The sequence below is a fragment of the Dermacentor silvarum genome, chromosome 3 (genome assembly GCF_013339745.2).
Source record: "Dermacentor silvarum isolate Dsil-2018 chromosome 3, BIME_Dsil_1.4, whole genome shotgun sequence".
Taxonomy (NCBI): domain Eukaryota; kingdom Metazoa; phylum Arthropoda; class Arachnida; order Ixodida; family Ixodidae; genus Dermacentor; species Dermacentor silvarum.
This window is the reverse complement of record NC_051156.1, coordinates 96,839,415-96,911,503: the sequence shown is the minus strand read 5'-3', so window position 1 is coordinate 96,911,503 and position 72,089 is coordinate 96,839,415. Positions and strand designations below refer to the sequence as shown.

General features: G+C 48.2%; 1 long non-coding RNA gene across 1 annotated transcript; it reads right to left on the bottom strand.

Moving 5' to 3' along the window:
* Positions 1-40,248: 40,248 nt before the first annotated feature.
* Positions 40,249-56,926, bottom strand: LOC125943900 (uncharacterized). The gene is made up of 3 exons (XR_007465978.1): positions 56,827-56,926; positions 44,083-44,143; positions 40,249-40,569 (listed from the first exon to the last, which is right to left on the bottom strand). It is a non-coding gene; the product is annotated as an uncharacterized LOC125943900 (long non-coding RNA).
* Positions 56,927-72,089: the final 15,163 nt, after the last annotated feature.

Genomic DNA, 72,089 nt, shown 5'->3' with positions numbered 1-72,089 from the left:
CCTATGAGCTTTTTTAATTAGACTGACGCTACGATGGAAAAAATGGCTGGGAAACTGTACTCGTGAAGAAGATCGTTTACTTTGGAATGTAGTCTGTAAACGACCGGAAACAGATTGAGATTATCGATCTCCTATAGAGCACTGCCGTTTCATCAAGCCCTAATCTTGTTCCGACAGTAACAATTTCGATAAAGCCAGCGACAATTGTAACACGGGTTTGTGGCAGTTGAGAACCTAATAAATTATTGTTTTGTTCCTTAGTGTTTGTTTTGTTAAAGATAACAGCACTAAGTGGGGAATTCTGAATTTTTCTCTGGCATTTATGCAACGAATGTTTGAAGAGGTGATGATGTGGCTGTGACGTGGTACAGCGCCAGGTGACATAAAATTTAGAGTGTCCGTGACATTGCGCAACGGGACACAGCATAGAAATGAGAAAGATATCTTGAATAAATGTGTACGCTAGCATAGAGCAGATAGTAAACGCACGTCGTGGGCATCGTAGATAACGGCAGAAATGAAACAAACCTAGACAGTTCAGGCAATGCATAAATTAAAGTACAAAACCAGCATTTTATTAGAGTAACAGATTAGCCGCCTAAGAGTAAGAAAAGCACTGGAGGTCCTCAGAGCATAAGGTACACAAATAGACAACAGCAAATGTGCAGATATAGGAAGTGTTTGGCTTAGCAGGGTCGGGACACGTTGCAGATAGTTGTAGAAGCATACCTTTCATGCCGTTGAAAAAGTAAAAGCAAAGTTGTCAAAAACCAAACTGCATACCTTTATTTGAAGGAAGACGTGTTCTGGGTAAGTATAAAAGCGAGAAGCGCAGATTGATGCACGAAGCCTTTTGCAGTTAAAATAGGAGGTGACAGCTATGCGAACAGATTGTGAATCGCACTGTAAGATAAAGATTTGGGCTATCTTTGCGAGCATTGCAATTGAAAAAAAAATTTAAGAAAATGAATCTGTTCCAACTAGGCCGACTCGAAGTTATGCTTCAGTTCATTTCTAGTTCTTCCGGCCCTCTTTCTACTTGTCCGAACTATGGCTTAAACAACCCAGCAGTTCTGGTGCCTTTTATCGCGGTCTGTGAATGCAGAGCACGGGTGTTAAGCTGGTTCCTGAAACCTGGAAAATGCCAAAATGACGTGTTGCTGGTGACCGGATGGTTGCCCCCGTCTGCAGGACACGGGAGAAGAATAATCAAGATCTTGAGATCAAAGAGCCATAGACAGGTTAGACGTTTCAAAGAATGTCTAAAGGTGGCCTGTTCGTCTGCTTCCGATGGTCTGTTCAATGTGAAGGCTTTTCGTGACTGGTGCAGACAGGCAAATATGGTAACTGAAGCTATGTGGAACGATGTGCGTCGGACATTGCCGAAGAAGAATAAAAGAGATTTGCCAGAGGGACGACTTATACTACTAGGGGGCGCAACGGTGGAAGAACGACATCAAGAGGTACTCAAGCTGGGGCCAAAGTTCTGCGTGGAGCCAAGGATCCGCATCGTCGACAGATTAGCACTTACAAGGGACATTGCCAGGAGTGTACCAGAAAAAGAAAAAGAACGATGTGTGGTGGAATGTGTGGACGTGGTGGCCAAGGCTTCGGTAAGCGATAGATCCGGACCTAATGTTGATAGGACTGCTAAGTATTTGGTTGAGAACAATCTGCGTGTGGTTCAAGCAGACAAGGAAGGCTTTCTGGTTGTTGTACCACATGAATGTTATTTAGAAAAAGCTTTCCTAGCGGTGAACAAGTGCTTTAGAAAAAGTGATGTGAATGTAGAAAACGTAAAAAAGAAGGCGGTGGAGCTATTGAAGAAATGCAACGAAGAAAAGCTCGCGTCACATGTAAAGAATTCAAAAGGAATGATATTGGATATATTTTTATTGCAAAAACACACAAGCAAGGAATTCCGTTTAGGCCAATTGTGTCCGAGCGAGGGTGTTGGCAGGTTCTGGTCGCAGGGAATCTTGCAGAAAATGTTGAATTCTTTAGAAGTACAGGATCCGTACTTATTAAAAAACTCTGAAGGCCTTGTGAAATTTTTGGCATCAGATAGTGCAAGTTGCAGCTGGAGATTCGGCATAGATGTTCAAGACCTCTATTATTCCTTGCCGCATGGGCCCTTAATGCGCAGTGTTAATGATTGCATAACAAATGAGAGTGACAAGGTGTCATTTCGCAACACGTTCGGGATGACTGTTGAATCCTTTCTTGAACTTCTGCATTTTTATTTAGCTAATACACACGTAGGATTCTGTGATGAAACGTATATACAGGCAGGGGGCGTGTGCATCGGCTCAAAGGCAGCTCCCATCCTTAGTAGAATTTTTCTGGGAAGCATAGACAAAGAACTGGCAAAAGATTTAGAAGGTGTAGTATATAAGGTATACAGATATGTAGATGACTACTTGATTTTGGGCTGTCATGTAGACAAATATGTTTTAAGAAATAGGGTAGTAAAAGCCTTTAATTCTCTGGGCAAGGGCTTGACATTCACTTCTGAAGTACCAGTAGATAATAAGCTACAGTTTCTAGATGTCAAGTTAGAATTTCTACCGGAACATGTGTGTTGGTCATTCTCGCCCCGAGATGGAAAACCCCTAATGAACTATGCCTCTAACCATTCCAGGCTTGTGAAGAATGGTATAGTCATTTCATGTTTCAGGTCAGCGTTGTTGAAATCATGTTACCACACCGTAAACATTGCATTTCTTGAGCAAGTTAATCGGTTGAAAAAGGCTGGGTACCCGCTCGCTGTGATACTGGCGTCGTGCTCTAGACTAATGAAAAAACTTAAACAGGATAAGGAATCACGCACAAGCAATCAAAGACAGAAAGATTTAGCTTCTAAGGTGTCGGTGATTCGTATGTTCATGGCCTTTCACACAGACTTAAAAAAGTGGCTGGGAGTTACGAAGTAAAAGTGGTGTTTTCGGCAAAAAACAAAATAGCTAGTGTGTGTTCTAATGTCAAAAGTAAGTTTAAAGTAAGGATGATGCTAAGAAAGGATGTAGTATAAAAGATTCACGTAAGAACCAATTTGTCGATTGCGCGATGAACGTTGTTTATCAGATTCCTTTGACGTGTGGTCATGTGTACGTAGGGCAGACTTCGAGATTCGTTAACACGAGACTAAGGGAACACTTGTCTAGTCTCAAAGGTCGCGCTAGTACGCATTTGGCGATGCATTGTGAAGAACATGCGTGCTCACCTTGTCTTGGAAGCACCGCAATTTTGTTTAGGCATAGAAACCAAACCGCGAGAGAAATTGTGGAAGCTCACTGGATTGAAAAACTAAAGGAAAAATGCATCAGTCATCCTTCTGTTTCATTGTAAGATGAAGAGAATTCGCGCCTGTCATCATCATTCAATGACGCTTCAGAGATCCAGAAATAAAGGCCAAATCTCTACTTATTTTTCGGAATCACTCCAACATCTACCTTCTGCTTGAGTGCGCCAAAAAAAGTTCAGCTGCGAGGAAAGCGAAAAGTACTTAATTTTTCAAAGAATACATATTTTAAAATTAAGGGGCCTAATTTCCTTTTATCTGCAACCACAGGGTATAACGGACAATGAAACCTGGGAGAACGCGAGAGAAATTGGCTGTTCTTTTAATTGGAATGTAGGAAGAACAAGCAAAAAGAAAATTAAAGCTAATACAACGGCAATTTGCCAACGGTGGGGTCCCGAAGTGCATCAAGACTGCCCCACCAATGCTTTGTTGACTTAGAGAAGACCCGTTGTCCAAACGTAGGCTTCAGGCTCAGATGTCCCTTGTTTGATATCTGCTCAGGACTTCTGGTGAGCACGTTTCTTGGTGATGTTGATGCTCTCAACATTTGGCTGGCATCTACACGACCGTAAGTGCGAACCCAGGCTGCTGCGCTACATTTTCGACATGGTTCCTGGCGCAATCGTTGAGGCAGCGCCCACTCTGGCTCACGTACTACTGCGGCAGCTCAGTGAAATTCGCTAACTACACGTCCGATGCAGTTAGTAGTGACTGCGTGATTTTTCCTTACACGTGCTCATTGCGTAACTTCGTTCCGGTTGATCTTGCTACGTATGATACTTAAGTTGCTAGGATCAGAGAATGCAAGCGGATGGCAACCGGCGGTGTCTGCGATCAGCTTCAATCTAAGGATTACACCATGCACATACGGAACGACGGCTAATTTTTACCTGTCGATTAGATTTTGAACGACCCTTGTCCATGTTGCAATTCTCATCACAGAACATCTGCTAGGTTTACCAGTAAGTGCGCAGTCAACAACGCCATGTCTACCCTTTCAATTTGAAATTCAGGAAATAATCCCAGGAGCACATCTGGATCATGGCAAATCAACATTTTTCCTTTCCAGATAGTGGCTTCGATAATTGTGCGATAATAATCATAATAACACTTACAGTATGCCTGCAGTTTGCTCAAAAGATTGCCCCCTCTATTGCTTTAATATCCCACACAACACGCAACACCAACACAACCGAAATCGCAGCCGACGGAGATGGGGACCACGGGGATGCCGACCTGCGATGTCGAGGAGTTTCCAGCCACATACCGAGAGGTGCTTGGCCACTACAGGAAGGAACGAAAGAAACAACCCGACAGCCGGCTGGACACGTCCCAGGCAGCCGACCTGAGGCGGTTGCAGACGGGCACTTTCACAAACCCTTACCACCTGCACCGCCTGTGGCCCGCGCTGCACCCGTCGCCCGGCTGCCCGTGGTGCGAGCGTAAACGGGCCGAAAGGCCAGTGTGCTTTGGAAATTTCAACACCATGAAGAAGAAGGACCAAGAGGAAGGGAGAAGGCAACAGCAGGACCCCGTGAAGTGGGGCGCCTCGCTGAGAGATTGCTAGCCGCGCTCCTCATTGAGGCACCTGAAGACCAGGAGTGGGCCGTCCAGCAGACCAGGGCCATCCCCGGGGATCTCGAAAGATTTGCCTCCAGCGATGCACCGCTGCAGCCTAGCCCCTGGCACCAACAGCAATAACCATGGGATAAATAAAGTTTATTCCTATCCTATCCTATCCCATACAATATTCGTGGCCAAAACTGCCTTCTAGGTCTACGGCATTATGCCAGAATTTGCCTAAGCAACACGAGTACTTTGAGCATACTGCAGAAGGAAAACCAAGGACACCTATTGAATATTAAGGCGCTAAAAGGAGGGCAAGGCAGCTAGACCAGACAAGGGCAAGACGTCAATGTGGTGCTGAAGAAGAATGCATTTATGAAAAGTGCATGGAGGAAGTACTACACTAAGGCTTTGTTCATTTTGTCGGCTAAATGACAGAAACACACACACACACATATATACACACATTTGTGTGTGTGTGTGTGTGTGTGTGTGGCATTTTCGTTCGTGCCATTTCCTTTATTGTTGCATGCTCATTCGGCACTTGTCATTTCCTGACATTGTTCCGGTTTATTATACTTTAGCGTTTTTAACGACATGCACTGTTCAAGTTATTTACGAATATACTGTTCTGCTCAGGTTATCTGGTGCTGTTTCTCATTAGTTACATTGATATGATGAACATCGATGTTTCGCACCATGCGCGTTACGATGTCCAGACCTGTTTTGTGCCCGGGTTCGTGGCCTCTGTAAACCTACAAGGCCGCAGCCTTTCGCGCCGGAAACCTTCGCAATATTTTGGAAGCAAGGAAAACAAAAGGAATGTGGCTTTTTTCAGAAAGTGTTGAAGCTTATTAAAAAGTTGGCCGCATATCTGCTTGGCTTCGCTGCAAATGACGTCGAAAGGCGATAGTCTTCTGCCGACCCTGATACGTAACACCCTCTCTTCTGACCCCTACCACCCTTCACGCTCTACCCCTCCCCTTTTACTCCTCCCATGATGGATGCAATGGTGGTTTTGCTGAATTCAATTGAAATTCCCCGCGTTCGCCACGGCTGCAGAGCCGCGGCTTCACTCGGCTTGTTTTTAACGCGTAGCATCTGTCGATGCTGTTGTCACACAATTTGTAACGCGTTGATTTTTCATCTACTAACGTAAAAACCAGTCCAATGTGTATTCTTAATTAAATGAACGCTGAGGATCACGGCCATGTCCATATATTTTGCCTCAAATAGGCCTGAGGTTTCTCTACGCTCTATAATGTTGACGTATACGACCCCGTGCCACCAGTGCTAGTAGCTTGTTTGGTTTAGGCCCAGTGATTGAATCTAGTGACAGACAGACAGACAAAGGCTTTCGGGTTTAGGTAGCCCAAGAAAGGCTGCCGTCTTTAGAATGCGTACTTGTCAAGGGATCGAACCACAAGCCAATGCTCTTCCGGGGCACTGGCTTCAGCATCTGAGCTAACTGGGAGGCTAGCAAGTCGCAGAGCGAAGTCCAATTATTCGACAACTCGAATCACACGCTTTATTTGTACCTCCGTGCACCTGTCTTGTACGAAGTGGACATATGAATGTCGTGCAATAGGTACTGAAGTAAATGGGTGGTCTACTTTAGTAATAAAACGGGCGCTCAGGAAAGCGATAAACAGTGAATAATGGCAAATCACAAGGCTGTGTGGTTGAGTTAGAAAATTACCACAAAAAGTATGCAGCGCGAGAGCGCCAAGACAATGGCAATAATAACTTTCTGCAGAGGCCATCCTCTCGCAGCAGCCGTAAAAGTGGCAGATGATGATAGCCCAGGTCTTACAGGAACATAACAAAATATGCTGTTTCAGAAGTTTTATTTACAGCGTCATGGCTGTCCTGCCCTTTTGATCCACGCCGTCTCCACTTAAATGTATCACAAGAACAGCGAGCCTCTCATCCCATCGGCTGCTGAAAGTCGCTGCCCAGCCGACCTCGAATTTCGTTGGATGCTGCACCGGAACGATCCTGTGCCTAGGAGCTGGCCCTGGCGCTGGCTTCGAACTCCAACGTCGTCCTCACAATTGCGTGGCCTCCTGAAGATATAAACACATGAAAAAATGCAGCAGCCACGGATGCTTTGCCATGAGAAGCTCAGTGACCAGCCGGTTTCATCAGCACGCTGGCCTGTCGGGTGGCTAATGTTCATTGTTGGTTTGCATATTGTTATGGACCGTATTATACTAGATTATTTTAGGCTGTTGACACATCTGTTGATTTTTTCAATGCAATACAAAATAAAGTGCGTTTAGGCCCTGCAATTTGGCTTTAAGTGCCAGGTTGTCTATTTTTTTTTCAGCTTGTATACCATTGATTCTCTTCCAAGACCCACAAGCCTGGTGCAGTATGGTATGATAAAACTTTCTTACGGTCCTTCGGAACGCGCGTCAGCACGTAGCGGGCCGCTCCCACGTCGGTACAGAAAGGCCAAGCCTCTCTGCTGCGTCGCGGGCCCAATGGACAGGCCATAGCTGTTATTCAAGATCGGGGCTGACATCGTCGCCTGGTGCAGTTCTAAAAAAATAATGAGCATCTTTAGGTGGTGGCATTTGCGACAAAATGTTTTAAGGGCTTCGTATGCAAAAAGTGCAATGACTCAAAAAAGGGAACAGGACACAAAGAACAGGATGGCCCACAAGAAACACCACTGATGATTCTCGCTAAACTTGCATTCACATTAATGATTACTGCTATTTCCCGCTCAACTTCAGACCGCACCAACGGCTTGGTGCTTCTGCATGCCCCGTCCATATTTGAATATATGGAGAATGGCTAAAATTTTTATGGTATTTCGCAGGGAGGGTAATAGTACCACCCGGATGCCCATTGAAATGTTCAATTGTTTAAAACAATGGTAGGGATGCATTTAATTTATTGTTTTACTGCAACCGTGTCCTTTGCCTTAGCTTTTCAACAATACTCGCTGCCTTGCCTAAAAAATGCAAGTACTTATTGGGTATGAAATTGAAAGATGCGGTGGTACTCGCCACGCTGGCTCCGTCAGCCAAGGCGTTGTGTTGCTGAGCACAAGATCGCGGAATTGAATGCGGCCGCGGCGGCCGCATTTCGATGGCAGCCAAATTCAATAACGCCGGTGTGCTTGCGTTCTAGTGCATGGTAAAGAAATCCAGGTGGTCAAAATTAATCCACAGTCCTCCACTACGGCGTGCCTCATAATCACAACTGGTTTTGGCACGTAAAACACCAGAAAAATTTACACGAAACATTCGGTGGCACTTATCGGTTCCGTAATAGATTGACATGTTGTGTCGCTCATAAATCGCACATTTATTATGTGAAAGCCACGAGAGTGCAGCTGCATTCATTCTCTTTGAAATGCGTAAGGGATTTCTATGGTTACCCAACGAGCAAACTGTCCGAGAGTCCATCCGTCCTCTGCGTAAGACAATCGCTTTTAAGGTAGAGTCAGCAGCGGTGTTTTAGCACTAAAGCTGCTTGCACTTTGTGTTACATTCTTTACAAAGTTATCTCTCGGATTTTAGAGAATGACAGCCTACAAACAAGTGCAATAAAACAAAACACCATCCGGGCATGCCTTTTATGTTAAGTATTCCCAAACTATATAAAAATACTGAAAGTTTGAAACAAAAATTGACAGTCATTTTTGCCAGCGCTTCTATTTTTTCAGTGGCCGTGCAATCGCTCGCTGCGCAATGGGAGCCGTTGGTGCGCCTTAGTTCAGTGAGTTGCCGCTATGTGACACTACAAAGAGGGTAGGACTAGAGTTACTCTATATGCTCCCCGAAGCACTCCTACCTACCAAGCAGTCCTACCTAGATTTACTATATTATAGTAACTCTAGGTAGGACTGCTTGCGTCACGTGTGAGTCTGAGCCACTGAGCGCGCGCCGCTGCCATTCCGGAGGAGATGCTGTAGACGCTTCACGGGACTGTCAGGATTACTTCCTCCGACTTCCGTCGTGAGGTGCCACCCAGAGGGTGCTCTTCTCCACGACCGTAAAGCAGGCGCGAATGCTAGCCTACGGGGGAGAGTAGGAAAGGGCGATCGGAGAGGATGGTGAACTGTTGTATCGGCCGTATCTTGTAGGCATTTAAAACAATGGAGGAGGCGCTGCTTTAGCTTACGCCATAGAGGGTGAAGGCGAAAGCCTGCGCGCTCAAGAGACATTTATTAAAATACTTTGCATTCTCTTTCGAATGCATTGTTAGTTCTTATTCCTTCCCCGCACGGGCGTCAGCGTCAGCAGGCATTTGGTGAGTTGCACCACCACGTACCTGAGCACATGGGGGTGGGACCCTCCCACGCGTAGCCGTGCGTGGCTTAGCCTTGTCTGGGGAAAGGGGGATCCTGGAGGTTGAGCTAATGCCGGGTGTTCGGACCTTTATGGCCCCCCGCTGGAGGCAAGACATCTCTTTGGCCTCTGCTTCACACAGACGGCACCTCCGGCCAGATCCGACCGGGAGAAATCGGTAGTCACCTTTTCCTGTCCTCCTCTCCATCTTTCACTTTCCTATCCTCTTCCCCTCAACTCTCCTGTCTCCTCCTCTCTTCTTAGTTCTTTTTGTTCCTGGGGGCTAAGGTTAACCTTGTGTGGCTAACTACCCCGAGTCACGCCATATTGGGTTATAGTTGCAGTATACAGCTGACGTGGGCAGGACTTTCTTGCCAGTTCTTGACGCGTCCCCTCGTCGGGCTCCGTGGTGGGCGGCTGGTACCGTAGCCGAAAAAGACATAATTTTTATGGCTAGTTCATTTTGTTCAACTGATCGCCCTATGCACAAAAGGGGGCGCAGCGATGTGAGTGCTCAGTTCTTCACAAAGAACAAAACCAACTTCCCCAGATTCTATGTGATCCATAGGGGGCACTCAGAAATTACTGCACGACATATCTCTCCTTTCAATGTTACAACAACGCTAATTGACGCCATAGGACAAGGATATAAAATAAAGAAGTTAGCCAACGGGGACCTTCTTTTGGAGGTGTTGTACCAACATCAGTGCGAGAAACTTTCAGGATTAACAGCCTTTGGGGACGTTCCTGTAGTTATCAGTGCTCACCGATCACTGAATGCTGTTCGTGGCGTCATTTCTGACGATGACCTAAAGTATGTGACCGACGAAGAACTCCTAAACGGACTCAAAGAACAAAATGTCGCAAATGTGTACAGAATAAAAATCAGACGGGAAGGCAAGGAAATCGAAACAAAGCACTTCGTCCTAACGTTCGCATTGAGCTTACTGCCTGACTCTGTGGAGGTAGGCTACTCCAAACTGAAACTTCGATCATACATCCTTAACCCGCGACGCTGCTTCGAAGACCAAAGGTATGGCCACGGCTCACAGAGCTGCCGGGGCCACACCACATGCGCTAAGTGTGCTTCCCATGACCAACCTTCAGACAATTGTGAAGTTCAACCACACCTCTGTGTAAACTGCGAGGGCAGTCATCCTGCTTACTCGCGTGCTTTCCCAACATGGAAACAAGAGAAAGAGATTATCACACTCAAAGTAAAAGAAAATATCACTTTCAGAGGAGCGTGGAAGCGACTTTCGTTGGTGCAGAAGAAAAGTTATTCCGTTGTGCTGAAAAAGGGCGCGGCAGCACAGCGGCCCCCAGGGCCTGCCCAAGTCACACACAGTGAGGCTGGGGCAGAGCCTCCAGCGCCTTCGGTGGAAGCAGCTAGTGCTGCGCCACCCCATCAAAAGCAGGCGGTGCAGACCCCCAGGTCAGCAAGCCTCAAGGCCTTACTCCACATGGTGAGGAGCTCTCTGCCAGTTCAAACACACCTGTGCGTCCAGCACGTTCGTCCAGCGTATCTGAGGATACAATGGACACAAGTCCAGGCAGCCCTGTGCCGTCAACGTCGTATGAACGGCGGATCTCACTAGATCGCCACAAAAAGAGAAGCTCCGAATCACGGGGCCTAAAAACACTAACTAGGTCTTCTTTGACTCGACACGTATAATTACGAGACGGTTTTCAAACACTCGAATTGCAGGGGACTTTTACATAACCTAAATGACACAAAAGACATACTAGCCACACTTTCACCCGTGGCCTTGTGCCTGAAAGAAACAAACTTAGATTCTAAACACGAAAACATACTCAAGAACTATAAAGTCTTCCACCGCGACCGAGAGCAGGCAAGCAGGCTCTCAGGTGACATTGCTATTATAGTTAAAAATGGAGTCGCAGCTCGAGAACATCACCTTAAAACCAGATTAGCAGCTGTGGCAGCCATCCTGCACACATTCAAAACAATTACAGTGTGCTGTGTATACCTGGAGGTACATCTTGTAATAACTATGCATGAATTGGAAGACCTTTTAGAACAGTTACCGGAACCATATTTGATAGTCGGAGATTTTAACGCACACTCCAGCTTTTGGGGCAGTGACAAAACCGATACAAGAGGCCAAGTTACTGAGGATCTTATACTGAGCAATAACCTCTGTCTACTAAACACGGGAAAACCAACCTATTGTTCACCTAGCTCAAGAAAAATGAGCTGTATTAATTTATCGTTTAGTTCACCCTCAATTTTTACCGATCTTAAGTGGGATGTCTTAGAAAACCCATATGGAAGCGATCAACTACCTGTACTAATCAGCTTAACATCTTCACCGGAAGTAATCCCGACGAAACCACGACGGTGGAAGCTCCATTTAGCCGACTGGGCACTGTTTCGAGAAAAGGCCAGCCTAGAAAAAAATAAGTTCGAGTAATCTCAGCATAGACGAACTTAATGAAGCTTTCACAAACTGTATTATTGCCGCAGCGCGACTAGCTATCCCTCAGTCCTCTGGAGTAGTAAAACAAAACCACAAAATTTGGTGTACGCACGAATGCACAGAAGCGAAAAAGAAACAAAACAAATCCTGGGGAACTTTTCGCAGATACCCAACGGCGGAAAATTTTATCAGTTATAAAAAAACAAGAGCCAAAGCCCGTTCTATCCGCCGCAGTGCCGAAAAAACTTCCTGGCAAAGCTACGTGTCTTCCATAATTAGCTCAACTACATCAAAGCAAATGTGGGAGAAGGTTAGAAATCTAAATGGCAGCTACTCCCCATTCACAATTCCCCTCCTCACAGCCCTAGGTGTACAGACAGGTATCGAAGAACAGGCAGATATATTGGGGGAATATTTCTCGGCAGTTTCCAGTTCATCACACTATACAGAATCATTTTAAAAATTCAGAAATACCGCTGAGAAACAAAGTCTGCCGATAAATGGCAGAACAAATGAACCCTACAATACTTTAATTACAGTTCACGAAATCCATAGAGTACTGTCCGCTGGTAAGCAGACCGCACCGGGCCCAGATGAGATACATTATCAAATGTTTGCCCATCTCTCTGAACCTGCCGTAGAGGGCCTTTTAAGACTTTTTAACATAGTTTGGGTAACGGGGAATATACCCGAAGCCTGGAGGAAAGCCAACATAATTCCATTTTTCAAACCCGGAATACCACCAACATCTCCCAGTAGTTATAGGCCCATAGCCCTCACCAGCTGTCTTGCAAAGACCTTAGAAAGTGTCTTGAATAGCAGACTAACCTTTGTGCTAAAAGTGCGTGAGCTTCTCGACATTCATCAATGTGGTTTTAAAAAGGCATGCTCCACAACTGACCATCTCGTTCGCTTTGAAAATACAGTTCGAGAAGCTTTTATACACAAACAACACTGTCTTGCTGTCTTTTTAGATTTAGAGAAGGTATATGACACAACCTGGAGGCTTGGGATTGCCAAAGACCTGGCTGAGCTCGGCATCCGCGGCAGAATGTTGAACTGCCTAAAAGACTTCTTGTCTAATCGCTCGTTCCATGTACGCCTAGGCTCAACACTTTCAAAGAAGTTCATTCAGGAAAATGGAGTACCTCAGGGATGTATTTTAAGCACAACACTCTTTGTTGTAAAAATGAATGCTATTAGTAAAATCATTCCCAGATCCATTATGTATTCAGTCTACGTCGACGATCTTCAGATAGCCTGCACGTCCTCCAACATATCAATATTCGAAAGACAACTACAGCTAACAATAAATAAACTGGCAACATGTGCAGACAGAAATGTATTCTGGTTTTCTCCACAGAAAACAGTGGCCATCCTTTTTTTACTCAGACGAGGCTTACAAACAAACCCCACCCTACACCTGAACGAAACTGAGCTACCTGTCCAAAATAAGCACAAATTTCTAGGTATAACTTTTGACAAGAAACTCACTTTCCTTCCGCACATAAACGCGCTGAAAAAGAAAGCATCTCGATCTCTGAACATACTTAAAGTCCTTTAACACAAACGCTGGGGTTCTGATAGGGCATGTCTTCTGCAAATATTTCGCTCTGTTATACGCTCCAGCTTAGAATATCGTTCCATAGTGTATGGTTCAGCAATGAAGTCATACTTGAGCCGCCTGGACCCAGTACACAACTTAGGTTTACGTCTTTCAACCGGAGCATACAGGACGTCACCCATAAACAGTCTGTATGTAAAAGAAATGAACCACCACTTTCAGACAGAACTATGCTCACATGCTCTTACATTCTAAAAATCCGTTCACTGCCAAAACATATCTGTTACCAAATAGTTACAAGATGCCTATCGCGAACACTGTTAACCAACAAACCCCATGCAATAAGACCACTCCTTCTCCGCTTTGAAGAGAGATGCCAAGAATTAGATATAATGGACACATTGCCTCATATTGAAATTTTCGCAGAGCAGTTTGTTTTAGAGAAACGAGATGGCGCTTACGGCGGCGCGCCATACGTCTCCTCAGCGACCGCGCACGAATACGAAACCACCACCGCGTCTACCTTGCTTCTGTGCGATCAGCTGTCGGAAATGCAACTGAGTTTTCTAGCATGCTGCAATTATGCTAGATTGAATCATGTGGATTGAAGACGTGTGCAGTAGTTGGCTGCAGAAATAGTGACTGGCATGCTAAGGAATGGAATGAATCTGTGTGGCCAAGTTCGCGAACCGCTGCTGCAACTGTCAGAACGTGTTACTGGCACTTCCGAGATGTGCGGCTTTCCTCGAGGATACAGAAATTTGTTCATCCACCAGCCTTGTATCGCTAACCTTCAAAGAAAGAGCTTCTTCCCCAGAACTTCAGCAAGAGTGAGTACGACTCGTTAAACAATGACAAAGAGAGTAGCGCCGCTTCCTGTCACAGTAAGTTTCGCGCAAGTTTGTCCCAAATGGCAGGAAATCTTACGCCACTCTAACGCCGACATATCAAGAATAAGCGAATGGGCGCACACTTGAATATATGCGCACTGTATACGCACAATAAATGACGGACTGCACCGACGGCGCACGAATGGTCGAAGCTGAATGTTTCGTGATGGTCCACAAGAGTAATCGAGTTTCTAGCAGTAATATATATATTTGCTACAAGGTATTACAATGTACAAAACAGCTACGTTTCAAGCCTTGTGCGCAGAAAGAACAAAATCTATCGGATCTGAGCCCACCCCCGAGCGATTAGACAGAAAACAATCAGATAGTAGCCGGACCGAGGAACTTCACTGAGTCAGAACTGACAAGCCACTGCTTCAAAATACTTGCCGAATAAAGAACAAATAGCAAAACACACTAATCCTGACTGAATTCATGAGCGGAATGTTTGGATAACTTGGAATACATATTAAGCCCGGCTTTTAGAACAAGCACCATATACGCTGCTTGCGCCGTTTGCACATAGCTTAATCAGCTCCGAAAGCGCTTTTGCATGTTCTCTGAAGCTGTGATCAAAGCTTCGTGTCTTCCACCTAGCCACCGTCTACGATAGCTCCGAAAACAGAGGTTTTCTAAGTCATACACTTAGTCATACAGGCGTCATACACTTCCATTGTAAACAAGGAGGCAACGGAGGCAGTTGAGGCAAGCAACGGACGCGTCACCACGGGATCAAACATGGCAGCGCCCATTGGATCACCCCGAAAAGGGTCAAAAGCCCAGAACCCCGACCCACTCCCGCCTTGGTATTGCCTGCCCTCTGTTTGCGACTTCACATTAACGCATTTTCAGAAAAAAAACACCGCATGAACATATATTGCAGGAATATTTAGTACTAAACGAAAAATACGCGCAACACACAGCATTTTACACCGACGGTTCCAAAACAGCAGGCTACGTCGTAAGTGCCGCGATACAAAGCAATTGGTGAAAAACGGTACACCTACCTTAGTGTGCATCCATTTCCACTGCCGAGTGTTACGCTGTCTCCGTGGCTGTAGAAAAATAATAAATGAGAACATTGAGAACAGCATCATTTACACAGACTCACTAAGTGTACTCACAGCACTTCAGCCTAGAAATGCAATTACACCATCAATCGGCGACATCCTACATAACATAAGAAGAGCCACAAGGCAAGGACAAAACATAAAATTTTGTTGGGTGCCGAGCCACGTCGAAATCAGTGGCAATGAGAAGGCAAATCAGTGTGCAGCAAAAGCGCGGCATACAGAAATCATAAATGTGAGAATTCCGTACAAAGATTCCATGAAATTGGTGTTCCATAAACTGCGAAATAAATGGCAGTCTGCATGGAAAAAAGAAGTAAACAAGAAACTACACCTAATAAAACCTAACATAGAAGAATGGAAGACATGCTCAAACCTAGAACACTTCGTCGAAGTCATCTTATGTCGCCTCCGCATTGGACACAGGCATCTTACAATTTTCTACTAACAATACAAGACAAGCCTGTTTGTGAAAAATGCGGAGATGAACTTACCGTAAACAACATATTAATATCATGCGCGAAACTCGAAACACTGAGAAAAAAACTATTTCACTTCGTTTTACAATGAACAGATTCCCTTTCATCTATCATTAATTTTAGGCGAAGATGCACTTGCAAACGTAGCATAGGTTTTTAGCTTCTTAAGGAAAGCAGGTGTACTTGAAAAACTATAAATCAGACCTTGCTAATCACTTCACATCATGATACACCTCATTCTCCTTCTCTTCTCTGAGAATACTGAGGTTTTTAATTTGTTGGGATCCTGGGGATTCGTGCCCAGACAAGGACTGTTGCTCCGGTGACCGAACTATTTGAAAATAAATTTTACCTTGTGGTAGGCGCATGATAGCCTTAGCTGCTTATGTGCCATTAAACCCAACACAACACACCACAACTTCTTATTCCTTGTTTTTTAACACGACAGTGTTTTATGCCGGGGTCCACCAAGACTTCACTGACGTATTTCCGTCACGGACCCGCGTATTTCCGTCACGGAAATACGTCATAGAACATAATACAAAGAAAGAAACCAGAAGAAAAAGTTCCACAAACATGCAAAATTTGGAAATCGAACCCACGACCTCTCGGTCCGCGACGATAGATCGCCGAGCGTTTAACCCATTGCGCCACAAACGCATTTGCAGAGAGCTACACAGACGCGCATCATATATCTAACACTCCTCCGTGTACCCGCGCTCTTGCTCGGGGCGGTGCCGCCGCCTACGAGCAGAAAAGAGAAGTACTGCATTATGACACTAACGCGCACCGACAGTGAACGCTTCGGTGGTCTCAGCACTACGACGCCTCGATGCCAGCATTCGAAGGGACGCTGGCATCAAGAAGCACTACCAACGCCACCTAGGTGGCGTTCACCGTACTCAGCACAGCGGAGCGTGGCCTCCGCAATTAGCTCTGAAAATGTTTCTGAAGTTGATCGCGGAGGCTGCAATTACGACGCGCTGTACGCGCTGATTTGACTCGGTGACGATTCAGTTACGTGCTTTGTCTTGCGCGTTGTATTAGTGTGTCAGTTACGTGCTTCGTCTTTCGCGTTGTGCTAGCGTGTGCAGCGTAGTGCAGCTTCCATATGCACGACGGTTGCTCATGGTCATCGACGTTGGTAGTCGTGATGGAGGAGACGTGCCACCAGGCGTCAGCGTGGGTGCATCAACGCCTAAGGGCGCTTTAGCCCCAAAACACCAATAGACATTATATATCAATGTGCAATAAACATTACACTACTTCTGTGAAGACACGTTTCACTTTCGTGTTCTATACCGATTCCTATATAAGAGGGATCAACCACATTTTTTTCTATCAAAGAGCGCGAGATCGAGTACCTGAGCTGACGCTACCTTAATTAACTGTGCCTTAAATAACTTTGCCATAATTAACACCAAAGGTCATGGGTTTGACTCAAACCCGCGGTCGTAAGTTGAGTGTCTTAATTAACTTTATAATAAATAACTATGCCTTAATTAACTACGCTTCAACGCCAAAGGCGGTGGGTTCGGCTTCCACCTAAGCTCAAGGGTTCGACTCCCATCGAATGTCGTGGGTTCGAGTGGCTTAACTCGATCTTAATTACCACGATGACGACAGTGATCCGCACACCATCAAAATTGTTGCGTGAGCGTTGCTTGTTTGACCCGCGCACGGTCAGAATTGTTGCGAAAGCGTTACTTGCCTAATCATCAAGACGATGACGTTGGTGACCAACACACCATCACAATTAATGCGTGAGCGTTAGCATATAGGTAAGACACGATGCCGGTCAGTCTAGTAAGTAAATTACAACACCTAGTCGTCATAGTGCACGATTTGGCTTCGACGACACAGTTTTCACTCAAAGACATTGAAGGTCGACTGAACGATGAGACATATAAAGCGTGCGCCTTACTAACAGCAGATCGGCCCACGCAAGAGGCCGCGTTTCTACCAGAAAGCGCGCGTTCGAGCATAGCGTTGACCGCCAGCGTTTACCTGTAAACATTACGGTTACATAAGCTGCAGTTGCCGGGAAGCGGGAGAAGCAGTCAAGGATCTTTGAATGCTGCCGCATTCAACTCTTTTCGCCAGCTGTGGAACAAGACGGCGATGAACGCGCAAAGCAGTGGCACGAGCCCGAGGGGCAGTATGTGACCGCTGGTATGATCAGCGGCAACGTAGCCAGCAGTGGGAGAAGACGACAACGAAGGCATGAGCAGAGACGCGCACGAGCGCGTTTCTGCGACGACGTGACGTGTGGAAGCAGGCACGCACTTGGCACGCCTTTAGTAAGCCGGAACTGTGGAGCAGCCGTGGCTTCGGATCGAAACATCACCACGTGCCCTTGCAGTATAGTACCTTACAGCCATGCGCGCGAGCGCATGGCTGCATGGGTACCTGGTGATCAAATAGCTACTACACGAAGACCTGAGACCCTGGACTCCTCCAGGCTGGCGGACTCCTACCCAGACATTGAAGGCACTGCTCGTACACCTTAAACTTGTAGGCCTGTCAGAAGACTAGGCCTTGTTTTTTTTACTGGAACCGGACTAGGGTTTATTTTTTTAATAAAGTTGTTCCCTCTCTCTCTAAGCGCACCTGGCGCCGCCACCTGCAGCAGTTTGTGTCGGCACAGCGCTGTCGCATTTAACGTAATGGCACCAAGACAACCGCAACCACTGAATAGTGCTAGGATTACCAGCAGTGTTGAGTACGTCGTTACAAAGAAATGCTTACGCATCACTGACATTACGCAACCTGACGAGATTCTACGAAATATTTTATACGGCCTGAGTTATCGCATGTGGTTATCGCAAACACCAAAATGTGTTTGAAGCATGTTGGCGGCTGCAGTGCTTCCATTCCCACTGAAGAGGCGCCAGTCATTCCAGCTACTTTTAAGGCCTGCCGGCGTTGATGCGTCTGTTGATTTGGCAGCCGGAAATGACAGCGATTCTGTGAGGCATGGTCCGCTTGCATGAAAGAAGGCTTCGGTGGCCTACAGTGGAACGGGCCCTCGGTGAACCGGTCGGGCGAGCTGGTACCTCCACCATTTGCTGCCCGAACAGCCAGCACTTGCGCATGGGCAGCGCCGGTCAGGCTGTCCCACGCAGCGAATCCGATAAAGATGTGCATCCAAAAACTGTCGATTTGGCAGCCGGAAATGACAGCGCTTCTGTGAGGCATGGTCCGCTTGCATGAAAGAAGGCTTCGGTGGCCTCACAGTGGAACGGGTCCTCGGTCAACCGGTCGGGCGAGCTGGTACCTCCACCATTTGCTGCCCGAACAGCCAGCACTTGCGCATGGGCAGCGCCGGTCAGGCTGTCCCACGCAGCGAATCCGATAAAGATGTGCATACAAAAACGAAAATGTGTTTAAAGCATGTTGGCGGCTGCAGTGCTTCCATTCCCACTCTGCAATGCAACTGCAATGCAAACTGTGCACGTACCAACGCTACGCAGCGGGCATGTCACATCGCGCATGTCCTAGCGCTAGGAAACATGTATAGGGTTGGAAAGAAGTGTGATTTTATGATCGTTCACGCTCTCTGTTACTCATCGGTCGAACACAGACGAAATCACCGAACGCTGCTGGCCCGTTCGTTTGTCGTATGAGCTCTGGCTCGAGGGCACGGAGCTGCGTGCTTAGGCGTATAAACGACGATTGCACGCCATAGCCCCTCCCCCTCCTAACGAGAGAGCCGGGTGCGAAGGAGCGATCTAAGAGCGAGTGTAGTTTTTGCGTCGGCGAAGTGAACGCGCCTGGTCTTAGGAAGTGGTTTGTCGTCGGTGGGTGCGACGTCGGCACCAAGGAAAGCAGGTGTGATGCAGTCAATCAAAACGCTGTCTTTGCGTATATTCATCAGCAGGACGAAGTACTTGAAGGGCCGTCATAAAGTGGTTGTAACGGTGGTCGCACTACGCTGTGCCGCACGAAGATGTGCGTGCAGTTTAGGAGAGCATGACTCACGAAGGTTTGTCGTGAAGAATGTCGGCAGTGAGCAGGAGAGATATCTGCCAATACAACTGTGAGGCGACTGGCATGATCATCGACGTCGAGCGTTGGTACCGGCGATGGGTCGAAAATTGACCAGCTAGCCCTAATGCACTTCGGAACACGAGCTCTGCCGAGGAGCAGGATGCGTCAGTCCGTATCACACTTCGTATGGCGAGGAGAACGAGTGGTAGACGCTCCGTCCAAGGTACCAGTGTCTGTGATGCAGTGGGCGAAACATTAAGCTGGCAGTGAAGGCGCTATACCATGCCGTTAGACATGGGGTAGTAGGCCATCGTCTTGATGTGGCTGACACCAAGCAGTCGGGGCATCGTACGGAACAGCGCGGAGTCGAATGGACAACCTCGATCTGTTGTAATGGCCGCGGTAACTCCGTAGCGGCTGACCCATACAGAGAGAAGAGCTCGGGAGACTGTCTTTGTGGTGATATCGCTGAGTGGCAATGTCTCAGGCCCTCGCGTGAACTGGTGGATGCACGTAAGATATATCGATTGTCCTTACATGGCGGAAAAGGACCGACCAGGTCGATGTGCACGTAGCTGAAACGCGCATTAGGAGGCCTAAATGTGACCAGGGGACAGACGGTGTGGAGGTGAACTTTCGTGTGCTGGCACTTGAGACAAGCCAGCGTCCATCGTACGACGTCGATATTCCTCCGTGGCCACAGTTATCGCGTAGTGACGAGGTCTTCAGTGGCACGAATACCAGGCTGCGACAAGGAATGCCTTGCGTCGAAGACGGTGCGGCGAAATTGTCATGGAACGTAGGGCGAGTACAACCTGTAGATACTTCGCAAACCAAGAGAATATCGCAGCCTTGAAACTGCACGGCCTCGATATTGGAGGGAATTATCCTTCAGTCGTGAGTCCTCTAGCTGTGCTGTAGCCATAGCTGCAAAATCTAGAGGTGGGCGTTCCTCGGTAGTTGCGTAGCTATCTCCGTTGACTTGTGTACGGAATAGTGCGTCAGCGACTGGTAGTCTGTGCGCTGATGTGCCGAATGCCGCTTGTGAATTTGGATGTGTAAGGAAGTTGGCGAATCTCACTGGGAGTGTGGGCAGAATTGGTTGTGGTCGCAGCTTACCTGATTGGTTTGTGGTCGGTGTGGATGTAAAATTGCCGGCCTTCGAGTAAGTGGAGGAAATGTCTGACAGCCAAGTAGGCCGCCAGCAGTTCACGACCGAAAGTGCTGTATCTAAGCTCGGCCGGTAAGAGCTTTCACGAGAAGAACGCGACTGGCTGCCACACTCCGTGGACCAACTGCTTCAACACTCCTCCGAAGGCGACGTCGGAGGCATCCGCCGTGAGTGACGTCAGGGCGTTGCACTTGGGATGTGCAAGGAGAGTCGCATTGGCGAGAGCTTCCTTGATGCAGCTGAAAGCTGTCTCGGCATCGTCTGCCCAGGAGAGGGGAGCGTTTGCTCTTGTTTTACCGGACAAGAGTGCGTGGAGCGGTTGCAATATAACAGCCCAGCGAGGGATGAACCACCGGTAATAATTGGCAAGCCCAAGGAATTGACATAGGTGCTTTGTAGTTGATGGACGTGGAAACTGCACTGTGGCTTCCATACGAGTGGCAGGAGGAGATATCTCGCGGGCGTCGACGCGATGGCCAATGAAGTCCAGAGCACCGACACCAAACTTGCTCTTCGGGCCGTTCACAACGAGCCCGTACTTCCGTGGTCGTTCGAATACATGGCGCAGTTGAAGGGCGTGTTCGTGTGCTGAAGCGCTGAAGGCGAGGATGTCGTCCATGCATGCGAAACAGCAGCTCAAACCACGCAGAACCTGATCGACAAATCGTTTAAACGTATGTGCGGCCTATGGCATACCGAATGGCATCCGGAAGGTACTCAAACATGCCAAATGTGTTATTATAGCTGTATTTAGTACGTCGGAAGGCTCCACAGCGATTTGGTGGTGCACCTTGACTAGGTATATTTTAGCCCGTGTTGCAACGCTGTAAAGTCCTGAATGTGTTGGATGGGTTACCGGTCGGCACCGTCACTTTGTTGAGGGCGTGGTAGTCACCGCACGGTCTCCAGTCACCGGAGGGCTTGGGGACCCTGTGTAGTGGTGATGACCATCGGCCAGATGAAGCGCGGACGCAGCCAAGCTCGTGCACGTACTCTAATTCTTGCCGCGCGATCTTGTAACGGTCAGGAGCAAGACAGGTCGTGGAAAAACCAGTGCTCCCTCAGTCACAATGTGATGGGTGACGTCGTGGCGCACCGGGACTTTGAGAGAAGGCACACGGAAGAGATATGAAAACTCTTGGAGATGTGAATATCACGGTGGGGAGACATTGGTATGTACTTATCAAAGACGCAAGGGTGGTAAACGAGATGAGACGCCTTGAACTGGTAGGTTGGTCTCAATCTAGGAGACCGCTGCGGCAAAGGTGTACCACAAATTTAAAATGCCATAGGAAATGCGCAGCAATAGTTGGCACATGGACGTCAGCGATCAAGAAGATCCATGTTAACCAACGCGTTTCCCGCAAACGTGCAAATGCTGGCTGCACTGACACGAGCGTGTGCTCCGTACCGGTGGGGTACCAACACATGCCGCGATGGGTACATGGCGAACTGCCGCGACTACGGGAGTGGCGTCGGTATTGTGACGCACTACGTTGGTGGTTGCCCTTGAGCAAGTTCATCTGGGCTGTCAGCTGGTCTAACTTGCGGTTGAGCATCTCGTTGGCGGCAGTACCAAGTTCTAATCGGTCGTTACGGACCGGTGCGCCGAGAGATTGAGCGCGTGGTCTGTCGGTGGCAGAGAGTACGGTTAAACCGACGCCCATGATCTTATCAGCCATCTGTGCTGGTGAGTCAAGGGATTCGGATCACAATATGCTCAAGATCATCCGTACCTGCTGAGGTAGTCGCTGCTGGAGCAGCTCGCGCAGGATCGATGCGTCCGGTGCAGCAGAGCGGTCTCCGATGAGGTGCTGGATGCGACGCAGACGCTCCATGGGCTTTGGGTCACCAAGCGGCTCTGCGGTGAGCAGTTACTGCAGTCTGCGGTCTTCCGACTCGGCAGTCCAGCATATTAGTTCGTTTTCAGAACATCGTGGGGGTTTTGAGCAGCCAGGGAGCGTAGAGTATCCCTGACGATGACGATGATGGGAGGCGGTAACGCGCCTATTACGTGGTCGTACTTCACAGCTTGTGACGTTGCGCGGTGACGGCGAAAAAGTGATTCGATGCTGATAAACCAGAGTTCTGAGTCAGTCTGCCCGAATTCGGATAGCTTGCTGTTGGCGACAACATGATCGGTTACCGTGGCGGTCGCCGAGGCGTCGTCGCAGGGTGTGGTGTCCATGATCTGTCTTGACCAGATGTTTCAGCCGGCGTAGCCCAGGAAATGAGAATGGTCTTGCAAACTGGGGTGGATGAGTAGGTCCCGTTTTGCCGTCCGGCGTCCAGGTCACCAATTCTGGGAAGGCATGTGGTTTATGATCTCGTTACTCATCGGTCGAGCGCAGACGAAATCACCGAACGCTGCTGGCCCGCTCCTACCTCATTGGAGCTCTGGCTCGAGCGCGCGGCGCGCGGAGCTGCGTGCTTATACTTTCCCTCGCAAGCTCGTTGCAGCACTGTCGAAGGTACGAGGCGTACACTTGTGCAGCGGTATATGTGACAAAACCCGTCAGTACTAAGTCACATCTCAAGCTTAGGTGAAATCATTACGTATGATTTGTCGTCAATATTGAGATTGGTTGTTTATTTTCACGCTGATAGGACTACAGACATGGCACCAAGCCGTAAAACTGGAATGATTTCTAGTTAGCAGGTGACAACACAGCATTAACATTAGTGACGCGTTGACGATGTGGAACGCTACAAATCCTAAATATTCACTAAATCATTAATTTACGAGCCCGCTCTAGCATGGTACGTACGTGATGACGGTAGAGAGTAAACGCCAAGTAGACGCCGAGCAGACGCTGTGGCGCAGGTGAACATTTGTAAGGGCATTCCCCGTACTGCTTGCTAAGGAGTCTACACGGTAACTACTAAGAAAGCGTACAGGTAAAGTGAGACCCGGCAGTCGCACGCATGTAAACGCAGCTTATGGTTACAGCGTCTAAACGTTGTTTGCGTCAATCCCTATCCACCAACCATGGAGCATGTAACAGTATGGCAAGCAGACACTGAGCAGACGACGCGGCGCGGATGAGCACATCTCGAGGGCATTCGGCCTTCCTCTTCGATAAGAAATTGTGTAGCTTCCATTTCCCTCAAGGGCTGCAGAAGATAGCGTCAACCTTTTCCTTTCCTCACGAACCACTTACTGTAGCTTCCACAATGCAGCAACCAGCTTGTCAGATGGAGTATAGGTGCGACTTCATTATCCTCGATTAAACGCCGATAGCTCGCCATAAGGGCATGTTTCTGCTATAAGCAAGCAAGCACTGGCGTAGCTAAGCGGTACAATAGCTGGTCCCACACAGCGGGCCCCGTGTCGCAGAAAATCCGGCGTGGGCGTCGGCGTGCGCTGTCGGCGTCCTTGACGGAGAAAATCATCCCGAACCACTCCAACCGCGCAGGCCCTCCTCGAGGTGCAAGGTTTTGGTGAACAAAAATTGAATTTCTCACAGTGAAATCGGTCAGAAAAATAGTGAAGTACGACTTTACCGCAACCTACAGACATGGTGGCGTCCTATTGTAATTTGAATGTACGAGAAAACCTAATTCTGTTACGAGGAAACTGAAACACAAACGCCTTTTCTAGCATTTCTACCAGACCTAGAACACTGCGCGCTCGGGTAGTTTACTTGCGAAAATGATATCCACATGGCGCTCGCATCCTCGGCAGGTCTGTCCTCCTTTCAGCCGGTAGTGAATGAAAATCCGGAAAGCATCTCCATTGGTATAAGGGATAATACCAATGGAGATGCTTTCCGGATTTTCATTCACTACCGGCTGAAAGGAGGACAGACCTGCCGAGGATGCGAGCGCCATGTGGATATCATTTTCGCAAGTAAACTACCCGAGCGCGCAGTGTTCTAGGTCTGGTTATCCCTTCTTTCGCTCCCACTTACCCCTCCCCGTTGGCGCTGAGCCGTGCTCCCTCAAGGGCTGCAGAAGATAGCGCCAACCTTTCCCTTTCCCTCAAGAACCACTTATCATCATTATCATCCATTGGTCGTCGTGAAGTGGTCCTCCGTGCCGTGCTTGATGTCTTCACATGATTCGCCGTAGCCGAATATCTCTGTCAGTTACTACCTGAACGCTTGGCCTTCGATGTACTCGTTGAAGCGACTGACCTGATCGCGCTGCGTCCACGATGCTGCAGACACCTTCATCTCGAAAAGGCGGAGCCACTTGTCGACGTGGACGTCTCCTGGGGTGCTATGCAGGATGCGCCGAGTTTGGCGAAACTCGGGATCTTCACGAGCTCTAGCGACGCCCCAAGATGAAAGAACCAATGGTAACAAGACAAAGTTTGTCCGTTGGCACGCCTCCAGTTTCATTGGTTTATCTAGATTCACTCTGGGTGGCTATCATCTATTGGGCGTTGCCATATGGGCGGTCGATAAAATGGGGCTCACGTGATCATACGGTCGGTGCATGGTCGTACCTTCTTTCATTTGTTTGTAGTTCCACCGAGTGCATTACAGGCACAAGCAAGTATAATATAAATACATTTAGTCCAATTATATTAGTACCATTAACGTGGGTTGTAAGCATTTTAATGTTTACAAGATGTACACAAAATGTGTATTAGACTTACTTGCCGTTTAATACGTTTCGCGTTATACCACGAGGCGACGCTCGCCCTCCCCAATCCAATTATGCTGTGCAGGTCTCCTTCTCTTTCTTCTGTATTGAATTGGTGTGGCTCGCTACGTGCTTGCGCTCCCATTTCCGAGCACACATTGGTGTGCGCCTGGTTTTCGCATTGGGCTTTCAACAGATCTCTCGTTGCTCGCGCTAAAGTAGGGCTGCGAGACGAATGAGCGTCGGCTAACGCAGAAGTGGTTTGCCGCGCGCTTACCGTGTAAGCACTTAGGAATGCCGGAAAGCGCTCATACAAGGGTCAGAAGGCTACGCTTTATTTTATTTTACTTTGTGATGCACCTTCATACTGGCTAGCGCCGAGCGGTGGCTTCGAACAACCGCAGAAAAGAGTCTTCATACTGAGTAGCCCGAGTGATCAGCGGCTTGTAACAAACGCAAGAAAGGGGTTTGCAGCGTACCTGGACGTTAATTGACTACTACCACATCTATGACAGGAAGGACTCCAGCAGCGTTGCAGTTACCCTGTAACCACCGCTGGCGAGGTGGCGATTCACTTTTTGACAATAACTTTCTTTTTTCTTGCGTTTGAACGCCCGTGATGGGGCCCACAAACTTCACGCTGTGGTTTACTGTCTCCTAGTACAGATTAAGGCTCGCCTCGTTAGCATCCACTAAATTTGGAATACAGTTCTATGCGGCCCATTCGTCACTCTTAATAATAGCCCCCGGTTGAACATTGGCTGCAATAATGGCTGCGTCTCGTCCGACCTTGAAAAGTCGCAGCACTCCTGTGGTAGCGCAGACCATGCCGAAGATCCATGGTGCACGATCTTTTATCATCGCCGTAATTTTGGCGGCTCGGTGGAACGTTGTCGCCCTTCATCAGGTGGCCTCGATTGTACTTTCGCTTGCCGCGAAGAAGGCACTCGTCAAATTGCACTATCTTCCCGGGGCACCCGAGTGGAGGTCGCGCCAGCAGCTCGTCCACCACGGCCTCACGTGCATTGTTCTTCCAGTCGGCGATGGCGTGCTTTGATAAAGGAAAGAAGTCACTAGTCATCTCCTTCAACAGTCACACGTCTACGCTATTGCTCACGCAGTACGTGAGCCAAATCACTTGCCGCCTAAAGAGGTGGACGTTCGGACGGCCGACGCGGTCCGTGTTAGCGAAGTAACTTCTTTCGCCTCTTTGCCCGTTCAGTGCAGCGGTAATGTGCAACTGCAAAAACTGCTTTCGGCACCTTGTTGCAGCGGAAGGCAGCCTGGCGTCCATTCTGAGTCTTCCTGTACTATGTGACCACTACAATGGGACCAACCAACCACAGCTTGGTTGGTTCGGTTGGAACCCTAGGTGCTTGCAGGTGCCCCAGTACTCCGATGTCGCTGCCGGACCTGGCCTGGCGTTGGGACACGGTGGACGCACAGCGCTTGAAGCCGGAGAGAGCGGAAGCGACCGCACGAACTTTTCCTCCGCAGCCTAGTCACACCAGTCTGTGCTCGGAAAGCATAATTTGCCCACCACGCTGTCTCCGCAGACGAGAGCCTTCGCCAAACGCTACACAGCCAGCGCACTGAAGTTTTGGAAAGGATAAAATGACGCTGAAACTCTGCGTCGGCCATATAGGTGAACGGGTCCAGACGGAGATATTGACGCTTGCTGCCGCTGGATGCGATAACACAGGCTGCTGTTGCCGCCGCCATGTTCCCGAGTTCAACTCGAAGGGGGCTTCGCGATGTACGAGTTTGGAACGAGTTGGTCTGTCAATCAAAACCATAGGTCATGCCCTGCGCGAGGCATGTAACCCTTGTGCGCGCGCCCACCACGTTTGGGCCACGCCCAACTTATTCTTCGGCAACAGCGACGCAGTGCTGAGCAGAGAGGCATCAACAATCTTGACCGCCGAGATAAAACACTCACAACGCACTGTCATCGGCGATGCACTGACCGCCGACTATCGCTGGCTTATACATACATCTTCTCGGGCTGTGATGGCCCCGCAACATGGTTTCATTGCCTGCATTGCGGCCACGTAGCACAGAGCAAATAATTATCGGCACGTCACTGTAGCTACTTGCGAGGTGTCGATGCGCCTTGGTGGACGACGATGCTGAGGAGTGCGTAGTGTTTTCCAATGACAACGTATCGCAGCTGTTATTTGAGATGACTGCTCTGTCATCGGCTATGTTTCGGAGCGGCAGTGTCGCTAAAAGAGTAAGCGTCGGGCATCGCTTGCTTTTCTAGATTCATTACGATGGCGTTTCTTCATCAGAAGCACTGCACACTAGACAGCTGCAACACCTTCCTGCGTTCGAAGTCTAATTTCATAACTACACACTAGAGCCCGCACCTGCCAAAATGCGATTGTTGCGGTGCCGTTACGATATCCATCTGTGATCGCTGTTAGCTCAAGCAGAAACAATCTGCAAGCACTTTGGAGTGCACAACACACTCAAAATACTGCGTATATGAGCACAGAGGCACCTTCACTGGGCAAGCGATGAAAATAAATTAATTGTGGCGCTGGGCAGCGCGCTCTTCTTCACAATAGATCACGGAGGCTTCGCGCACAGAAATAAACTGGTACCGTACAGCCATTTTGCAGCGACAGCGGTTGCTCCCCTCTCTATGGCTAGAGACTCGTTTTTCGTTGGTGAAGCGGCGGCCTTAATAGCCTCAGTGAAGCGCCTGCGGTGAACAGCCATGCCGCAGCGATGCGTTAGACAGGGAATGGTCAGATCATTGTCATGACTGACTTAATCAAGAATAGCACTGTAGCGCCCCTGGCGACTGCTCACCGTAAGAACTCCCTCGTGCGTGCGACCCTCTTGAATGTATGGTATCCGCTTGTAAGCTGTCGCCTTACTGTCGCCACTCGCGACAAAAGAAGTGCAAAATCTAATAATTCGCTCGATCTCCGTTTGTCATCAGAAATTTATAGCATTCAAAACGAAAAACCGATACTTTAGGAAATAAATTGTTCGTTATTTTATTTGTTGTATTTTAAAGTATTCGATTGAAGGAAAGTGTAGGTGTAAGAATGCGCCGCATGTGGCTTGTTCGCGTTCGACGGAGGATAGAAAGATAATGCCCGAAAGAGGAGGCACGCCCTTGACGCGGCCGAGAAAGGCGTGGCAAGCGGCTCACGGCAAGTGTGCAGATGGACAGCGGGACAGTCACGGTGTTGCTAAATTGCGATAATACGTTGATAACAATACGCGGCGCTGGCGCGTTTCGTTGCGCAGTCTTCTATGCTTGAAACGCCGCGCAGGGTGCGCTCATGTTGTCATACGCGGCTTTATCTCGACATTTCTTTTGGCCAGTTGTTTTTGCGCTTTCCTAGCTATCTCCATTCACTGACTGCCATCGAGCAAACTAGGGTAAAACTCGTGCGAACGAGAAACTCGGCGCATCCTGCATAGCACCCGTGCCGTTCCTTTGCACTTCGGAATGTTGAGCGGAGGCTTCGGGGTAGCCATGACAGGTTGATGGGGTTGATCCTGACGACGTGTGTAATGTTAGAAGCAAGAGACTTGCCGTGGCTGAGACGCCATACTTTTATTCAAAGGCACGCGCACTTCTTCATCGTCGCGTTCTTCAATCGGGACACACACACACACACACACACACACACACACACAGACATATATATATATATATATATATATATATATATATATTGTCGCAATGTCAAAAACAGATGTCGCACAGCACTAATCAAAATGAACAGCAGCCGGTCGCCTTTCGCTGTGGGGTGAAAAGGCGCCAGCACCATTTCACGAACTACGCCTGTGCCTGCAAACGCCTCCAGTTCGTGCGCTCTTTGACCTGGAAGCCCCGTCAGAGCTTCACACCGATGCGAGCAATGTTGGTCTGGAGGCCGTACTGGTGTAGTGGCAAGACGGCTCCGTACTCTCTCTCGTACGGAGAGAGAGAGAGAAAATGATTATTGAAAGGCAGGGAGGTTAACCAGCACTGATGATGATAAGTGGTTCTTGAGGGAAAGGGAAAGGTTGGCGCTATCTTCTGCAACCCTTGAGGGAGCACGGCTCAGCGCCAAAACCAGCACTGAGCCCGGTTGGCTACCCTACACTGGGGAAAGGGAAAAGGGGAGAGAAAGATTAAGAGAAGAATAAAAAGTCCGCTGTGGATATCGCTGACGTAGAAACAGATCTTTGCTGTATCACTGACGATCACTCAGTCCGAATCACAGACGGTCACTCAATCTTGTAGCACGGAGGAAAACTATTCGACTACCGAGAAGGAATGTCTCGACGTGGTGTAGCCGGTTACCAAATTTCACGCGCATTTGTACGGCCGTTCATTCAAGGTTGTCAGCGATCATCATTCTCTTTGCTGGCTGACTAACTTGAAACACCCATCTGGCCGTCTGGCGGACTGGAGCCTTAGGCTTCGGGAGTTCTAAATTACCATAATTTACAAATCAGGGAAGAGGCACACCGACGCCGACTGCCTTTCGCAGTCACCCATCGAGCCCGCACGTACCGATGACGTTGACGTGGCGCTGCATTTTTGGGAGTTGTCGATGCGGTCACCATTTCAGAGGAGCGGCGCCAAGACCCAGAGCTGCTCCTACTCATTCATTTCTTAGAAGGCTGACGACGTCCCGCGACTCTATGCCAGGGGACGGCCGTCGTTTTGTCTGCGTTCTCTGTTCTCTATAAGAAAAACTTTCCTGCCAGCGGCAGCACGTGCCTGCTTGTCGTACTCGCATCACTTCGAAAAGAAATACTAAAATCATGCCACATTCAAGCCACCTCAGGTCATCTAGGCTACACGAGAAGATTGTCCTGACTCCGACGCAAGTACTATTGGCCAAAGCTACCAGCTGCTGTGAAATATCATGTACGAACATGTGCCGACTGCCAAAGACGTAAAGCACCTCCCGGCAAGCCTGCAGGTCTCTTACATCCAGTCGAGGTACCCGGACAGCCTATCGCCCAAGTTGGAGTGGATTTCCTGGGCCCATTTCTAACTTTTACAGCCGGCAACAGATGGGTCATTGTCGCCACCGATTACTTGACGCGCTACACGGAGACTAAAGCTACGTAGCGGGGCACAGCAGCCGAAGCAGGTCATTTTTTCATGGAAAACGTCGTTCCTAGGCACGGCGGCCCAAAAGTAGTCATCTCAGACAGGGGAACTGCCTGCAATGCAGAACTTGACTCGGTTCTCATGATGATGATGTTGATTTATTGGCATCCCCTTTGAAACGGCGCGGCAACAAATAGTCACCTAGCCTGCTTGATTTAATCAGGTATACTATACATGTTCTTTATCTAGCATTTTATTGCGATAGCAATTATATGGACACTCCAAAGCAGATTTCTGCCGTCGGCGTCGCCGTCGCCGTCGCCATGAGGTTCCGTATGACGTCAATGGAGATGAAATCGTCACCGCGCGCCGCCGAACGCTGTATGTGCGAGTGAAAGGGCGCGAGGGACGCGCGCTTTCACGGGGAGTGAACGCACGGCGGAGAACAAACGCGCGTTCTGTGCCGTGCTCCCTTAAGGGCTGCAGAAGTAGGCGTCTCTTTCCTCCTTTGCAATCACCATATATGTAGAGCAAACGCGCCTTCTTCTGACGCACGAAAGGCCGCGGGGGGGGGGGGGGGGGCAGGGAAGGGAGGCGACGTTTAGCTGCGGCACCAAGTGCCTATTTATATCAGAGGCTCCGGCAACAGTCACCAACGCCGCACGCATTTTGTGCGAACGCGGGCAAAACGCCGACGGCGTCGACAACAGTGCTGTGTGTTGCCGGTGCTGCTGCATGTCCAAGTTTGTACAGCGGATAAAACTACTATCCTTACTCCGTATAGCTCTCTACTAAGTTGCTATCGCAATTGATGCTTCGCCTTTCGGGTGAAACTGCGACAACTTTTTATTGCGATAGCATTTATATGGACACTCAAAAGCAGATTTCTGCCGTCGGCGTCGCCGTCGCCGTCGCCGTGAGGTTCCGTATGACGTCATTTGGAGAAGAAATCGTCGCCGGTGGTAAGTGGTTCTTGAGGGAAAGGGAAAGGTTGGCGCTATCTTCTGCAGCCCTTGAGGGAGCACGGCTCAGCGCCAACGGGGAGGGGTAAGTGGGAGCGAAAGAAGGGATAGAGTGGAGACGCCATGGCTGGGCGAAGCAAAACCGGCAGGCATAGGCGGCACGTATCAGGCCGAGATGGAAGGCCTTGGTGTGCTGCAGAGTCTGCAGGGGTGTTGTGCCAGGCCGGTCAGGCCCGGGGTGGAGTGGGAGGCCGTGAGGCCTTCCCGCTTGTAGAAATGTCCTTAGAGGCGTGCGGAGAGCCCTGACGAGTCAAGGAACTCCACGACGCCTCGAAGTGCAGAAAGGTGGTGTCGGCCGGGGAAGAGGAGATCTTCCTCCTTGCCACAGGGGAGGCCCAGGCGGCGGAACTCCTGCAGGAGTGGGCCCCGCTGCTGGAGGTACGCCGGGCAGGCCAGCAGGAGATGTTCGATCGTCTCCGGCTCCCCGCAGGAGCTGCAGGCCGGCGACGTCGCTCGTCCCAGTCTGTAGCTGCGTGCTGCCGTCCAGCTGCAGCCGATGCGGAGCCGGAGAAGGAGCGAGGTCTCCCTGCGAGCCAGGCCTCGCTGGGGGACGTCGCCGCGCGCCGAACGCTGTATGTGCGAGTGAAAGGGCGCGAGGGGCGCGTCTTTCACGGGGAGTGAACGCACGGCGGAGAACAAACGCGCGTTCTGCGCCGTGCTCGCTTAAGGGCTGCAGAAGTAGGCGTCTCTGTTCTCCTTCACAATCACCATGTATGTAGAGCAAACGCGCCTTCTTCCGACGAGCGAGAGGCCGTGGGGGAGGGGGAGGGAAGGGAGGCGACGTTTAGCTGCGGCACGCAGTGCCTATTTATATCAGAGGCTCCGGCAACAGTCACCAACGCCGCACGCATTTTGAGCGAACGCGGGCAAAACGCGGATGGCGTCGACAACAGTTCTGCGTGTTGCCGATGCTGCTGCATGTCCAAGTTTATACAGCTGATAAAGCTAATATCATTACTCCGTATAGCTCTCTACAAGTTTGCTACCGCAATTGATGCTTCACCTTTCAGGTGAAACTGCGACAACTTTTTTTTATTGCGATAGCAATTATATGGACACTCCAAAGCAGATTTCTGCCGTCGGCGTCGCCGTCGTCGTCGCCATTGCCGTCGCCGTCGCCGTGAGGTTCCGTATGACGTCAATGGAGATGAAATCGTCGCCGCGCGCCGCCGAACGCTGTATGTGCGAGTGAAAGGGCGCGAGGAACGCGCGCTTTCACGGGGAGTGAACCCACGGCAGAGAACAAACGCGCGTTCTGCCCCGTGCTCCCTTAAGGGTTGCAGAAGTAGGTGTCTCTTTCCTCCTTTACAATCACCATATATGTAGAGCAAACACGCCTTCTTCTGCCGCGCGAGAGGCCTTGGGGGTGGGGGGGGGGGAGGGAAGGAAGGCGACGTGTAGCTGGGGCACCAAGTGCCTATTTATATCAGATGCTCCGGCAACAGTCACCAACGCCGCACGCATTTTGTGCGAACGCGAGCAAAACGCCGACGGCGTCGACAACAGTTCTGCGTGTTGCCGGTGCTGCTGCATGTCTAAATTTATACAGCTGATAAAGCTACAATAGTTTTGCTATCGCAATTGATGCTTCACCTTTCAGGTGAAGCATCAATTTTTTTTATATACCTCATTATTTTTCTTTCGCAAAATTTACCTTGTACCGCTACCTACGATTTTAAGAGATCAGGCCGTATCCATCTTTTCCCTGCTTTTTAACACGAAAGTGTTTTATGCCGGGGTCCACCAAGACTTCACTGACGTATTTCCGTCACGGAAATACGTCAGCTTAGAATGTACACGAACATAATACAAAGAAAGAAACCAGAAGAAAAAGTTCCACAAACATGCAAAATTTGGAAATCGAACCCCCGACCTCTCGGTCCGCGACGATAGATCGCCGAGCGTTTAACCCATTGCGCCACAAACGCATTTGCAGCGAGCTACACAGACGCGCCTTATATATCTAACACTCCTCCGTGTACCCGCGCTCTTGCTCGGGGCGGTGCCGCCGCCTACGAGCAGAAAAGAGAAGTACTGCATTATGACACTAACGCGCACCGACAGTGAACGCTTCGGTGGTCTCAGCACTGCGACGCCTCGATGCCAGCATTCGAAGGGACGCTGGCATCAAGAAGCACTACCAACGCCACCTATTTCCACCAGTACTCTAATCGTCTCTTGCTTATCTCTACGGCTGATCTATTGATGTTTCCTTCCACTTTAAACCAAAGCGCTTCTGGGAGTTGCACGTTACCTACGGTTCTCGCTGGGTGGATCCCGTCGCATTCCATTAGGATGTGCTGAGTGGTCTCAGGATCTTTACTGCAGCTTACACATGCCTTATCTAGTTCCGAATATTTGTTCCGGTATGTTTTGGTCCTTAGGCAACCGGCTCGAGCCTCAAATAGCAAGGCACTGCTCTTTGTGTTATCGTACAGATTTTCCCTTCTAATTTCTTTCTTCTCACTCTTGTAAATCTCCATTGTCCTTTTTGTTTCCATTCTTTGCATCCAATTCACGGTTTCTATTTCTCTCACTTTCTTTCTGATGACTCCTGGTTGTCTATTTACAGCTTCGATTATCCTGTACTTGGTTGCCAAATTCCTTGACCTCTTCCTCCATTCTGTGTCCACGCTTTTCATGTAGAGATACGTGTGCACTTTAGACGCCCATTTATTTTCGTACATGTTCCTGAGCCTTTCTTAGAAAATAATTTTGCTATGTGTTTCTCCGAATTCAAACGAGGCCCAACTCATGTCACCCTACACTGCCTCATTTGTGGTATTAACGTGGGCTCCCAAAGCCAACCGGCCTACTGATCTTTAGTTAACTTCCAAACCCAACAAGATATCCGATTTTAAGCATATTGTTACGCGAAGGACAAGTCAGTAAGACTACCACCTATTTACAGGTTGTATTTACAACAGTGGTTGCGGCGCTCAGTGGTTAGATTCACACCGCGAGCCCAGCTCCTTCTTCCTCTTCTTTTCTCGAGTGATGGCGCCCACGCGCCTCGTTCAAACAACCAAATACCACACGCGTGTAGCATAATCCCCCGGCGGCAGAAGCGACGTCCCGGAGCGTCTAAATGTCATCACTGGGAGGGTGATACTGCTTCAGTCGTGTAAGGTGCACGATATCACTGGACTGGGAAGCAGATGGGGCGTCAGGGGCGATCTCGTAGGTAACGGGAGTCACGGCACGTAGCACTCGGTAGGGGCCTGTGTAACGAGACAGCAGTTTTTTTGACAGGCCGACCTGACGCGACGGAGACCATAGAAGCACCAAAGAACCAGGCGGGAAGTGCACGTCGTGGTGTCGCTGGTCGTACAAACGCCGTTGGCTCTCTCGGGAGTACACAAGGCGGTCACGGGCAATTTCCCTTGCGTGGGCAGCGCGGGCGACGGCGTCAAGTGCAGATTCACTGGTGGGTGCTGCGTGAACAGGGAGGCTTGTGTCGAGGGGCAGTGCTGGTTCTCGGCCGAACAGAAGGGAAAATGGCGAATAACCGGGTGTGTCGTGGCGCGAGGAATTATACGCAAAGGTGACAAACGGTAGAGCGAGGTCCCAGTCAGTGTGGTCGGAAGACACATACTTCGCGAGCATGTCTGTGAGAGTGCGATTAAGACGCTCCGTGAGGCCATTCGTTTGCGGATGGTATGACGTGGATAGCTTGTGCCTCGTGGCACAGGACTGCAGGATGTCCGCGATAACTGTTGACAGGAATGTCCGGCCACGGTCTGTGAGAAGTTGTCGCGGAGCTCCATGTAATAAAATCACGTCGCGTAGAAGAAAATCGGCAACATCTGTGGCGCAGCTTGTAGGGAGCGCTCGGATGATGGCGTAGCTAAAGTCCCTATATAAGAAAAGTACCGCCATCTACTCTTTCCTCCGCCGCCTCCTCTCCTAAAGCGCTTGCTTTTTCTTTACTTTTTGCTTGCGAAAGCCAAGTCGACGGTGACGCACATAGAAAGTCCACGTTGAAGCTTTCAGGCCGGGCGCGCGCCGCCGCCACCACCGGCGACTGCGGCTGCGCAGAGGACTTTCAACGTGGCTCTGAGGCGGAAAAAAAGAAAATATAAAGAAGTGAGAAGCGCGCGCTATCATCGTCCGATAGGAGATACAGGATAACACAGGAGAGAGCGAAGCGGCATTTGTCAAAGGATGGCGGTACTTTTCTTATATAGGGACTTGAGGCGTAGCGCGTGGCGTAATCTGTGGCCACAGCGATCCACCTGTTCCCAGAGGTAGAAAGAGGAAAAGGACCGAGTACATCTAAACCAACCCGAAAGAATGGTTCCGCGGGAATGTCAATTGGCTGAAGGTACCCAGCAGGGAGCGTCGACGGTGTCTTGCGTCGCTGGCATTTCTCACACGCAGCTACGTGTGAGAGCGAGCAAGCCCTGGCCAAAAGAAGCGTCGGCGATCCGGTCGTAGGTACGTGACACACCGAGGTGACCGGCAGTGGGGAGGTCGTGAAGTTCGTGGAGAACAGCCGAGCGAAGGTGTTTAGGGATCACAAGGAGTAATGCTGGGCCGTCGGGGTGAACGTTGTGGCGGTAGAGTACGCTATCTTGAAGTGTGAATAAGCGAAGGGAGCTGTCGGCAAGTGACGATTCCAGGTGGTCAATGATGATACGCAAGGACGGGTCACGGCGCTGCTCGTCGGCGACATGGACCAGTGGAAAAACGGAGAGAACGCAGGCGTCGGTGTCAGTATCAGACGTAGAGGTCGGGTCTTGGACTGGGTAGCGAGAGAGGCAATCTGCGTCCTGGTGTTGGCGTCCCGACTTGTACGTCACTTTGTAGGGATATTCTTGTAGTCGGAGAGCCCAACGACCGAGCCTACCAGTAGGATCCTTGAGCGACGAAAGCCACCACAGCGCATGATGGTCTGTGATTACTGAGAAGGGCTTCCCAGGCGTCGACGTCAACGCCATTCTGGGCGGAGAATGTCCCAGGATCACGGAGACTAGGAACCGTAACGTACGTTGTGGTTGGTGCCGCAGGTGTAGGTGGCGACGAGGTGTTTCCATCGGAAGCCATGGCTGAGAAGACGACGGTGCGGCCGCTTCGGAGCTCCGTGGCGAGGACGGGGAACGTTCCACCTCCACCAGAATGTTACGCGAAGGATGAGTCAGTAAGACTACCAGCTATTTACAGGTTGTATTTACAACAGTGGTTCCAGCGCTCAGCGGTTAGATTCACACCGAGAGCCCAGCTCCTTCTTCCTCTTCTTTTCTCGAGTGATGGCGCCCGCGCGCCTTGTTCAAACAACCAAATACAACACGCGCGTAGCAATATAATGGCATTTGCGAATGTTAGCGCTGGCACCATTACATCTTTCCAGATTCAACGCAGCACCTCATACTTATTGTGGCCCCACAGTGCTCTGTGTTTTATTATTGCTGCATTCCGCTTCCCATTTTATTATTTCTATTATCATACTTATTGGCACCACGGCCCCTGGTGGTACAAGCCACCAAAAAACAACCGCACATAATCCCCAGACCAACGGACTAACCAAGCACCCTAATTAATAAGACCCTCGCAGACATGCTACGCATGTACTTAGACGTGGAACACAAGAACTGGGATCAGATTATGCCTTGCGTAACGTTCGCATACAGTACCGCACGACAAGAAACTACTGGAAGGACACCCTTCAGATTGGTCCACGGTCGCGAAGCCAACCGCGACGTTAGAATGCCATGCTGCCGCGTGAGTGTGACAACATACCTACCGATGTTGACGAATTTATTCAGCGCGCCGAAGAAGCCACACAGCTTGCCCGCGTACGGTTCTGCCATCAGCAAGACTAAGATGCGAAACGGTACGATCTTTGACACAGGTCCGTTCTCTACACTCCCGGCGATAAAGTATGGGTTTGATACCCATACGCAGTCGTGGACTTTCCCAAAAACTGCTAAGACGCTACTTTGGGCCGTACAGAGTGATCCGACGCCTGAGCGACGTGACCTACGAGGTCGTTCCTGACAGTGACAATAGCTCCAGTCGCCGCAAGCACTTACCCGAAGTGGTGCATGTGGTGCGGATGAAGCCGTATCTGCCGAACTAAGTTTCGTTTGTTCTTTTTGTGGTTTGTTGTAATGTTTTGCGTGCGTTACTCTTTGCCTTTGTACACCGCCCTCATACGCTTAAGTTTCGCATCAGGACGATGCTTCCTTCGGAGTGACGCACATGCCACACCTGTACTCCGTTGAAGAATAGGAGAATGCAGGTATGAATGAGCATTGTTATCAAGGCGCAGTGACGAAGAAATCGCCGTAGCGCCCTGTATTAAAAAGGCGACCTACTGCTGCCCCTCTAGATCAGTGATGTGCGACCTCTGTTTTTGATGTTGCGACAATATATATATATATATATATATATATATATATATACCACTGGAACCAATGCTTACGCATTATTTGACAAATCCCAAAGCGAGCTTTCTGGAGTAATTTCGTTGTTTTATATTACTACTGACCTCCCCAGTTCTCTAGTGTTGGCTAGCAAGTTACGGTTTCTTTTCAAGTTAAACTGACCATTCCGAATTGTACTTTTTTCATCTCTCTGTCTTTAAGCCGAATCGATTGTTTCATGCATCACAATGGTGTCAACGCATTTCGCAAGATTTCAGAAATAGTGGGAGAAGAAGCGTATATAGCCTCAGCGCAAAGGCAACGTTTAGACATGCCGTCTTTTCTACAGGAAGGAGACAACGAACTCAAGTGCCATCTTTTAAGCGTGTACGCACAGCCGAGGCTTGTCTCGTTCGCTCACTTTTGATCGCTTCGTTTCCTACTCCATGAGCCCCCTTTATTCTCTTGTATATCTAGTAGGAGTGTCTGGCATCATCGCTGGTATAATATTGACAAGTATACATGTTTATCTATCACCGGTGGCCGCTTTCCACCGGCTAGCAAATGTTAAACGTTATCGCTCGGCGCAGGACGCGCCTGTATCGGAAGTTTCTAGAACGTTGTCGATGCTTCTTTCCGTTGCCTGTTTTCACCGACGCTTATGTTATCTGATTGTGTGACCAACGCGAATTGTCTAGAACTTTCTGGAAGACACGCGGGCATCAGGGATTAATCTAGAACCTTCGATGACTCAGGTATAAAAGCCGACGCGTTTCGCCGCTGATCAGATTTTCGACGATCGCCGACAGTGTTCGCCGCTATCGTTATGTTTGAATTTACCTTGCTTTTGTGGGCACAGGTTCGCCCAATAAACAACCAGTTTCGTCGTACACAGTTTTACGACTGTTTTCTTCAGCGTCACCTCTACGTGACATCTGGTGGAGGTGCTGGGTACGGACTACCTCACCCCCTACGCCGAAACAAAAGCCTTGCCCAAAGGCAGTGCCGCCGAGGTAGCCCGTTTCTTCTTTGAGAACATCCTCCTGCGTCACGGTGCCCCAGAAGTCCTCATCACCGACAGAGGCACGGCCTTTACGGCAGAACTAACTCAAGCCATCCTGCGGTACAGCCAGACAAGCCATCGCCGCACCACCGCCTACCACCCGCAGACGAATGGCCTCACCGAGCGCCTAAATAAGACCATCGCCGACATGCTGGCAATGTACGTCGACGTCGAACACAAGACGTGGGATGCAATCCTTCCGTACGTGACCTTCGCATACAACACGGCCGTGCAAGAAACGACGCACATGGCGCCGTTCAACCTGGTCTACGGAAGGAACCCGGCAATGACGCTTGACGCCATGCTACCGGACGTCGCTGACGAAGAAAATCTCGACGTTGCCACTTATTTGCAGCGTGCCGAAGAAGGTCGACAGCTCGCCCGCCTGCGCATCAAGAACCAGCAGAGGACCGACAGCCGACACTACAATCTTCAACGACGCTACGTCGAGTACCAGCCCGGCGACCGTGTTTGGGTCTGGTCTCCGATTCGCCGACGAGGACTTAGCGAGAAACTGTTGCGTCGCTATTTCGGACCATATAAGATAATCCGACGTATTGGCGCACTGGACTATGAGGTCGTGCCAGACGGCATTTCGCAATCACAGCGGCGCCGGGCACGGCCTGAAGTCATCCATGTGGTGCGTCTTAAGCCTTTCTACGCCCGCTGACGAACTTATATTTTTTGTTGCTTTGTTAATTTTGTCCCTTTCTGTACGCGTGGTTTTGTTTTCGCTTTCGTGTTTGTAGCATCGGGACGATGCCTTTTAAGGGGAGGGTATTGACACGTATACATGTTTATCTATCACCGGTGGCCGCTTTCCGCCGGCTAACAAATGTTAAACGTTATCGCTCGGCGCAGGACGCGCCTGTATCGGAAGTTTCTAGAACGTTATCGATGCTTCTTTCCGTTGCCTGTTTTCACCGACGCTTATGTTATCTGATTGTGTGACCGACGTGAATTGTCTAGAACTTTCTGGAAGACACGCGGGCATCAGGGATTAATCTAGAACCTTCGATGACTCAGGTATAAAAGCCGACGCGTTTCGCCGCTGATCAGATTTTCGACGATCGCCGACTGTGTTCGCCGCTATCGTTGTGCTTTGAGTGTACCTTGTTTTTGTGGGCACAGGTTCGCCCAATAAACAACCAGTTTCGTCGTACACAGTTTTACGACTGTTTTCTTCAGCGTCACTACTACGTGACAATATCAACGGCTAAAAAAGTGGGGTATGTTACCTGAAAGGTCTCTGTTTTTAGTATTTTTTTTTTTGTCTGCACGCTCAATCGTCGGTGGGGTTCCAAGGGCGACGCTTTTATTATCAATAATTAATGAATGTCGAAGCTCCAGCTTGATTTCTTGTTAGAAAGTAGCTTTATTATTTGCGCAAACCCATGCAACAGTCAGCCGCAGCGGCCTCATATTCGACACTGAGATCTGGTGTTGCGCACTGCAAAATCTTTCAAAGTCTTGCGGGGTGGTCATGCTTTTATGACAAGACACGTTCTTTCAAACGTTCCACCTTCTTCCGTGAGGAAACTACCCGCAGAGGGACTTAAGGCATGCCTCACTGATGCGTGCCTCTTCAACGTTGGTCTGCTCGGCACGCTCAGCAGTCTCGGGATCAGCCCTAGCCTCGGCTTCACTGACGCTGCCGGCAGGCATGGCACCGCTCTCTAGAAAAAGAAGACAGGTGAAGAGCGGCACAAGTTCGCAAGACAAACCACAATAAGGCAGTTATAAAGCTGTTCTTGGCCGGATATCGTCATTATTATTTATCGTCCCTTTAGAGCTTCTTTTGCTGTATTAGATGTGGAGGGAGCTTGAATTTAAATAAAATCAACATTCATGATTACAGAAAAAAACATAAAAGAAATAACACATAAACATGTGCTTGTCGCAAGTGGTAAAGGGTGTGGGCATTGAAAGTATGACGGACCTTAAGCATGGTAGAGGTGCTTGTACAATGAATTATTTTTGCAAGTAGGCTCTCAGCAAATGGCTTCATTTTGGCGGATTGCCATCCTTAACTATCTGTTTTGGCAATTCGTTCCAATTCTATGTACCAATGTGGAAGAATGATCTATTAGATGCATTGATATGGCCATGTAAATGCTGCACTTTTAGTCTGTTAAACATATAAACTGTTAGTGAGAAGCACGGTGAGCAGGAACGAGAAGAATAAACGAAATATTGCTAGAATTTGTAAATAAAACATAGGCTCTTTTCCGGGAGTTCACAGAGACGATAGCCTAAGGTTAAGATATAGAGGGTGTAATAACGGTAAGAGTTGGCCGAAAAACATGGTGCCTGATGGCCTAACCGACAGTGCCTGTATCACCACAATCAGCCTATATTTATGCCCACTGCAGGACGAAGGCCTCTCCCTGTGATCTCTAATTACACCTGTCTTGCGCTAGCTGATTCCAACTTGCGCCTGCAAATTTCCTAACTTCATCAGCCCACCTACTTTTCTGCCGTCCTCGACTGCGTTTCCCTTCTCTTGGTATTCATTCTGTAACTCTAATGGGCCACCGGTTATCCATCCTACGCATTAAATGGCCTGCCCAGCTCCATTTTTTCATCTTAATGTCAAATAGAATATAGGCTATCCCCATTGGCTCTCTGATCCACACCACTCTCTTCATGTCTATTAACGTTAGGCATAACATTTACCGTTCCATCCCTCCTTGTGCGGTCCTTAACTTGTTCTAGAGCGTCTTTGTTATCTTTCAAGTTTCTGCCCCATATGTGAGCAGCGGTAGAATGCAATGATTGTACACTTTTCTTTTCTACGACACTGGTAAGCTCCCAATCAGGATTCGGCAATGCCTGCCGTATGCACTCCAACCTAATTTTATTCTTCTGTAAATTTCTTTCTCGTGATCAGGGTCCCCTGTGAGTAATTGACCTAGATAAACGTACTCCTTTACAGACTCTAGAGGCTGACTAGCAAACCTGAATTCTTTTTTCCTTGCCAAGCTATTGAACATTATCTGTGTCTTCTGCATATTAATCTGCAACCCCACTCTTACACTTTCTCAATTAAGGTCCTCATTCATTTCTTGTAATTCGTCCCCATTGTTGCCGAATAGGAGAATGTCATCAGCAAACCAAAGGTTGCTGAGATATACGCCGCTGATCCTCACTCCGGAGCCTTCCCGGTCTAAGAGCTTGAATACTTCTTCTAAGCATGCAGTGAATAGCATTGGAAAGATTGTGCCTCCTTTCCTGGCCCCTGTCTTGATAGGTAACTTCCTACTTTTCTTGTGGAGAACCAAGGTTGCTCTGCAATCCTTGTAGATATTTGCCAAGTTATTGTTACGTGATATTGTTATTCACGTACGCCTCCTGTACTCCTTGATGACGCAATGCCTCTATGACTGCTGGTGTCTCTACTGAATCAAATGCTTTTTTCATAATCTATGAAAGTCATATAGAGATCTTGATGGTACTCTGCAGATTTCTCTATTACCTGATTGATGACATGAATATGATCCATCGTAGATTATTCCTTACAGAAGCCAGCCTGTTATCTTGGTTGCCTGAAGTGAAGAGTTGCCCTGATTCTATTGGAAATTATCTTGGGAAATATTTTATACAATACTGAAAGCAAGCTAATGAGTCTATAATTCTTGCATTCTTTAACGTCTCCCTTATTATGTATGAGTATAATGTTGGCGTTCTTCCAGCTGTCAGGTACACTTGAAGTCGTAAGACATTGCGTATAAAGGGCCGCAAGCTTTTCAAGCACGATATATCGTCCATCTTTAATTAAATCGACTGTTATTCCATCTTCTCCATTGCCTTTTCCCCTGGTCATGTCTTTCAAGGCGCTTCTAACTTCATCATTACTTATAGAAGGAGCCTCTGTATCCTGTTCATTACCACTTCGAATGAAAGTAGCTTGGCTGCTCTGGGAACTGTACAGGTCAGTATATAATTCTTCGCAGCTTTTACTTTGTCAACGAAATTGCTGATGATATTAGCCTGCTTATCTTTCACTGCATACATTTTGCCTTGTCCTATGCCAAGTTTTCTTCTCACTGATGTCATGCTGTGTCCATATTTTACTGCTTCCTCAATCTTTTCTACGTTGTAATTTCGGACATCCCTTACTTTCTGCTTGTTGATCAGTTTCGGCAGTGCCTGCATATTGGTGATTTAGCGTGCGTAGAACAGGTATTTCACACTACCAAACTTGCCCCGAAAGAGGTAGAGCGCCGTAGAATACAGCAGAGAACAGAAAAGGGGACGCATGAATTGATCAGTTGGAACTGGGCACCGATAACAGGAAATCTCTCTGAAAGGACCCTCTCTTGGTCAGTGGACAAGAAATAGGCTGGCGACTGTAGCGATGGCGAGGATGTGAGCTGCTGGGGACGTCACCATGGGAACGTTAAAGGTGATCAAGGAATCATAATGATTCATAAAAGGCGTTTGGTAGCAGCGCACGTTGGAGGACGCTGAAGCTTCGCCTTTAAGAGTGGAACACGATAACATTCAAAGATCCCTGACTCCTTCTCACGCTTCGTGGCAACTGCAGCTTATGCGAACGTAATGTTTACCGGGAAATGCTGGTAGCGAACGCTGTGCACGATGCGAGCTTTCTGGTAGAAACGCGGCCTCTTGCATGGGCCGAACTCGGAGGTAGTGCACGGCCGCACCCAAAAAATTTAAAATTTTTATATTTCCGTTTCGTTTCTCCCTCTTAATATTTCAGTCTGTGAAGATTTACCTATAAAGGCATGCGCTGTCAGGGTTTTTTCATTACATTTGTTTTTGGGCTGTCATTCTCCAAATTCCGAGGAATTACTTTGCCAAGTATGTAAGACAAGGTATGAGCAAATCTACCAATAGAATGGTGTGACAATGTAGCCTGCATATACCGCATGTCATATAGCAAGGCGTAGTATATACATATACCTTAATATATAAGGCAATTTTCGCTCACGATACGTCGGCGCCGACCTCAGATTTTCTGCGACACGGGGTCCTTCACGCTATCGCGGTAAAATAATTTTCCGGCACCTTTCAAGCTCTCTTTTTCTAACTAAAATCTTTTATTGCAGTTCATTATTTCTATCAGGTGCACCTCAGGTATCGTAACACCTAGGGCACACTGTCAAGACTACTCGATGCCAGATTCAATGATGAGTTCTACTTATTTGAGAAGCAACATGACTCACCTGCCACAATAAGTCCAAAGATGGCCAGGCCCACAATCATCACTTTCAGCTGCATGTCTTTCTGGTATCGAAAAACTGGGAATTAGAAATGCAACGACAAATAAATTTCTCACGGCTACTTCACGCTCATCGTTTTGTATTATGTGAACCCTCCTGAGTTTCTTGTTTCCGCTGTAGCGTGATATTAGAGAGTTTTGACATAGTGTTTGCACCCCAATATATTAGCGTTATATTATGCGGTTTCAAAAGCCAAAACCACGATTTGGTTTAAGGCGCGCTCTAGCGGGGGACTCCGGAATAATTTAAAGCAACTGGGGTTCTTTAACGTGCACCTAAATCCAAGTACACGGTTGTTTTCGCATTTCGCCCACATTGAAATGCAGCCGCCGTGGCCAGAATTTGATCCCGCGACGTTGCGCTCAGCAGCCAAACACCATAGCCAATAAGCATACACTGTGGGTTCAACCCAACGTAGACGCATTACGTACGTAAAACCTAGCGTTCTCACTGTGCAGGCCCCTTACGTTAATAAGTATCCGCAGTTTATGCACGCTACGTCAATGCACACCCTTTGAGTAACTTACCGCAGCCAATGTCTACGTACGCTAAAAGATAGCGTTGTCGAACATGATGGCCACGCATAGCTCTCGCTTCAGCGTGTGTTCTCGCGATGGCTTTGCTCGCGGTATCGTTGATCACCGCATCTGTTGAAATGATCTTCCGCTTGTTCTGAGCTTTTGTTTCTTCCCTTCAAACTTACAAGTCGCCCGCGTTTACGATTCCCAAGCGCGGAACAAAGAGGTTTCAATAAAAACGCTTCCCGAATTGGCCATGCGTCAGTTTTACTAGGAAAAAAATAGTGTCAATGAAACTGCGTCGGAAGAGTGCACAATGTATATGCAGGCCGAATAAAAAAAACTGTTCCCATGTGATGAGTCGTTAGCTTAAACACTCAAACATGACGATATTCATTGGGTTGGTCATAGGGGTAAAATGAAATGCAATTGGCTGACTATGATTACTTCTTCCTTATACCTGAACTTCAGGATCTGTGAATCCTGTAAAGATTGAGATTTAAAAGCACGATGTCTCCAAGAAATTTACTTTTAATCGCATACAATGCACCTATTAACTGTAAATAAAACTTAACTGTATGTCGGGAATAGCCAAATAGTTAAAGCAAATATAACGGAAGTCACATTAAAATAATGACCAAGCCCCAACAGCCTGTTGACGATGTTTATGTATTTGTGCCAGCAGAAATTACTTCTTCATTTTATGCACTTATTTGAACATGGCAAGGATATTGTAGTAAAGACATGTTTTTTTACTTATTACCGCCAGAATCTATTCGTATTACTCATTCGAATCTATTCGAATTTTATTCGATTGGTTCGAAATGCACTTTCGTCTTAAGAAGCAGTCTAATGTATGCCCTGTTGCTTTCCTGGCCTGCTACATTGCGGGCGAAAACTTAAACTGTCTCAACGTCCACAATAATTATTTCATCATTACAACGATATAATTCATACCAGATGTAAGTTTAAAAAATGAAGTGTAGACGGTATATTTGCTTCTTACAGTAAATTTATTAATTGATATGACAGCCGTAGTCGCATTTCTTTTCCCTGAGAAGAGATACGGCAAGCCGCTCGAGTCAAACATAGAACCAAGGCTAGAGAAACAGACGGCACGGGAATCGTTTCTTTGGTATTATGCCTGTTTTTAAGTTGATTTCCAGTATGACAGCTTCCCACCAATAAGCCCGAAAGCAATTGCAGTGAGGTACACCAAAATTCAGAAGTGATGAACTTCTCACCTTCGAAATTACCACCTTTTTTCCTTCGAAAAGTTGTTTCCAGCAGTCCTATTCTCGGCAGAACTCAGAGTATCCTAGACTGCACTCGAGTTTTATACACAAACAGACTAGTGCACGTGCGGCTGAAAATTTTCGTGAGCTTACTTCCCGAGGATGCGGCTTGTTAGTTTTTTTTTATTTGCTTAGTGAGATGCATGCTCTATTGGAAGTGTGAAATAGGATCCATCATACTCGACCAAAAATATGCTGACACATTAAACGTCGGCCGTAATTACCTAACATGCTCGCATTATAAGATGCCCATTATCACAGCGATTTAACCGGCAGTTCCATGGTTCAGTCGTCTTTAGAACAACAACAGAGCCTGATGCCACATTATGGAACAATTTTTGATGCGATTAACATTAGTTGGCAATTCTGGCATTTTAAGCTATCTATTTACCTATCTCTATCTACCTATTTCTATCTACCTATCTATCTATCTATCTATCTATCTATCTATCTATCTATCTATCTATCTATCTATCTATCTATCTATCTATCTATCGACGAAGCCTCTCGTGCTCACATAGCAACCCTAGTTTTTTTCAAGCTATGGTGATGGTATGTTATCATGGTCGTGATGATATCGCGATCATTCCATCGTCCTCATTACAGCTTCGTCATCTGACTCTTGTCATGGCGTCCTCGTCGCGCCAACTACGTCTACCTAGTGGTCCAACTGCTCTAACAGCTTGCGCCACAATGTATGTGCTCGTGGTCCGGAGGCCAACGTAGTCGTTACATCGCCCTCATTCCAGCTATGTTATCCCACTCTCGTCATGCCACCGTCATCATACAGTCGTCATACACAGGTTCTCACACGATGATCGTGATGCATTTGTGGCCGTTCTAGTCGTCGTCACTTTAGCTTGACCACTCGACTCTCGTATTACCATTGTCCTCCCCCCTGTACTGTTATTGCGTCTTCGTCAGGCATTCATTTTTATACCGTCGTTACGGTGGCTAGGCAGGTAGGTGTGCCGACCGAGCGTAGTTCCCCACTTCCCCGCATCATGACGAAGAAGTGGCGCTGCGGACAGTATAATGGCTGAGCTGAGCTGCCCTGTGTAGACAAGCAGGGTGTTCGATAGTATCGCTGCCTCTGCTATAGCTTTGAAGTACGCGTTATACAATGCCGTTTTGAGTAGCGTTAGCAAAACCAGAATAGGGAATTTGTTACTGTCGTCTATTCAGAAGACACACAATGCTGAAATCAATTTTCTAGCTTGACGATTGGTCACATTTATTGGCATAAACGCGGCGCTCAGCCCATTGCAATAAATACGTAGATGCATTTTTTTTCATGCATAAAACAATACTGCAGTGGTTTTATATGGTATATGAAAACGTGTTTACGTGATATTTAGTAGGTTCTAATGTTTCATTTCCGAGAAATACAGCTATTGTGTTTATTGCTGCCTCAGTTACGGTTTTTAAATTGTTACGAGACAAATTGTGTTGGTAAGTGCACATGGTTCACTGTTTGGTTGCAATGAAATAAAGCAATACGTATGGGGCTAGATTCATGAATAAACATAAAATACAAGAAAGGCTCCCACAACTTGAGTCAGCAGACGCACCAACATAAACAGCCTAGCGCCAGCAAGGTCGCAATGTTGGTCCACTACATCGTAACATTAGTCACAGCACATGCCTCCGCTTCAGGTGATTCCTCTTCTCCCTGTTGTTTTCGCGCGCCCTGTTCTTGCCCTTGACAAGAAAGTAAAGGAGTGTAATTGAATAGAACTTCACAACATCTTTTGTGAGCTCTTTCTTGTGCCGCTCACAGCCAATCAAATTCGAAGGATTCAGCTGCAGAAAGGATGCAAAGTCGGCGATACTGTTCCTTCGATCGTAACTCATTTAAACTGAAACACAGCTTGAAGGCGTCTTCGAACGATGCTACCAGTTTTTTAGTGCTTCAGGAGGGAACAACAGCCCTGACCTACTTACTCATTCTGTTGAATTTAGTAATGCCCCTGAGCAATCAGAGCACTTGGTTCTTTGCTGGAACTTCCTTGCTATATAGCCTGCTATATAGAATATAAGCCTGGAGTCACTTTTCTTTTCCCTGTAGCAACGCAGCGGTGCTCGATGTCGCAGGCGCTGAGCACCTCATGTGCGGCTCGCAAATTTCCAATGTCGAGGAGCTCATCGACGTACGCTTTTCGGTGTACGGCTTGCTCGCCGATACTGAGCAAGCTACTCAGCAGCCCAAGGCGAACATTTGCGCTATCAGACATCTGAACATTCCCGCTGTCTTTCTCACAAATTTAGAGCCCGACTTGCAGTTCGGAGCTAAGCAGTAAATTCTCTTTGGTGGTCTTCTTTGGTCGATCAATGCCGCCGCTAATCGCGCCGTTCATTTTTCCTACCTGGAAGATTCCACGTCGCTTAGGAACTCGCAAACAGTACGAGAGACGCGGAGCTCTTCACCTTTGAAATTGACACGAACAGACGACATACAACTGTTGCAATACGAGCTTTATTATTTCTTTTTTTTGGTCACCGCCAGCCCCCTGTAGCAGAAGACGCGCGCTGTGGAACTGTTCTACTGACCGCAGCGCCAATTTTTCTCATGACGCGGAGAAGCGGTGAACTACGCTCCAGACGCGCCGGTCGGCACACCTACCCATCTAGCCTAAAGCCCTTATCTAGCCACCGTACCATCGTCGTGATATCGTCGTGGTCGTTACAAAGCCGTCATTCTAGCTTCCTCATCCGGCTCTCGTCATGCTGTCGGCGTCACAGATTCATCGTCATGCTTATGGCCGGGATGCCATTGTGGGATGACGTGTGGCTTATGGTCTCCCACATTCTTTATTACTCATCGTTCGAACGCAGACGAAATCACCGAACGCTCTGGCCCGGTCATTTCTTGTTCAATCTCTGGCTCTCGCGCGCGGCTCTAGGAGCTCCGTGCTTAAGCGTCACTTCGTTATCGTTGATTAAACGCTGATGGCTCGCCATAGCATACTGCTCATTCCATCGTCATCATTCCGAACTCGTCATTTTTTATGACTGTCGCCATGCAATCCTCATCACGCCTTCTACGCTGACACAGTGGCCTACGTTGTGGGCCACTAGGTATATGCTGATGGTCGTGATGACGTCCTAGTCGTTGCATCATTGTAATTCCAGCTTTGTCATCCGAATCTCATCACGCCTGCGTCGTCACGCCGGTGTCATCATACCGTCATCGTGCATTCGTTGTCACACCGTCATCGCGATGCAATTGTGGCCGTTTCACCGTCGTCAATCTATAGCTTCGTCATGCGACGTCGTCACGGCGCGATCGTTATCAACGCGTTGTTTCATAGAGTCGTGGTCACGCATTCGTGGTCCTACCGTCATCGTGATGCCATCGTGGTCGTTCCATCGTCCTCATTTCTGACTTCGTCATCTCACTTTAGTCATCCCATCGTCTTCACGTCGGCATCGTCACAGTGTCCTCGTTAACCTACGTATTCACGCCGCCTTCGCTGTTCCATCGACGCTATTCTGTCGTCATCGTTCTATCGTCGGCGCTCGAGTGATACCGGAGATATCGTCTCGAGTGATTCCGGAGATAGTTTATATCTTATATAGGCAATACAAAGAAAGTATCCGAATGTCTATTGCAGATGTTAAATAAATGTGATCTCAGGAATACCCTTATTCGCTGCATTGCTTGATAGCTAAACGCATTACCTTTGACGGAAATCGTGAGACGGGTTCTGCCGGATTTTTTATTGCGATAGCAATTATATGGACACTCAAAAGCAGATTTCTGCCTTCGGCGTCGCCGTCGCCGTTGCCGTCGCCGTCGCCGTCGCCGTGAGGTTCCGTATGACGTCAATGGAGATGAAAGCGTCGCCGCGCGCCGAACGCTGTATGTGCGAGTGAAAGGGCGCGAGGGGCGCGCGCTTTCACGGGGAGTGAACGCACGGCGGAGAACAAACGCGCGTTCTGCGCTGTGCTCCCTAAGGGCTGCAGAATTAAGCGTCTCTTTCCTCCTTTGCAATCACCATATATGTAGAGCAAACGCGCCTTCTTCCGACGCGCGAGAGGCCGCGGGGGAGGGGGGGAGGAGGAGGGAAGGGAGGCGACGTTTAACTGCGGCATACGGCGCTGAGCCGTGCTCCCTCAAGGGCTGCAGAAGATAGCGCCAACCTTTCCCTTTCCCTCAAGAACCACTTACCTATTTATATAAGATGCTCCGGCAACAGTCACCAACGCCGCACGCATTTTCAGCGAACGCGGGCAAAACGACGACGGCGTCGACAGCAGTCCTGCGTGTTGCCGGTGCTGCTGCATGTCCAAGTTTATACAGCTGATAAAGCTAATATCATTACTCTGTATAGCTCTCTACAAAGTGGCTATCGCAATTGATGCTTCGCCTTTTAGGTGAAACTGCGACAACTTTTTTATCCTGCTCCTTACTGATTGTGGGTCCCGCTGCATGACCACGGAGCATATTTCACCTAATCGATCACAGTCGCTCCAGTAATGTGAACCACCGTAATGATTTGCTGCCGCGGCGAATATTTCAAACTGCTTTTGCTACCTCGCTTTATTTGTTTATTTTTGCTTTATAATATAGCTGTCGACCCCGTACGTAACTAGAGTGTCGTGCCAAAATACTTTCAGCGCTCGAAAATGACAAATGTTAATATCTTTTATAGTTGTTACGCGTAACGTTAACGGTGCCATCGCTGTTCTCATGGTCCTTTACTTGTTCTCGAGCTTCTTTGTTAACTTCAAAGTTTTTTTTGCCTCATGTCAGCACCGTTAGAATACAAAGATTGTGCACTTTTCTTTTAAGCGACATTGGTTAGCTCCCAGTTAGTACTTTTTAATACCCGCCGTATGCACTTCACCCTATATTATTATTCTTTATTATTGCGATAGCAATTATATGGACACTCAAAAGCAGATTTCTGCCGTCGGCGTCGCCGTCGCCGTCGCCGTGAGGTTCCGTATGACGTCATTTGGAGATGAAATCGTCGCCGCGCGCCGAACGCTGTATGTGCGAGTGAAAGGGCGCGAGTGGCGCGTCTTTCACGGGGAGTGAACGCACGGCGGAGAACAAACGCGCGTTCTGCGCCGTGCTCGCTTAAGGGCTGCAGAAGTAGGCGTCTCTTTTCTCCTTTACATCCACCATGTATGTAGAGCAAACGCGCCTTCTTCATACGCGCGAGAGGCCGTGGGGGAGGGAAGGGAGGCGACGTTTAGCTGCGGCACCAAGTGCCTATTTATATCAGAGGCTCCGGCAACAGTCACCAACGCCGCACGCATTTTGAGCTAACGCGGGCAAAACGCCGATGGCGTCGACAACAGTTCTGCGTGTTGCCGATGCTGCTGCATGTCCAAGTTTATACAGCTGATAAAGCTAATATCATTACTCCGTAAAGCTCTCTACAAGTTTGCTATCGCAATTGATGCTTCGCCTTTCAGGTGAAACTGCGACATTTTTATTTATTTTAAATCAGAGTCCCCGGTGGCATATTAACCTACATAAGCCTACATCTACTATTACTCTGGATGCTGACTGGCGATCAATAACTTTTGATCCCTTGCCAGCCTATTGAACTATACCTTTGTCTTCTGCATATTAATCTTGATATCAATGTCATCGGCAAACCGAAGGCTGTGGAGATAGTCGCTGTTGATCCTCACTCCTAAATTTTCCCAGTCTACTAGCTTGCATACTACTTCTAAGCATGCAGTGCACAACATTGTGTATAAATATGTGAGAACAGCGGACACACAGCGACACCTACAAGAAGCACACCCCAGGTGCTGACTCACAACTGAAGGTTTATTGCAGTGGAGCCCCCTTTTTATTTTATATTGCTCCACCGCAATAAACCTTCAGTTGTTAGTCGGCGATTGAGGTGTGTTTCTTGTGCTGTGTGTCGTCGTTTTAGCATTGTTCTCACTTTTATTGCGATAGCAATTATATGGACACTCCAAAGCAGATTTCTGCCGTCGGCGTCGCCGTCGCCGTGAGGTTCCGTATGACGTCAATAGAGATGAAATCGTCGCCGCGCGCCGCCGAACGCTGTATGTGCGAGTGAAAGGGCGTGAGGGACGCGCGCTTTCACGGGGAGTGAACGCACGGCGAACAAACGCGCGTTCTGCGCCGTGCTCCCTTAAGGGCTGCAGAAGTGGGCGTCTCTTTCCTCCTTTACAATCACCTATATGTAGAGCAAATGGGCCTTCTTCCGACGCGTGAAAGGCCGTGGGGGGAGGGGGGGAGGGAAGGCAGGCGACGTTTGGCTGCGCACGAAGTGCCTATTTATATCAGAGGCTCCGGGAACAGTCACCAACGCCGCACGCATTTTGTGCGAACGCGGGCAAAACGCCGCCGGCGTCGACAACAGATCTGTGTGTTGCCGGTGCTGCTGCATGTCCAAGTTTATACAGCTGATAAAGCTACGATCATTACTCCGTATAGCTCTCTACAATTTGCTATCGCAATTGATGCTTCGCCTTTCAGGTGAAACTGCGACAACTTTTTTTAACACGAAAGTGTTTTATGCCGGGGTCCACCAAGACTTCACTGACGTATTTCCGTCACGGAAATACGTCATAGAACATAATACAAAGAAAGAAACCAGAAGAAAAAGTTCCACAAACATGCAAAATTTGGAAATCGAACCCACGACCTCTCGGTCCGCGACGATAGATCGCCGAGCGTTTAACCCATTGCGCCACAAACGCATTTGCAGAGAGCTACACAGACGCGCCTTATATATCTAACACTCCTCCGTGTACCCGCGCTCTTGCTCGGGGCGGTGCCGCCGCCTACGAGCAGAAAAGAGAAGTACTGCATTATGACACTAACGCGCACCGACAGTGAACGCTTCGGTGGTCTCAGCACTACGACGCCTCGATGCCAGCATTCGAAGGGACGCTGGCATCAAGAAGCACTACCAACGCCACTTAGGTGGCGTTCACCGTACTCAGCACAGCGGAGCGTGGCCTCCGCAATTAGCTCTGAAAATGTTTCTGAAGTTGATCGCGGAGGCTGCAATTACGACGCGCTGTACGCGCTGATTTGACTCGGTGACGATTCAGTTACGTGCTTTGTCTTGCGCGTTGTATTAGTGTGTCAGTTACGTGCTTCGTCTTTCGCGTTGTGCTAGCGTGTGCAGCGTAGTGCAGCTTCCATATGCACGACGGTTGCTCATGGTCATCGACGTTGGTAGTCGTGATGGAGGAGACGTGCCACCAGGCGTCAGCGTGGGTGCATCAACGCCTAAGGGCGCTTTAGCCACAAAACACCAATAGACATTATATATCAATGTGCAATAAACATTACACTACTTCTGTGAAGACACGTTTCACTTTCGTGTTCTATACCGATTCCTATATAAGAGGGATCAACCACATTTTTTTATAAACCACACTTAACCAACTGGCCCAGTGTTGCACATTTCTGCAGTGAATAGCATTAGAGAGATTGTTTCTCTTTGGGCGACCCCTTTTTGATATGTGATTTCTACTTTTCCTTGTGGAGAAGTGAGGTACCTCTGGAACCTTTGTAGATATTTCCAGAGATATTCACGTATTCCTCCTGCGATATTTGATTACCCAATGCCTGTATGACTGCAGGTATCTCTACTGAATCAAATACATTTTCACAATCCATGAAAGCCATATAGATAAATTAATTTTACTCGGGAGTTTTCTCATTAACCTGATTGATTATATTTATGGTATCCATTGTAGAATATCGGCTCATCCAGCCCGCCTGCTCTCTTGATTGATTGAGAAAAAGAGACAAGCTTTAACGATATTCTGGGGATGTTACCCTGGTTGTTCTCCTAACTTGCAACTCCAGGTACTGAGTTATGATTTGGTTCACTGAAGTCAAGTGTTGCCCTTACTCCAGTGGACATTATTTTGGTGAATAGTTTAAGCAGTACTGAAAGCACGCTAATGGGCCTAAATTCTCCAATGCACGAGCTTATACTTGTTTGTAAACGAGAAGTCAGGTGGCAAAAGTATGCAGTAATAAGACAGGAGAAGGTCCAGACCGTTTTGTTTGCGGATGAAAAAATACTTTTTGAAACACATCGCACCACACGAACTAGGCTGCGTGTGTGTTTCATACGATAAGCTTTGGTGTCTTTTGGAGATAGCTGATGAACTTGAGAAACCGGCTGAACTTCGTCATGTATTCTACAGGCACAAGTAATCCCTAAAAACAGACAGCGTTGCACGCAAACGCCATATATTGCTACGCCTTACACAGTTTTCTAAGCGTGTTGTTAAGACGGGCATGTGTGCTTAACAATTTGTGGCGCACCGCCAAAGGCGCGGCGATAGTCCGGGCGTTCCAAATACGCCGAGCCACCCGCAACCGTTGAAAAACGCACAGGAGACCGCACCCGCGACATGACGTTGACCTTTGAGCTCGCATTCGCGCCACGCATCCACTGCTCGCATGACGCGCGGATGTCAGCGTAGGCTCCATAGTTCTTTCCCCTTCAGCGAGCGGGACGGTGGATATTCGTGTATGCATTCCCTCTTTCTTCTCCTCGGGGAGGGAAATGCCGGCGGTATACAGTATGTGCGCGTGTGCGTGTCGGTGCCTCTGCTCTGCTGGGTCAGGGGTGGTTAGAAAATCCGTTGAACGGTCTTAAGTGTTTTAAGCGTTGACCACAAGCATGAAAAGCGCGGTCGTGTGATGAGCCTGAGAGAGAGCGTTCCAGACTCTCTAAAAAAGCCTCCGCCAAGGGACTTCAGCCATCAGCAGATTTGAGCACAAATTAGACGGTGTGTCGCTCTCTGTCAGGTAGCTTGTAGAGCTGACTTCTCCATAAAGATATAATTAAAAGTTACTAGTTACTCCTTACGCGGATCGTCTCGCGTCTCTAGCTGTGACTCTCCATGATGGTCAAGCTCCATACCACCAAGTCCACACTACCTCCCCGGTCTGTGGGTACCGGTTTTTAACAGCGTCATTAAAACTTCTTCACACGTACACTATCTTTGTCCGGGGATAATATTCCGGAGCCTCAACACTGCGACAAGCTTATACGCGCGTATACATCTACCCAAAATTTCGAGATTGTTGTACCCGGTGCTGTAGTGAAAGATGCTTTTTAATGACATAGCGTGAAGGAAACTTATCGAATCAGATTGTTGTCCCCGATCCATGACCACTCCAGCATCACAATATGACTGGCATTATATCTTTTGTTTGCTTCTTGTGTAAAATATATCGTTCTTTTTCTTTCACAAATGAGAACTCCATTACGCTCATGTTCGATAGATACTGTATGTTCTCTCTGACATTCAGTACCACATTTTGTTGCCTATTGCTTGTCTCACGTCAGGATACGTTGAGCAAAAACACGCTGAATACATGCTTCCCTCACATTAGTGATGATTTTGTGTGCATTGCGGTGTAGCTTGCCTCAGTCGGCGCAGGCAGCGCAAATAGGCGTGCTCAACATTGCTGCAAGAATTATGGCAACTGATTCTACGTATAGCGTTGATGCACGCTTTCACAGCGAGCAAACCTACTTCATTGAAGGCCTCTCGACGCGATGCTCTGATAACGTGTGCTTCTCGCAAATAGAGCAATGGTGCAATTGGACCCCGATTTTTCGCCACTTCATTACACCTGTGACGGGAAGATGAAAGGGAACAGAGTGCCCTCGCTGCAGCCGCACAGCCGGATGCGTCGAACAGTCTGGTCACGCGTTTAATTGGGCTAACGACACCGTTCTTATATGCGCTTCAGAGCTCATGTAATATTAGTATTATTATTTGATTTGAAAACAGATCTAGACTTGAGAGAAAAGGGAACGCGAGGAGCAAGCTGGCGCATGTAACAACAGCAGAACAAACGCAATGTATAATAAGCTTTCTTATACGCGTGACCTGGCGGTGCAATAGATAAGGTTGTCGAGCGGGGGCGCACAGCTGGCTGTCATTGGCTATTGTCTGACATAAGTGTAGAAACTGTCGCTGAAGAATTTTACGAAAGAAATGAATGAGTCAATACGTGGAATCGAACCCGGCACCGCAATGTGCCTAGTTGGAGATGCTACTTCTACGCCGCTGGAGGAGATTGAATCAGTGTTTTTCCAATTGTTATATATAGTAAGCCTAAAAGTTGTTCCGGACTTCGCCGCATCATTTTTGTTTATTTCGGCGTTTCGAAGGCCGATTCTTGTCCGCTTTCCGTGTATTGTGTACTGGCGTTTTGTGCTATAACGTATTTCACGCCTGGAGCCGCTTCCAAACGCCTCTTTCGGTAGAAAGGCAAGGCTTAGGCCGCGCTAACGCTGATTACCGTCGGGGTGCGCTACTGATCGTAGATTTTCCCATTTGTGTCCGCATAATTGCTCCTAACACTTTTGATAACAGGAAGATATGCGGGTATTATAGGCGCCTCTGTATTCACTTCGCGGTGTTGGACTGCTCGAAGAGGTTGACTGCACTTGCTTAACAAATTAAAATGCGTGATCGACAAATTTACAGCACTTTACTAATAAACTTTTTAAATGTTGTTCCGTTTCGTCTATTTATTTCATCGCCTATTTAATTATCGACGCTGAAAAATAGGTCGAACACCAATGCATTTCTTTTCCGCACTTTGGGAAAGCAAAATTACAAACTTGCGGCATCCTTAAAATTCGTTCGAAGTGAATGTGACTTGTGAACCTATGGCCCAAACTAATATAAATTATTGAATAGTTACCAAAATCCTGCTTTAATATGCATTTTGATTTCTTGTGCAAATTATGTCCACGTTTTAGACAATTCCATTCCAAAAAGTAAGCTTGTGCTATATGCCACAGGCGATTAAAAAATATCACCCACAAAAGACACCCTGTACAATTTTAGCGAATTGAAGGTTTGAGAAGTGGTGAACGTCTCACCTACGGAATAGCTGACGCTCCGTTGTTTCCAGCGGGTCCTCTGTCTAGAAGTGGTCAGTAAAATGTAGATCGAACTCGCGTTTTATACCTGCCCGAACTACGGCACATGCGGCTTAAAATTCGTGTGACCTCTTTGCCATAGAATACAGCTTGTCAGCATTTGATCTGTTACAGCAAATGAAGGTTATTTGTGAAGTTTGGACTTGCATTCATCATGTTTCCTTTGTAGCACGGTGAGACACGAAGTAGCAGCCGTGATTGAGTTATGCAAATGCACTGCAGTGTGTACACGGCGCAGAACTGGCACCTGACAGTCGGGTCTATGTCTAATAGCATAAATGTATCGGTCGACAAGTAAGCAAAGTAACCCTTGATAAGAAGAGTTGAATGTCACTTCAATTTGGGCCGCGTCGCATGTCTCCAACCTTACTGTCTAGTGATTTGAGATGAGTCTGCAAACAACTCGCAAAAACAGTGATAAATAGTCATACGTTTTGAAACCTTTGTGACTTCACGTGTCAAATTTCTCATTATGGCCGTAGAGGCTGATGGCCTCGCGTGACCGCCGATAAAATCACTCATTTGTGGTATTACTAAACGACCAGAATAGCTCGATCAGACCTCGTTATTCATGTGCGACAGGTGACACTAAGCTATTACGTTTCATTCACGAAAGCTGTCGGCTGAGTTAATTAGTTCTAGAGCGGATCATGTTTAGTCAGTCATGCAGATATATCTGGAACAAGTTATTTCGGCTTATCAGTGTCTTAATAGGTTGTGCCACGCAGGCTATGGGCGCGCTCCTAAACTCTCGACACCAGGCGCCACCTCTCGGCGTTTACTGCGGAAATAGGCGGACTAGCGTGTGTGTTTATTTGTGCGTGGCGCTTGTTTGTGTCGTTGCTACTCATGGTTTCAATGACTGGCAACGATGTACAAAACTATTCGTCAGGGCAGCATTGTGCCATCGTCGGCATTCTTGATATTGTCACGAGCGGCGATCCTGTGGTCGGTGCTTGGACGATGACGACGACGACGGGTGGTTTTTCTGGTGTGCACGCGCTCCCCTGAACGATTGCTGCAGCGTTGTGCGCCTTATCCCGCACCTCCACCAAAGATGTTACGGGGAGAATATATATAGAATGGATATATTTACAGGGTAAGGCGCACAACGCTGCAGCAATCGTTCAGGGGAGCGCGTGCACACCAGAAAAACCACCCGTCGTCGTCGTCATCGTCCAAGCACCGACCACAGGATCGCCGCTCGTGACAATATGAATATCATCATCATCATCATCAGCCTATACTTATGTCCACTGCAGGACGAAGGCCTCTCCCTGCGATCTCCAATTACCCCTGTCTTGCGCTAGCGTATTCCAACTTGCGCCTGAATGGCGCAATGAATATGGCGAGCGCCAATTTTTTAAACTTCCGCTCGGCGTTACATTCTTTGTAACACTTGAAGGCGAAAGCCTGGTGCGAATTTAGTCATGCATTGAGTTGTACATTAAGTTACACATTAGGTTATACATAACCAAATGATAGGCTTTCGCTACATGTAAAACCCCGTGTGGCGCATACCCGCATAACGCGCACTTGGGTATGGAGCGAGGTATGCGCCAGACGTGATCGGGTATATGCATTTCCATAGGGCCACGTGACATTTTTTCCCATCCTCTTCGACGCCGGGTTTTCGACAACTCCTTAAAAGACACCCTACGCATAAAACACATAAAAGTTTCATCTGAATACCTGCTGGGGTTTTACGTGCCCAAACCCCGATGTGATTATGATGCACGCCGTAGTGGGCGGTTCCAGAAATTTCGACCACCTGCGGTTCCTTAACGTGCACTGACATCGCACAGTACACGGGCTTCTAGCATTTTGCCGCCATTGAAATGCGACTGCCGCGGCCGGGATCGATCCGCGTCTTTCGTGTCAGCAGCCGAAAACCGTAACCACTGCATCAACGCGGTGGCGCCGAGCGATGAGCTTTCAAGAGATGAAACGCTAGGAAACCAGATCATGATTATTGTTGCGTGGCAGAAGGTCGCCTCAAGTATTTGTTCTGTTCTTCCTTAGAGTGTTCAAGCAAGCGTGCTTTGGTCACGTATCACGTAGCCAACGAGGCTATTAGAGAAACTTTCAGAGGGGGTTAAAAAGAAAGCAAATAGTGCTTCGCGGCAATATTGTTACTTTCATCGCACCCTTCACTCAGTAACTTTACACGAGGTGTGAAACGCATTCCGAAAACCGTTATGCTGTTTCGTTAACTTTGTCGAGCTATGAATGAAATCTGGAGCGCTATAACGTAAAATGATTCCAAACTCTTTTGATTCCAATTTCTGCAATCAGCCTCCACGATTGGTCAAAACATTTTTGGTCCACTCCCATCTTCGCTTTCCTGTCACGCGACGTCACGAAAACCGCCATAGCTCCCCATCTGATATAACGTTTACACACTGATTATGCATGATTAGACCGCACCAAAGAAAAATAATCATGCCTGATTCGACGCTTTTTCACCATTATCCTTCTGCTATTGGTCCAATGTTTTTTGCTAGCCAACTTCGCCTGTCTGTCACGCGACCTCACAAAACCGGGAAAACTCAGCACGTCAAAGTGACGTGTACGCGAAAAAAGATGCATTTATATGCCGAACGAAAGTGAAAATTTTTCTGAATAGCCACAGACTGCCCCGTTCCGAAAGGAATAGAAGATGGCTGCCCGCCAATCGATCATGCCCTCGCTACTCGCACCTGCCGGTGAGCATGTATTTATTTGCGCATGATAAACCTTTTTGTGTGGCAGTAAAACGTTATCGAGCCTTTCGGCATGCATACGACATCAATCTGCCTACTCTTCCTTGCTGAGGATCCGTTTTAGCGGCATTCTTATCCTTCCGTTGCACGCCGCCGCGATTTTCGACCAGCCACCGCAAGATAAGTTACGGCGAAGAGGAACAATCGGAGAAGCCGGCACCACCCTCTTCATGCGGTTATCTATTTTCAGTGTGCTGGCTCCGCCCCATCGAAACCCTCCCAGAGGGTTTCGATGGGGCCGAGTGTGCTCTTCGCCTCTTGTTAGCCAATTAGACACGAAAAACCGCTGAGTGTAGACAATGTTATTGGTAATTGAAACAGATCAAAGGTGAGCTCCTTTGAACGAGGAGAGTGTTTGATTGAGTTGTTCGGACAACGCTGCGGCTCACCGCCCGATGCTTGCGTCGGTGGCTTAGTAAATTTGACCTCAGGAGTTTGGAATCAAAACAGTTTGGAATCATTTTACGTTATAGCGCCCCTAGTTTTAAACCTCGTGAGTTTTATTCTAGTCAACAACTAATGCTTCGGCACAACACAGTGTCATGCCACTCCAAGGGCTGTGTGACAGCGCACAGCGACGTTACATGCAACTATACCATGCTTATTGGCACTAATTATCTTGCACCATGGCTGGAACTTGACAGAACACTTAATCTACTAAAGTATATCGCTCTACGACGCTCGGAAACTAATGGGTACCTCTTCCGCAAACAACAATTCGTCGCCCCCATTGCGACCACGATACTGCGAAACTTTAGAAAATTCAAGCGTGCCCTTGATCCGACGCGCGTTCTACTGCGTTCGTGATGCGTAAACAATGTAGAAGTGGAATGACCATGCAATTAGCAATTTTAAGCGTCAACGGTCCGCTTGAAGAACACTTCATTGCCACCGCTCTTGTTTCCGCCAGTGCAGCGATTCGCGGCTCCCGCAGTCCACAGTCAATGCTCGCACCGCGGCGCCACTACGCGAGAAAATGGCGGCTCCCGAGAACGGCTCTGAATTATAGTCTATAGACCATTTTACGGAATCGTTTAGGTGCCGCCATATCAGGCTGATAACGCTTATGTTTTCTGTCTTTAACAACGAAGTTTTCGTACTAAAGTAGATTCGCCAGCATGAAAACAGTTGTATAAATTCGTTCAGCGTTCAGCGTCGCCGGTACCAACGCTCGAGGGCGGTGATTGTGCCAGTTGCCTCACAGTTGTATTGCGACAGGTCTTCGCGAGTCGTGGTCTCCTAGACTGCACGCACGTTTCGTGCGGCACGGCGTAGTGCGACCACCGTTACAACCAGCTCATGATGGATCTTTCATGTACTTCGTCCTGCTGATGAATATACGCGAAGACAGCGTTTCGATTGACTGCATCACACCCGGGTTCCTCGGCGCCGACGTCATACCCACCGACGACAAACCAATTCCTAAGACCAAGCGCGTTCACTTCGCCGACGCAAGAACTACACTCTCTAGGGGGTTATGGCGAGCAATCGGCGTTTAATCGCCTAAGCACGCAGCTCCGTGCCCTCGAGCTAGAGCTCATACGACTAACGAGCGGGCCAGCAGCGTTCGGTGATTTCGTCTGTGTTCGACCGATGATTAATAGAGAGTGTGAAAGATCCTAAACCACACTTCTTCCCAACCCTGTACATGTTTCCTAGCGCTATATTACATACGCGATGTCACATGCGCGCTGCGTAGCGTTGGTACGTGCACAGTTTGCATTGCAGTTGCATATTATTAAACCAGGTGGCACGCCATGTAGCAGTTGCATAGGTAGCGGTACTCGCTAGATAGAAAAGTATTGAAGAATAAAAAGAAGATTAACGAGATGTATACAAATATGCTCAAATGAAAAGGATGTATTGTATAGAAATCAAGCTGACTAGGAGACAAATTTTTACCGCCCCGTTTGAAAGGAAATGCGAATGAATTGTCGTCATCACCATTGGCCCCGTATCGTGCCACGTATCACTGGATATGAGATGCGCGCCCCGTAGCGTAGATACGTCCACGCAGTTCCACATTATTACACTAGGTGGAAAGCCATGTAGCAGTTGCATAGGTACCGTACATTCTAAATAGAGAAGGTTTGAAGAAAAAAAAACGATTAAGGAGATGTATACAAAAATACGGGTATGAAAAACATGTTTATAACACCTGATTATATCAAGCAGGCTGGGTGACTGTTGGTCCCTGCCCCCTCTCAAAGGGGTTGCCAATCAATCATCACAACTATTAGCACCTTATCCTGCAACATGTCACGCGTTGGTACATGCGTATCGCATAGCGTCAACAACACGTGAAAACATTGCAATGCATTTGCTTTGTATTTCACCAGTTGTCCCGGCAGGTAGCAGTTGCATGTAGCAGTTACATGTTGCATGTAGCTGGACCTCGTTATCTCAAGAAGGCTAGGCGACTATCAGTCACCGCCCCGTTTCAAAGGGAATGCAAATGAATCCTCAGCAACAGCATCGTATCGTGCCATGGGTCAAGGAATGTGACATGTGCGCTGCGTAGTCTCGATACCTGTGTTTACTATTGGGTACACGTTATGGCGCCTCCTCGCGGGGGACGAACCGCTGCTGAAAAAGTGAATCTCAGATCTACGTGCGCGGCTGCAATCTTGCAACGCCGGGCTCAGCATACCGCTGTGCAGAGAGCCGGGGAGGTATTCTGTAAGAGTCCACCTATTAGACATGTCCATTTCTTCTGCTGCTGAAGTTCTGATTGGCTGTGGCGTCTGGCTCCTGTTGAAGCGAACACAGGCCCAGCCAACCAGAACTTCATCAGCAGACGAAATGGACATGTCCACTAGGTGGACTCTTACAGAATAGCTCCCCAGCACCAGCCGCACATCACCGTTAATCCTGTGCTGACAGTTCAGATCGTTCTCGTGAAAACGACGCAAAGAGACTTCACCGCAAAGACCCTCTAGTACATGTGCTACCAAAAATGAAGCTCCTGTGTACCCGCTCCTTCAGCTTACACTGTGACTGTACTGCGTGTGCTACGCAGGCCTGTGACGTTTTTTTTTTTTTTCATTTTAGCAATTTTGTATGCATCTACTTATTCTACTTTTCCTTCCTAAAACCTTCTCTATCTACTTTGTACCGTTAGCGTATGAGCTTTATCGCACAGTTTTCACTGGTGACTGCTTTCTTTTCGAGAAAAACAAGGCACTACAATTTCAAATCGTACGATAGAAATTCTCGTTGGGGTACGATTTGCGGCATGGCAACATCATTCCAAAACATTGAAGCGATTTCCTGGCTCTGCTTCCGACCCGATTAAATTGCCGGTAAACCGTTTGTTTATCTCATCAATCAAACGAATTTCCGTATAATATTGTTAGGGCTGTTGTATTATGAATCAAGAGCACACAAAGTGCACATTGGGATAGTGAGACGCGTGTCGATTGCCTGGCACGCGCACAGGAACACCCATAAGCATCCGGTTGGCAAAATATGCCAGGGCAGCAGGCATTTCTTTCGATGTGCTGTCATCAGAGCTATTATCATTGATGACTGCGAACACGTTTTGTAAAGTGACACCCATGCAAAGACTTACTAACAATCGCCTCAATTGCATTGTCTGGCCCTTCACCGACGGAACACAGCCATCATGCGTCTGAATCCCATGAGTATCCCCCCTCCCCCCCTTATACCCCCGCGCAAGTTTTTGTCTTTTTCTTGCTGGCGATTGTACGTTTCTTGCTAATCACAGGTATACTTCCTTTCCACATATCCATATTTTCGCACTGATAATAACACCGAAAAGTTGTCTGCTACACTTAAGCCAAGATCAGCAAAGGATGCGCACGAAAAGGTGAAATGTTACGTGGACGTTCTTACCAATTCTACAGGTCCACCGTTGCACCATTACACAAACTGCACCGTTGAAACAAACACACAATAAGGAATAAGGAGAAGAAGCTGCGCGCTCTACTATGGTTGCCATTGGTCCATTTGCAAAACCATCATATGGCACTTCTTAGGAACAATCAGACTTTCCCAATGCGACTTCTGTTGCCTTTTCGTTCTTCATACCGTTTATTTTTAGGAACTCTACTTTACCCACAAACTTCCGGCGCTTGCAGTAAATTTCAGCTGTTAACGCCCTCAGTTTGGCAGCTACAACTGTGATGTATGGCACACGTGCCTTGATTATGTGCCATTTACTGAGTATATAGATCAGCACTTAAGAATTGTTAGTCATTTAGCTGTTATTTGTTCTCTTTATGCATGGAATGTGACACTTCAGCGTTTTAGTTGAAATAAAAAAAAAAACTTTCGCACTAGGCGACAACCAAGTCTTATGACCGCCTATCGAGGGAAACGTAAGTCAAAATATAATATTTTGTATTAAAGGAGGGGGACTTTCATGACATCGTGAATCATTTCTACATTTTATGAAAAGGTAACAATGTAAAACAACTTATAAAGTGCGGCTTATTAGCACAGATTTCTCCTCCTGAAAGCGCTAGATTAGACCATGCGCAGTTGATACTTCTGGGATAGGTCAATCACCTGCATGTCATACTGTGGCTTTTTTTATAACGGAAAAGAGAAACAGCTCTTGATAGTTTAAGTAAAACTTATTACCCAGAAATACTTTATCTTCTCTGTTATGAAAGGCTGATCCAAACGTTCTTGCTCAGCCTCAAGCAAGTCGCTTTGGCCGCCATGACGTAAATCTCTGACCATGATTTATTTCTTGCTAGATAAGCCATCTGTGACGGCAGCACCAGCAAAGGCAAGAACATGACTCGTAATTACGCCGTACTGGCTCTGTCCATGGCTATTTCGTTTGCATGTGGTAAGTAAAGAAAATACCGAGACTTGTCTCTGGCCGCAAGCTTACACCAACTACGCCAGACACCACGCGGATCATACCTCTTCCCCACCACCCTTATGTTATGCCAAAGTAATCGGTATTTCTTCGGCCTGCTCCGATACTAGCACGCCTTTAAGTGCCGGAGAACAAACCGTCACATAAAATGGTGGACAGGCTTCCTGGATTTCGTGGCCATACTTGTGACGAGAAGCCACATGATGGGCGAAAGAAACGTTGCTACCCCTCATCACGGCCGTAGCACGAGAGTGCTCGATCCTGACAGTCAGGATTCGAAGGTTGGCTGTTCACGGGGCCAGAGGCCTCTGCTATTCTCTTTCTAAAGCCCATTTGAGAAAAGAGTGCTGGATGTATCTCACCTCGCATGCCGTAGAGACATTTACGGCATACACGGCGTTAAAAATGTTAAGGGTTTTTACGCGCCAAAACCACAATCTGATTATCAAGCACAGCGTAGAGGGAGACTCCGAATTCATTTTGACCACCTAGGGTTCTTTAACGTGCACCTTAATATAAGTACACGGGGTTTTTTTGCATTTCGCCGCCATCAAAATGCAGCCGCGTTGGTCGACATTTGATCCCGCGATCTCGTGTTAAGCTGCGCTATAGCAAATCTACTAAGCAATCATGGGGGTATACACGCGGTTGCGTGCAAGGTTTTGGTAGGCAATAAGTTTTTATTGAGGCGGAGGCAGCGCGCAGTCTCCATAACGCCAAAGAAACAAAGGGGACATATCAGAACATCCAAGGACCATACGGAGGAAAACAGTCAGAATACAACAAGAGGGACAAGAGCCAAGATACTCGAGGACGAGACAGATCGGGATCCTTCCCTAGACTCAACAGAAGAGACGAGGGCCGCTCAACGTCACGTAACAGATCCCACAGTGACAAAGAAGAAGCACACTCCAGCAATGGCCCCGGTGGATCCTTACAGGTGAGCTGGGCGAACGCAGTCTCCGGGGCGCGCGCGGGGGCCGAGGCTGCTTCTCAAAGTAAAATAAGGGAGCTAGAAAAAGAATTAGCACAGATTAGGCAGATGATGGTACAGTATAATCAAAGTAACGCCGCATTAAAAGAGGAGAACAGAAAGCTCAAAGAGGAGAATAACAGAATTAGGAAAGGAATGGCAGAAAACCGAGAAGTGACACAAGTTGTAGCGGAGGAAAGAGAAATAGATATGGAGGAGGATGTAGCTACTCCGGCTAAACGTAAAGCCACGGAAGATACAGTGGGAAACAATGAGAAAAAGACCAAACCGGTTAGTGCACTTCCAGAGCGTCAGGAAGAAGTCGAGCAAAGAATCGAGGCAAAAATAGAGGAAATGGGCGCAAGAATCATGCAACAAATACAGCAGCAGCTTAATTCGATAGTGACCCGCATCGCGGATATAGAAACAAGAATAGCGGCGTGGGGACCACAATCCAGTGGGGGTGGTCCCATCAAAACTACAGGCAAGCCCTACATCAAACCCCCGGTACTAACCGAGGGAGCAGGAAAACTGTAATGCCGCCATGGATAGACGCGATAAATACAGGATCTGGCAATGGAATTGTAGGGGATACCGCAGAAAAAGATTCAATCTACAGCAGCATCTGATTAACAAAGAAAGCCCAGATATCATAATGATACAAGAAACACACGGAATAGCAAAATTATCAGGCTACAAACCATTTAGTGGTGCCGAAGGAGAGACGAAGGCCATAACCACTCTTGTAAAGCGAAACCTTACGGTCGTGCAACACGATACGGAAATAAGGGATATTGACAATATCTTAATAGAGATTATACCCACACGGAAATTAGCAGATAGCCTTTTTATCCTCAACGTTTACAGTAACCCGCGGTGTAAAAAACACAAATTCCGAACACTATTTCGTAAAACGCTCGCCATAGCGGGTAATCGTGCGGTGGTAATCGGAGGAGATTTTAATGCTCAACACGTGGCATGGGGCTATAAATTCGAGAGTCCCAAAGGCAGAAACCTCTGGCTAGACGCGCAACAGGAGGGCCTAACCCTCGTAACCGATCCTTCAACTCCTACCAGGAGAGGCAACAGTGTTTGCGTCGACACTACGCCAGACCTTACTTTCACAAAAAACATAAGCGACACGCAGTGGATAAATACACAGCAAGATCTGGGTAGCGACCACACTATAATAGAAATAACAGTCAGGGCAGGACCGCGCAAATACAAAGGCAAGAAGCTCAAAATTGTCGACTGGGATAAATTCCGGAACATTAGAAAGAATACCAGCGGGGAAATTAAAAACATCGCAGACTGGACTGAACAGTTAACGAAAGACGTAACCGCGGCTACACAAATAGTTCCACCAGAAGCACACTTAGAAGTCATAGACAGTAGGCTCCTGCACATGTGGGAGGCTAAGGAAGGGTTGCAACGGAGATGGAGGAGTCAGAGACACAACCGGGCAGTCAGACGGAGGATAGCCAGATTAAACAGAGACATAGAGCAGCATGCACAACAGCTATGTAAGCAGCAATGGGAGGAGACATGTAGTAACATGGACAATCAATTAGGGCTAGCAAAGACATGGAACCTTCTCAGGTACCTGCTACACCCAGAGAAAACTAAGGCGGTATGCAAGCAAAATATTAACAAGGTAATTCATGCCTATCGAGGTTCAGAAAAAGACTTTCTAGAGGAGATTAAAGAGAAATATATCTCCCAGGCTAGACCGGTTATACACCCAGACTACACAGGAGTAGCAAACAACGAACTTGACAGGGAAATTAGTGAAGCAGAAGTAAGGGCAGCCTCGCAAAAACTTAATACTAAATCAGCACCCGGACCAGACGGAATCACAAATAAGACACTCAGGAACCTAGATGATGAGTCTATAACAAAATTGACAGAATTTATCAATGAATGCTGGAAAACCGGCAAAATACCACAACAATGGAAGACGGCACACGTCATCTTAATACCTAAACCAGGCAGGCGCTTACAGCTGGAGAATCTGAGACCTATATCTCTCACATCTTGCGTTGGAAAGCTGATGGAGCATGCAGTCTTAGCGAGACTAACTAACTATCTCGAGGACAGGGACCTATTTCCCTCCACGATGCTGGGTTTCAGAAGGAATCTTTCCACGCAGGATGCGATGCTCCAGCTTAAACACCAAATCATAGACAACCCAGGCAGATTCACTAGAGCCATCCTCGGCTTAGACTTAAAGAAAGCATTTGACAGTGTAACACATCAGACAATACTCAGCAGCCTTGAAGAGCTAGGATTAGGAAAGAGAACATACAATTATGTTCGAGACTTCCTAACCGGCAGAAAGGCAAAGATCACCGTGGGAGACCTCGTCTCGGAAGAGATTGAGATTGGTAGCGCCGGCACACCACAGGGGTCAGTGATATCACCGTTGCTGTTTAATCTGGCATTATTCGGATTACCAGCGAAACTAGAGGAAATTGAGGGCCTTAACCACACTATATATGCCGATGACATTACCTTATGGGTAAAGGAGGGTAATGATGGGCAGATAGAACAGACACTCCAAAGTGCGATTGAAACAGTCGAACAATACCTAGAGGGAACCGGATTGGTTTGCTCGGCGGAAAAATCGGAATTATTATTGTACCGGCCAACTCGCAGGGGCCGTAAACCAAACAGCTACAGGGGGGCAGACAATGTAGAAACGGACATACAATTGAAGACTGCCGATGATAAACCCATTTATAAAGTTGATAAAATCAGAGTTTTGGGACTACTCATTGAAGCAAAAGGCAACAATGGAGAAACCATTAGGAAGTTAGAAGGGGCAGTATCTCAAGTTATAAGGTTGATCAAAAGGATAGCCAACAGACACAGTGGAATGAAGGAAGAAAACATGATCAGACTGGTACAGGCGTTCCTTATCAGCAGGATCGTATACGTCGTACCCTACCTTAGATTGTACGCTGCAGAAAAGGTTAAATTAGAATGCCTCATTAGGAAAATTTATAAACAAGCCGTAGGACTACCAATCAGCACTAGTACCGACAGGCTATTAGAATTAGGCCTGCACAACACAATAGATGAGCTCATAGAGGCGCAGCGGATAGCGCAGTACGAACGCCTTTCCAAGACCAAGACAGGAAGACACATACTAGAAAAACTAGGTATTGGGTACCATACTCAAAACGGAACCAAAGTGGACATCCCGAATTGTATCAGGGATACGATAACCGTTCCCCCATTACCAAAGAACATGCATCCCGTGTACCATAAAGGCAGAAGAGAAAGCAGAGCAATGGTCATACAAAAGAAATTTGGGAATAATAAAGACGCAGTATTTGTAGATGCTGCTAGATACAAGCACAGGCGCGGCTTTACAGCCGTAGTAATTGATCATGAAAAGAAGTGCAAAACATGCGTTACGGCAAGCACAGTAAATATCGAGACTGCGGAGGAGATAGCTATTGCGCTATCAATATCACAGACCGAAGCGGACGTAATAGTCAGTGACTCTCAGGCGGCAGTACGAAATTTCGCTAATGGCCGAATCTCTCCTGAAGCACTACGAATCCTAATGGCAGGTACCAAAAGTCAAGAAAAAGATGTTTATTTAATATGGACACCCGCTCACACCTCCACCTCACCAGGAGACAGCAATAATAATAAGACGGCGCATGACGTGGCTCGAGGGCTTACGGACCGAGTCACGGCCGATAATACGGCGGGCACCTTAGCGTCTCCTGAGAACGAGGATGGAGAGGAGTGGGAATGGAAGGATCGTATGACCAGATTTAATGACATCACACAACACTACAAATTGCAAAGGTGCATTTTCCCACCACCTCACCAAAAGCTCAGCAAAAAGCAGTCTGTCGAATGGCGGCAATTACAGACCAGAACTTATCCGAACCCGGTGATCTCACATCTCATTTACCCAGACATGTGCAAGACAGACAAATGCAAGAACTGTGGTTCTAGAGCCAATCTAGAACATATGCTATGGGAATGTCGAGGCATAACAAACAATAATGGGGATGCAGCCTCTCGCGATCGCCTCCGCGTGCGCTGGGAGATTGTGTTGCTCAGCTCTGCCCTTGACGATCAACTTTGGGCTGTCCAGCGGGCCGAGGAAGCCGCCAGGGCTCAAGAGCTCCTGGCCGTCACCTAGGCGGGACCATTTGCCCGTCCCACAAACGCAGGGCCTTTAAATAAAGTTATTTGACTGACTGACTGTAATTTTTTTATTGCATAAGAATTATTAGGGTAATTCACTAAGTTTACGGGGGCTATCTATATATCCGTCACTGTTTTTCTGTAACCACTGTGGGGATGCGCGACTCTCACGCGTTCCCTGATGTTGTTTTCCCCGCATGTCTCCTGTAGTCCGGCTTCTCTGCGTGGCTAAGCCCGGCGGTGGTTGCGGCGCGTTGCGAGAGATGGCGCTGGTGTCGCGATGCTTACGCCACCGAACGGCGAGGTCACTTGGGAGAAAAAGGTCGGAGGCGCTCTCTCTTTGGCTTGGGATCGGCGACGAACACGCACGGACGCTTCGCGCGTGCGCCGGCCCGCTTCGCGCGACCGTCGCGCGAGGCTAAGAGCAGGACACCGGTATGGACGAACACGGATCGTTCGAGCGCGCCACCGTTCGCGTGACTGTACACGTGAACGACTAGGCGATGGTGTCATAGCCTGGGGCGAACGTATTCGCTCGCTATCGGGTTGCGGTGAGTCGGACTTCCTTGATTTGTCGCGCGCCCGTGTGAATGTTCTATTGGTTGTAATTCGGCTAGTATGTATTAGTGTATGAAAGGTGCAATAAATGCCCTTGTGATTGTCTGCACTACTGCGTTGTCGTTCCTTTGTCCCAAGAGCACATGTGTGGGACTCCACATCTGGCGCCCAACGTGGGGCTCTTGGGGCATCGGGCGATAATTTTAAGTTTTGCTCGGTTCGAGATGTTTCAACCGAAGCGTAGTCCTAGCGTGGATTTTGAGCGCTAGTGTCGGCGGCATGCTTTCTTGAGTGAGGCGACGGTTGCTGTAGCGTGTTAGAACTTTTCAACATGCTATGCCTTTTCGCGAGTGTTTTGAAGTACACTCGTGGGTACGAGAGCCACGTGGTCTGCATCCTGGGAGAGCGAGGCCTAGCGCCCGCGAAGCATTGGGAAGCCTCAAGCGAGTGAGTACGGAAGCCTCGAGGGTGGGCCGAATTTCTTATGTAAATAGCTTCTTCTATCTCTTTGACTTCGGAAGTCGCGGCTCAGGGAGCCGGGTGGCCGCGGGCCACGGGTGCCGCTACAGGCTGACTGGTATTGTGGCCTGCCACCGGGCGCTCCGACACCGTCTGGGACGGTGGGCGCCGTCAACTCCGATGCTGTGTGCACCGAGCGGGTTAGGACCACCTCACAGAGCTAACGTCTCCTCGCGGCTGCCTGGTGTGCCCATTTTGGGTGATGTTTTTTTTTTGGGATGCCGGTTGTTGTCAAAGTAGCGACGCATTAGGCCTAAGGCTTAACAAAGCCGCCTGTCGCACGTTGAGGGACACAACCTGGTGGACCGTGGTGTTGAGGTGTCGCACATTGCTTCCCTCATTAGTTCGCCTCGCACGAATTGAAATTACTCGTTCGACTCAAGAAAGGAAGCTTTGTTCACGTGAACTTAGCATCTGAAATGCCACCCGAAATTTTTGCTAGCCGAATTGAACATCGTACCACGTGGGCGATGCGTATGCCGAATTCCTCTCCCTTGCCCTATTTTAGTGTTTGTGGAGTGCGTTGAGTGTACGCAGCGTGAGCGGAGTCACCCCTGGTTTGCTGTCACCTGCACATCGTCAGCGCTGCTGCCCCGGACTACAATCGAGCTACCCCAGGCTTTGGAGATGCCTGTGGTCAATTCGGCGCAGCGACTTCGGCGGCCGCCAATGTCCGGCTCGCAACCCTCGGCGGCTGGGAAAAGCTCCGGCAGTCACCAACGGCTACTGCGGCTCTCGTCAGCAGGGCGCGAGCGACGCTTGCTCCTGCCGACTTCTGCGTCGCCGTTTCCGGAGTCCTGGGCTGGAGTCGTGCCATCGAATCTGCAGACGTGGTGCTGTGACCAACGGACGCCAGCGGTGAACCCCAGAGTCAATGTCGGCTCGCACGTTGTGCATAACGCGTGGACATTTACTCGGCGGCGCCACTGTCGCATTTACTAACTTTTGTTCGTGACGCGCGCGTTGATAGGCCTTGTGAAATGTTTCGCCGGCGTATGTGTAGTGATTTAAGTTTGGGGGGGTGTCGGGATGCGCGACTCTCACGCGTCCCCTGATGTTGTTTTCCCCGCATGTCTCCTGTAGTCCGGCTTCTCTGCGTGGCTAAGCCCGGCGGTGGTTGCGGCGCGTTGCGAGAGATGGCGCTGGTGTCGCGATGCTTACGCCACCGAACGGCGAGGTCACTTGGGAGAAAAAGGTCGGAGGCGCTCTCTCTTTGGCTTGGGATCGGCGACGAACACGCACGGACGCTTCGCGCGTGCGCCGGCCCGCTTCGCGCGACCGTCGCGCGAGGCTAAGAGCAGGACACCGGTATGGACGAACACGGATCGTTCGAGCGCGCCACCGTTCGCGTGACTGTACACGTGAACGA